The sequence below is a fragment of the Pelophylax lessonae genome, assembly GCF_965119305.1.
Source record: "Pelophylax lessonae genome assembly, chromosome: 12".
NCBI classification, from domain to species: Eukaryota; Metazoa; Chordata; class Amphibia; order Anura; family Ranidae; genus Pelophylax; species Pelophylax lessonae.
This window is the reverse complement of record NC_138779.1, coordinates 76,040,499-76,112,587: the sequence shown is the minus strand read 5'-3', so window position 1 is coordinate 76,112,587 and position 72,089 is coordinate 76,040,499.

Genomic DNA, 72,089 nt, shown 5'->3' with positions numbered 1-72,089 from the left:
CTTTGCCCGGAACTACTCCAAGCCCACCGCCAGCAACTCGTACCTACACTATAGTAGTTGTCATCATCCCCAGTGGGTAAACAATATACCTAAAAGGCAGTTCTGTCACCTTAGACAGAACTGCACCAGGGATATAGATTACATCACACAGAGTGACGCCTTGAGAGCCAAGTTTAGGGATAAGGGTCGATCAAGCCTACACCACATTCCTGCCTGGTAAACCCCCCAAAAATACAGCTAAATATGATGAATCCACTCTGAGGTTTATTACCAGATTCCACTGCCACTACAGGAAAATGGAATCCATACTACAGAAACACTGGAACATTCTACTACAGGACCCCTATCTTTTACCCAGTTTAGGCCACAAACCTAGAGTTACTTACCGTAGGGCCCCTACCCTAAAAAACAAAATTGCACCCAGTCATCTCAAGACCAAAAAAGCCCATAATCTATTGTGCCTCATTCCCTTAAAGGGCATGTACCGATGTAACAAGCCTTTATGCAAAACATGTGCCTTTGTGCGACATGGTAAAAAAACAGTTCACCAATAAGAATAAGACTTACCGTTTAGAATAATTCTACAACTGTTCTACTGATTACGTGGTCTACTGCCTGACCTGTCCCTTTGGACTACTCTATGTTGGTCGCACCATCCGCCCACTACAGCAACAATTTGGTCGCCATTGTAGGTTTGTGGAGGAGGGCTGTGTCCAACATAGCGTACCGTGACATTTCCTTGAGTTCCACAACAAGTCCACATCAGGTTTGGAGGTTTGAACAATAGAGTCCATCCCCAAACTTTCATCTGAGGCCAAACGATTTGTCAAATTATGTCAACGAGAGACTTTTTGGATCTATACCCTCGATTCACTTTCACCCAATGGTTTAAAAAAAAGAGCTAGATGTCAACACCATATTATGATTAAAGCCGATGTGTGTCTTTTTACCTTGTCAAATAACCATTTTCTATATGCACTTTTCCTCAGGCTCGTAGCACCATGTACTACTTTTTGATATAAGTTATATTCTTCATGACCTCATCTTGTCTGTAAGTATGTTGTGTTCCGTTCCTCACTTTACTCTCCCCCTCCCCCCTCTCCCTCCCTATACTCCCCCCTTGCTTTTTTCCCTGTCCCCCCACCTTTCCCCTCTTCCCCTTTTTCTCTTATCGTTGTTTCCCCTAACCCCCCCCCCCCCTCCTTTCCTCGCCTTTTTTCACTGTTTCATTGACCATCTGTTACTCCTGCTCCTGGTTCTGATTACATTTTCAGATAGTTATATGTAGTTTTCTCCTACCATTTATCATATAAAGTGCTTGTTTGCTATGTATGCCTACACACATACTTTGATATAAGTCTATTTACTTTTATTTGATTTATTTTTATGCAATATTTCTGTGATTTTTTATGCGATTGTTTAAAACTCTGTCCCTTATATATATATATATATATATATATATATATATATATATATATATATATATATATATGCATGTATGCGCCCCTGTGTTTGGCTCCCCCCCCTTTTATGCCTTGCTTTTTAATATGAGAACATTAATTTATGCCCCCCCCCTTTTTTCCAGTTCCAGCCTTAGTTTTTGTTTGTTTTTTTACATTTACTTATTGCCGCTTTAAGTATTGTGGTCCCACTATTTAGCCCATTTATAATGGCCGCTTTAAGTCCATCTGCATCCACCCAGCTTGTGTGCTGGCTTCCTATAAACTTGTTCAGCTCTTCTGTGTCACGCCACTGCACTTGAGAAAGGAGCGCGCACGCACTGTGAAGCTACTGCACACGCTCTGAAATGCGTTGTGCAATTGGCTGCTGGATCTGTCAGGCTGGGCTCCCCTGTCTGCGCCGGATGTACTGAAGAGCAGGGCGCCCTTCTGAAGCCGCCGGCCATCCTACCAAACGGTCCCTCGGCACACCAGGTGTCTCCCTGAGGAACAGAACACCTTCCTGAAGCCGCCGGCCATCCTACTATCTGGTCTATTGGCCCTCCAGGCACCTCCCTCCTTCACCATCCCCTGTACCACCTCCTTCACAATCCCCTGAGCCACAACATCCAGCCGTGGACCCCTGCAGGCCACCTAACAGATGAGCTATTTTATACTGTTTTAAATGTGAGCAGTTTTCCTGTACCTGCGTTACCCTTTTAATTAAACTGATAACACTTAGAGGCGCTCTGCATTTTGTTTTTATTTCCACTTTCAGAGCTGACTTCTGTCTGCAGCTGAGCTGGCCCTGAGTGTCATCTATTTCAGCCATCAACTACACCAGACTAATGACTATACATGAACTGCATACCCCTTGATGCTATATAGGTATGTGTGATGCGCCAACTCCTATCCTGCTTGTATTTACTGTGAAGGCTTTTCACTATTTAAAGCGGCTCTTCGGGCATTTATTTTTTCTTTCCATCTAAAAAATTGTCTGCCTTTGTTGTTTTAACTTTGGATAGTACATTTTTTTTCTGCCTGTAAATACCTTATACAGCCTACTTCCTCTTTCTTGTCTGGTCATTAGCCTAGGCTAATGACATCATGCACAGCTCTTTTTCTCACTCTCATGAGATTTGCCAGCAAGGGAGGGTGAAATTAGTCATAGGAAAGTCAATGAGAGCTGCAGAGCTGGAGGGGGCTGGATGAGGGCAGCGATAACTGGAGACTGCAGAGACCCATAAGTATTCATCAAGAGAGGAGAAATGTGCAGGCAAGCAGTGGTGTGAGTGTGTCTGTCTGTCTGTATATATGTGTGTGGCTGTATATATGTGTGTGTGTGTGCCTCTGTGTGTCTGTGTAAAACCAGGAAGTGAACAGTCAGCAGCTTCAGCTGCCCACAGTTAAAATGGCTGCAGCCAGACTTAGTAGAGGGAGATTTCAGCAGCATATTTAGTAAGTAAAGAATCACAGTACATATAAAATAATATGCAAAGTGGTTGGAGGGAAGCTTCAGAATGGCAAAGATGTTTTTATTACGAATTTTGTGAGCAGACTGTAGTTCCTCTTTGATATATTTGACATATGATGGAGTTTGTAAATTAGAGCAGAGTTAATTATTGCTTGTTGACAAAACTATACAACTGTTAGGTGTTTGGAGGTTCCAGACATAAAATCCAATAAAAAGATTGCGCCTATTACAGTGGTGTCACTAGGGTTGGTGTTACCTGGTGCGGTAAAACATGGTTTTACCCCCCCACCCCCATAATTTTTTTCACATATAACACTGCATATTGTGGCAACAGTAGTGGCATTAACAAATATCAAGCAACTAGCAAATTTGAATAACAATATCATGTAAAAATAGAGCTCCCCATGAAATAACAACCAGGATCAGTGCCAATATCTGCAATAACAATCCCCAGTATTGCTATCAATTACTGCAATAACAATCCCCAGCATTGCTGTCAGTTTCCACAATGATAATCCCCAGCATTAGTGTCAGTAGCACCTATAATAACCCCCAACATTGGTGTCAATTTCTACAATAATAACCCCAAGCATTGGTGTCAGTTGCAGCAATAATAACCTCCCAAATTGGTGCAGATTTCTAGAATAAAAACTCCCAGCATGTGTGCCAGTGTTCGTAGTAATGACCCTCAGCACTGGTGTCAGTTTCCGTAATAATAACCCCCAGCATTGGTGTCAGTAGCAGCAAAAAATAACCCCCCGCATTAGTGCCAGTTTCTGAAATAATAACCTACAGCATTGGTGTCAGTTTCCGCAATAATAACCCCAAGCATTGGTGCCAGTTTCCCACAAATATAACCCCCAGCATTGGTGCCAATTTCCACAATAATAACCCATAGTATTGGTGCCAGATTCTACAAAAATAACCCACAGCATTGGTGCCAGTTTCTGCTAATAATAACCCCAGCGTTGGTGCCACTTTATCCAATGATCTTCAGCATTAGTTCCAGTTTCTCCAATGATCCCAAGCATTGGTGCAATAGCTGCACTAATAGCCCCCAGCATAGGTGGTCAGTGGCAATATGCTATTTTAAAACCATGCAACATGAAGGAGATAATTAACACTGACACTGTCCACTAATTTAGCACAAGGGGTTCATTAACACTGCCATGGATCACTAATACAGTATTAGTGGTCAGTGTCAGTTTTAATTAACCCCTTTGTATTGCAGCACAAATGGGTTAATTAACACTGACACTGGCCACTAATGCATCAGTGACCAGCATCAGTACATTGCTGGCTAATTGCAGTGTTAGTGAATTAACCCCTTCACCCCCAATCACAAAACCCACCACACTCCCCAAGGAGTTAACCAGTCCAGTGCACTGGAAAAGCCTTATGGCTGAGTCCCTGCATCATTACACTGCCAAGCAATATGTTTATCCTCTGACTGCTTTGGTAAAGTTATTGCTCACTTACCTTATCCAAGAAACCTGCACGTAGGGTTGCCACCTCATCCCTTTAAAACAGAACACATATTAATTACACAGGTTCTGTGGCTGATTAGGCTTGTAATTAAACTAATTTGGTGCCTTATCTACATTAAATTGGCCCAAGAACCTGTGTAATTAGTATGTGTTCTGTTTTAAAGGGATGAGGTGACAACCCTACCTGCACGCTCCCTCAAGGCACCTCACTCTCTTCCTGTCCCACCTCGCCCCTGGAAATTGAAGTTGGAGTTTGACTACTATGTTCATTTTGAAAAAAATTTCAACAGAGATGGCCATGGTGCTTGTAATTTTCTACTTAGAGGTCTTGATGGTGAATTAAGTGCTGGTAACTTTAGAATGTTTTAAGAGGGTTTATTAAAAAACAGTTAACTCAGGAGTGAGGGATAGGGCAAAAGGTACCCAAAACAGACATACAAAATGGCTTAAGGCTTCTCTACTAGGAACAGCCAAACAGGCTACAGACCTTTAAGTTTAGACTAGCAATTTGTATTGGCACAGTTAGGCAGCACATGTTCCTTTTTAGGCTGAACAACCAGAACTGCATGCAATGTCCACCAGCAGCAGATTGCTGCTGCATAATGTCCCGGAGAGCTGCATGCAAAGTCTCTTCCCAAGATGCTCCACACAGGCAGATACCTTACTACTTTATTCTTTCCAGATGTAACCTCCAACAAGGCAGCATAAATTCTCTAGGCTCCAGACTCAGGCACCTCTTTCAGAAAAGACACTTCCCAGGCAGCAGGCTTGGGAGCAAAGACTTCCAACACTGCCTCCTTTCCTGGCAACATCCCATGAGGCAAGGACTGAGACAACGTCTTTCTCACACTGGAGTCCATGACCCTTCCCCAAGGCCATTTCAAATATTTATTTGCTTCCGTAGCACGCATTACTGGTAATAACCGCCCAATGGTTTGCCAGAGAGAAATAAATATTCACAATTCAGTAATATTGTTTCTTCTTGCTCTAACCACTAGGGACATTCCCCTGCAACAGGTAGGAATAAACAATATCCTGAATTTAGGGAAAACCTAAAGAACATAGAAATAATAATGATGATTAGAGCTCAGGCTGACTACAGCCTAGCAGTAACACTACACTTGGATTAGGGCACTCCAGCTCAAACTATAACTAGAAGCAAAGCTTTTTTTTTTTTTAACAGAACATTTTTATTAAACAAAGCAGTATAACAAAAGTAGCATATACAGAAATAAAAGAAATGCACGACGTTAGTTAATCAATCACAAAAAAAGTTAGACAATATTAAAGGATGAAAAAACTTGAAATTTTTCGGGGTAAAAACCCTTATTCATATCATACCCAGCATAAGTTTAACCCCTTGATACACAGTATATTGCATGCTATGTCCCCAATAGACTTCACCCGCCCCTCCCTCCCTCCCAACCCAGCACCCTAAAATCAAAGGATGTAAAGGTCTCAGGGACCCAACCACACAGTAGGGGAAGGAGGAGAATATCCTTATCCTTCTGCATCTATCCATCTAGACCAGATTTTGTCAAATTTCCTCTGGACACTGCCGACTCTCTTATGTAATTCTATACAGAGGTAGAGCCAAGTTGACTGATTTCCGGAGCCATTTGTAGGAGGATCTCCAGACTTCCTTCTCAGTAGGATTTCTCTCCTAGCATAAAACAGGGTGATGGTCAGGCAAAGCTTAGTATATCTGTCCCCCTCTATATCTTCAAAATGACTCAGCAGAAGGATCAGAGGGTCCAACTTTTTATTTTTTTTTAGTTTTGGATAGAGTGTCTTAGTTTTGGATAGCGTGTCAGATTAGAACATCCATTCAGAATGCAGCAGTGTAAAGTAGGAAATGTATAGTTAAAGTGGGATGTCGCAGAATAGGAAATTTACAGCATAACGTACAGAATGAAGTTCAAGGCTTATAGGATGAGACATTAAAGTATAACTAAAGGCAAAACTGGAGATAGATTAGAACAGGTCAGTTTTTTATTGCTGTATAGCCTCTCTATTTTTCTGTATACAATTACTACTGAGAATGAAAGTGAAAGAAAATAGCAAATTTAAAGTTGTTACCACATCCAGAAATCTTCCAAAGGGGCAACTAGATCTGGTGACCCCCTTGACAACAAGGGATTTTTGTACTTCCTCTTCTCAAGTCACCTTACTGGTATTTTACCATGAGAGCATTTTGCAGGTAATACCAGCAAAAATAAGTTATATGCTGCATTTACCAAGCCAACTAAATGCTAGGACCCCAGTTACAACAATGCTCTCAAATACAGTAGTTTTGTCAGTAAAATCACACCAAAGAGCGGTTTACCATACAGTATGTCACCATTAATTTAGGAGTACTGCTGATACTAAATGGTAATGGGTCTGTCATGATAGAGAGAAGAGGGGAAAGCAGTCATATAAGATAATCCTATTAAAGCTCCATGTAAAGTTTAATTGAATATTGAACTTTGTCTTTTTTAAATTGCAAATGCCATTTAGGCATCCTGAGCTAGTCAACATATTTTGAAATCTCACAGACAGAAAGTTCTTAATAAACTCAGTAAAAAAATAAAAGTTCCAAACAACTCAGACCATGAAGTCATTGATGGTATACTTTTGTTAACTAGTGGAGAACAAGATGTATAATCAGAGATTTATAGTAACTAAGTAGAACTACTTCACTACTGTACTTAAGTACCGAAAAGGCGGTATCTGTACTTTCCTGGAGTAGAATTTTTTTCTCCTACTTCCACTTTTACTTCACTACATTTTTTCGATGATTTCAGTACTTCTACTCCGATATTTTTTTTTTTTGTGCTGCATAGTTACTCGTTACTATTATAAAAATTACCACTGCCAGAACAGTAGATGGCAGGTTTCATGAAGCTCAAAATATGTGTATTATCAGCGCATACGAAAATAAATGCTACTGTATGTATAAATAAAAGCTGCATTTGAAATAATAAAAAACAATATGATGTTCAAACTTTTGACTTCTTTCTTTAATAACTACATAACTTGTACTTTTACTTTCAGTACTTGAGTAGCATTTTTTTTTCAAAACTACTGGTACTTTTACTTTCAGTACTTGAGTAGAAAATTTTTTTAAAAAACTACTTGCAATACTTAAGTACAAAAAATGTTGAATACTTTAGTACTTCTACTCAAGTCACATTTTGATTGAGCACTTCCACTTCTACTCAAGTCACTTTTTGATCGAGCACTTGTACTTTTACTCAAGTATGGGTTTCGAGTACTTTATACAACTCTGTGTATAATAGAATATTGTATAACTTATGTGACTTTGAGCCTTTCTCAGACTGCCCATGAGTTAACCCATGACACATTTGCGTCTTATGAAATACTGCAGTAAAATCTGTTCATCCTAAAAGAAAATCAGAAGTCAGTCATATTACAAATTACAGTTCACCTGCAGGCTGCAACTTGTTCAGTTGTTTTGTATAAAAAAAGTTTATGAAATAAGCATTTATAATTTTTTATGATCCAAACACTAGCAAACTTTTTTGGAATTTCATGCAGATAAGATAATATTAAATATCATATAATTTTCAATAGCCAGATGGCTAATTATCTGCATGTCTTCCATTTCTATACCTGTAAAACATAGTTTAGCTGCATCCAAATGGCGTATTTGCTAAATCAGAGTACCAGTATCGGTAAACCCTAACCATTCTTATTTCTCCCATTTGGTCTATTAAATATACCTTTAAAATATTTTATTATATCTGTTTAATGAATACGGAAAATACCTGATGATTCTGCCAAAAATCTTTTGAGCTTCATGAGCATTCTGCTTCTGCTGACTGTTATCAGGTAGCACTGTTCCAAGCTATCTTTGTGGACTGCAGAACACTTCTCCTCCATGTTACAAAGATAAAGAGAGGGAGAAATATTAATTTGTTTTACCAAAATTCTTATCTGACATATTGCTTCTTAATATGTACAGTACAATGGGTCCAATGTGACACTAGAATAGGCAGCATGGTACTAGCAGGATCACCAGGAAAAAAAAAAGAAACACATTGGATAGAAACAGCCCTAGAAACTCAGAGAAGCATACATAAAGCTTCTTTTTTTTTTTTTTTTTTTGACAGAGATTGCTATTGAATATTCTTAGTCCCAGGAAAAGGGGTGGCTTGAAGTCTGTTAAATGCTTTAGAAAAATTTACTCAACTAAAAGCTTTCACAGACTGGCTGTTGCACTAGCTTTTACAAGCTGAAAGTAAGTGATTGTAAAGGCTTTTTTTTCTTTTGTTTTGTTTTTTTATTATTAAAATGACAAACATGTTATACTTATCTGCTGTGTGCAATGGTTTTGCACAAAGCAGTCGATCCTCCTCTTCTCAGGTCCCCAGCTGGCGTTCTTGGCTCCTTTGCCTTAATGAGTACCCCCCAAGGAAGCCGCTTGCTATGGAGGCACTCATGCCTGCTCACTCCCAAGCCCCACTCTGCATGTTCATAAGACACACATGTAAGCAGGTGCTTACAGGATGTCTTGTTGCATTTTAAGCCCTGCTTGCACTGCACAAATTCCTGTTGTAATCTCAGTTCGGTGATTGCACTATGCAGTTAGTTAGGCTGCCCAGGTGGGAAAGGGATAAGTCAGGCTCTCCATTCTCCCAGGCTTTCTGGGCTTTGCTCTCCTCCCTATGCCGCTAATAAAAAGGGGGAGGGCTCTGCTCCGGGAGCTAAGTCGTGGCCTGCATAGGAAGGAGAGGAGAGGCACAGCAGCAAGATGCAACCATCAGCAACATTCTAAACACCTTTGGGGAGATCCCCCTGGAACCAAGACTCTTCCACACTATGGACTCTTACTTTGGAATGTATGCATTGGGCAGCCTATTCTGAGCACCTTTGTGTAGATCCCCCTGGAACCAGGACTCTTCCACACTATGGACTCTTACTTTGGAATGTATGCAGCAGCCTATGTTTAGTTCATTAGAGTTTGTTAGAGAAAGATTGTTATTGCACTGTTTGACTGTACTATTGAGAATGCTCAGTAAAGTTCCAATAACCATTAATGCCTGATTTGAAGTTACTAAGAAGGGGTGCATGGTGGTAATGGCATATGGAAAGTAGCAGGACCTGTTATGCACGCACGGGGTGAAGTGGAAGACATGCCATTGCTGTGGGCAACAAGTGTAAGGGAATGATATGACAGCCAGACAGCAGGAGAGCAGTACCGCATCCATGTGGCAAAGACCCTAGAAACCTAGCCGTGGTTATGAAAGGAGTTACCCAAGTTATTTCATGCATGCAGGACATTTGCACAGTATCATGGCAGAACCTGTATTATGTCACTTGGAGTGAGTTGACAGAAGAGCTGGACTGGTGGAATAGGACATTGCTCTGTGGTGTTTCCTTCAAAATGTCACATTCCAAGCACAGGCATATGTATCATGGGACAGTGTGGCTTGAGCAGCAAAGCCTCAGGGTATGATACAGATGCACCTGGTGTACGGTTCACTTCTCATTCGGGGTACTGCCTTAACCACTTTAGCTCCGGCCACTGTGCCTCTACTGCGGCACAGTGGCTCGTTATCGTCCAGCGACGTAGACCTACGTCGCTGGACTCCTCCCCCTGTAGGCGGCGCTCGCACGCCGCCGGAGGCGCGCTCCCGCTGTTTTCATTCACAGCGGGAGTCGGGCCAGGGGAGGAGCGGCGGCGATCGCCTCCCCCGCCACACGTCAGTAAGCACCAGGCATACATTAACCCCTCCCTCTCCAATAAAATTAACCCCTTCCCTGCCAGTGTCATTTTTACAGTAACAGTGCATATATATAGCACTGATTACTGCAGTAATGTCACTGGTACCCCCAAAAGTGTCAAAAATGTCAGTCAAGGGTCCGATCTGTCCGCCGCAATGTCGCAGTCCCGCAATAAAATTGCAGATCGCAAACACCAAAAATGACAGAAATCTTTCCCTTAGTTAGTAAACGCAATAACTTTTGCGCAAACCAATCAAAATACGCTTATTGTGATTTTTTTTACCAAACATAGGTAGCAGAAAACAAATTGGCCAAAAATTTAAAAAAAAATTGATTTTTACATATTTTTTGGGAGGAATTTCATATAAAAAAATGTTAAAAATATTGTTATTTTTTCAAAATAAATGCTCTTTTTTTGTTTATAGCGCAAAAAGTAAAAATTGTACAGGTGATCAAATACCACCAAAAGAAAGCTCTGTTTGTGAGAAAAAAAGGACGTAAATTTTGTTTGGGTACAGCATAGCACGACCGCGCAATTGTCAGTTAAAATCGCACAGCGCCGAATCGCAAAAAGTGGCCTGGACGTAAGACAGCAAAATCCTCTGGTGGTAAAGTGGTTAATGTTGAATTTGCATGAATGTGGTCCCGGGCATTGGTGAGCATACACCCTGTAGGGAGAAAGGCACAGGCAATTTGGCTCTGCCCACACACAGAGCGGGACTTAGCCTGCCCCCTGCTCCCTCCTCACTGGTCAATGGCTCCCGCTGCTGTATCTAAGCCAATGAGGAGAGAGAGCCGAAAGATCCTGGACTCATGTGCACTTCGCTGGATCAAGATTGGGCTCAGGTATGTATTTAGGGGGGAGCTGCATGCAGAAGGTTTTTTACCTTACTGCATATAGAGTAAAGTAAAATCAACCTTCTTCCTTTACAACCACTTGAAGTTCAAATAAGCTGGGTCTCACTCTAAATCTGTAAATCTTCATGGTAAAAACTGTCCTAGATAGTTACAGCTGAACTCCAGGAAAAAAAAAAAGGGTTCTGCTGTGTACTAGACCTAGCTTAGTTACCTTTTATTCTTTGTATCCTACTATTAGGCCCCATTCCACTTCGCTTTGGTACAGTGATGATAGGGGGGGTCACTCAATGAAATCTTTTATAAAATGTCTTGTATTATTTTAACTAGTTAAACATTTTTTTTTTAATTGGACAATGAATGTTAGAATGTCACCTTATTTATTCAGATAAAGTCTTGTGTTCCATGAAAATGGAAGGAGCACACAACCCCCTATCATCACTTTATGGACAGCAGAACTCACAGCAGCTGAGTCTGAAGGTAAAAGCTGACAGTGGTATGCGGTAGAATACAATCAGTGCCGGGACAAGGTCATCTAGAGTCCAGGGAGAACATGCCAAATTGCAAGTTGGCAATCTTATGTATTTGTTTTAATTTTTGAATTTTATCCTTAGAGCCACCACTGGTTAGGTGGATCACTGATTGCACGGGCGCACGTGGGGTGTTTCCCCTTGCAGGATGGTTGTGGCCCCTCGGGATGTACTCTCATCCTTGTTAGAGGTGGACACTATTGCCCATTGCCCCATCGTTGCTGGTCCCCCTATGGTCTATGGCTGTGGTCAGTGTTTAGACCTGTTGTCAGGAAGTTTCTGCCCTGGTCCGTTTACCTTTTACCTGGCTGTTTCCAGTTCTGACCCATCCCATTCGGGTTGGATTCTCCAAGATGGCGGCAGAGGACTCACGGCGCCTCCTCAGAGGACAGCGTTTGCAACTACACGAAGGGGAATGCATGTCCACAATCCGCATCAAATTGAACAATATAATAGCGCACGCATACACAGAAGAAAATTGGTTTTCAAATTTTGCAAGGCTATTTAAAAACACCTGCTCTTATACAGTAAATATGGGGATTTGGTCACACCATATGGCCATACTGTGCTTAAGCCCACCACTACATCAAAGTACCCCATTTTCAGTTGGTCCTACACTATTCATAGAGAAGATAATCCCACTTCTCAAAACCATAGGGCATTACTCACTCCTGTCATGGGAAAAGTTTGCAGGCTGCAGACTCCTCTGCTGAAACTGCAATGAAGGGACACCTCCTGGAACTACTCACAGGTGGACCGTGCTAATGCGGTCTTGGTGTGGGAGAGTGGGGTGCTCCGCCCATAAGTCTGGTCAGGACTATATAAAAATGATATTGGGGGGCACACCCTAAAAATGCACAATTCTCTGGTTGGTGCTGCTAAAACCTCTGGAACTACTCCTGGAACTACTCACAGGTGGACCGTGCTAATGAGGTCTTGGTGTGGCAATCCGCATCAGACGCCGGCTGATCAGGGGGAGCATATAAAGGCAGGACTGTTGGCAAATGCACCATGGCCTGCCTGGAGCCAGAGGGTGCTGTCATGTCTCCATGCTTGTTGCATTGGTAAGCAGTATATGATTTGGATGTGTTTTGTTTTGCTAATGTTTTTCATGAATACTTTACAAACCACATTCCTTGTGATCTTTGTTTTCCTTAGATGGGACATCTTTGATCATCTAGGAGTGCTCTGCTGACCACTCTGCTTTTGTCCATTATCTTTATAACAACTTTTCCAACTTTGGATGGACATCTCTGGGCTTTTCTATTTTGTTCCCTAAAATTGGGAGAAATATCTGACAGCAGTTTAAGGTATTTAGGGTGTATTAGGATACATGTAGATACGCGGTGTCTTCATTTATGAGATTGAGTTCAATTGATTTGGGCTCAATTGTGCATATATATTCCTATACACATATATATATATATATATATATATATATATATATATATATATATATATATACACATACATACACAGTATTTTACAAAAGTGGCCAGCGGTTTAGACATTAAAGGCTGTGTGTTGTGTTATTTTGAGGGGACAGCAAATTTACACTGTTATACAAGCCGTACACTCACTGCTTTACATTGTAGCAAAGTGTAATTTCTTCAGTGTTGTCACATGAAAAGATATAGTAAAATATTTACAAAAATGTGAGGGGTGTACTCACTTTTTGAGATACTGTATATGTATGTGTGTATAGGTTAAAACCTTTTAAATGCTTCTTTGGGGAGTAATTGTATACCCCATATCTTTTTAAATTTCGATCTTAATAAAAATTGTTTTTATGATCATTTCTGTGTTGTGGCACCATTTAAATCCCTTTGTTTATTATTCTTTTAAAAATTCTACTTTTCTGGGATGAAGGTGCCTTCGATCAATGGCTGTATGTGACTTATTCAGAGTTTCATGTGCATTATGTGTCAGCAAAAAGCCCCTTCCCCCATCTTCATGCTTAGCTCAAACCCTCTCATTCCATATATGCTCCCAGCACAATCCCCCCCCCCCCAAAAAAAAATCCCACTTCCTAGCACACATTTTTTACCCCTTTAATTTCCCCTCCAAGCACAAATTCCTCTCCCCCACTCCAAATCCCCCCGCCCAATACAAATTCCCCTCCCCCATCCTAGCACAAATACCCCCCCCCCAATCTCCCCCTAAACTTCCCCTCCTAACACAAATGCCCCCCAATCATCTCTACTGGCACAAATCCCCTTCCAAGAAAAATGTTGCCTCCTAGCACAAACCCTCTTCCCCCATCTACCCTCTCAACTCCCCAAACCTCACATGAAACCACAGTGCCCAGGGCAGCTGTCCCTCCTGCCCACCCCTTGTCCAGGCCCTGTATATATAAGATTTTTATCATCCCAAGCAACCCTCCAGACATAGTAAAACAAGAATTAGAAGTAACTAAGCTGAACCCAGCACACAACAAAAAAATTCCTGGAGTTCTGCTTTAGGCTACCAGAAAAAGCTGTCCTTTAAAATGGCTCACCTTGGTTCACTGGATATTATCTTCCTGAATAAAAAAACCTGGCATAACTATATTGGATCATATCAATTAGTGAGAGCAAGTGGTGTAGCATAATTAATTATTTCTCTAATTAATATCCAGTTAAGCCTGATTTCTGTATAACTAAAGACATTGTTGAGGTGTGCATTGTTCTGAGGTCAAAAATTGTGCATCCTCATCTTAGAATTAGGTAGGTAATACACAGGGAAGACACGACCGTCTGGGGTTCTAGAGTTTGCAATGAAGCAGAGGCAGCATGAAAAATGAGTAGCCAAGCGATAAGAACGGAATAATTTATGTTCCAAGAACACAATCACTCTGGCAAGGAGGGGAGCACAACGTGCCAAGGAAACCTGCTAACACGTAGTCTTTTATTACACAAATTATTAACGACCAGGAAATAAATGACTTTGAGATCAGATCAGAGAGCCAGCTTCCTCTTTGTACCTATATAAGTATATAGCTCTCAAATCTTCCCTGGGGTTTTACTTCTCTCTTCTTGAGCTATAGCATTTTACCTCACTCTCTCTTTTCTTCCTTGCCTGGCAGAAGGATTATGGATCCTGATTCACAAATCATAGCCTGGCAGTGGCACGTCCTTTGTCGCCCTACACGCTGCCAGTTATAGTTTGGAACACAAGTGACGAGTCCTATTACTCTGTAATTCCGACTCAAATGGCAATGCTAGGTTCAATTAGGAGCTTTTCGGAAGATAATAACATTTCCGGCAAACACCAATTGTCTGTCTCCTGGATATATAGAATGCAGCTAAAGAAAAAAAATGCTAGTATTGATTAAAGTAAACCCGTCGAGTGAAGTAAAGGCAACAAACTAAAAATATGCCTAAAAAAGGCTTATATAATTCTTTAAGGACATGAACACTTTAAACATCACCCCCCCCCCCCCTACACACACACACACTTTTTTTTTTTCTTTGAATTTCTCTTATACATAGTTTTAACCACTTCTGGACCAGAAGGTTTTACCCCTTTAATGACCAGGCCATTTTTTGCAATTTGACACTGCTTGAATTTAACTGGTAATTGCGCAATCATGCAATGCTGTACATAAACAAAATTGATGTCCTTTTTTTCCCACAAATAGAGTTTTCTTTGGTGGTATTTGATCACCCCTGCGGTTTTTATTTTTTGCGATATAAACGAAAAAAAGGCCAAAAACTTTGAGAAAAAAATTAAATTTTCTACTTTTTCTTATAAAAATATCCAATAAACTCAATTTTTGTCATACATTTAGGCCAAAATGTATTTAGCTACATGTCTTTGATAAACAAAATCTCAATAAGCATATATTTACTGGTTTGCGTAAAAGTTATAGCGTCTACAAACTATGGTGTATATACTGGAATTTACGCAGCTTTTACTTTCTAACTGCCTAAGGGCTCTTTCACACGGGCGCTCTGTATGTCCGTATTTCATCCCAATTTTTTGCGGATGAAAAACGGACATAATGCATGTCAATGGGATTGCGGATGTCAGCGGATGACCATCCACTGACATTCGATTTTCATCCTTTCAGTTCTGTTCCGTTTTTTGGTGAAAACTTTTGCGCAAACCAATCAAAATACGCTTATTGCGATTTTTTTTACCAAACATAGGTAGCAGAAAACAAATTGGCCAAAAATTTTTTAAAAAATTGGTTTTTACATCTTTTTTGGGGGGAATTTCATATAAAAAAATGTTAAAAATATTGTTATTTTTTCAAAATAAACGCTCTTTTTTTGTTTATAGCGCAAAAAGTAAAAATCGCACAGGTGATCAAATACCACCAAAAGAAAGCTCTGTTTGTGGGAAAAAAAAGGACGTAAATTTCGTTTGGGTACGGCGTCGCACGACCGCGCAATTGTCAGTTGAAGTCACACAGCGCCGAATCGCAAAAAGTGGCCTGGACGGAAGACAGTAAAGTGGTTAAAAATACTTTTTACTTAGTACTTGCTGCTGAACCCCTCCCAGAACAAAACATTATTATTATTGGCTGCAATATATTACATTTTTGGTTTCGGGTTTCATACAGCTTTAAATGGCAGAGCAGAACTCTGAAAAAGAGATTTCCCTATAATCTAAGACAACATGAGAACTCATCATGTAGTTAAAGTATATCTAAAAACAAAAATGTATTGTTTTTCCATTTTAAATGGAATTGGAACGAGTTAAAACCCCTGTCAATTTTTTGTTGCAATTTGTGAAGAAAATATCCTTTGCCACTGGAAAAAGTGGCCTCATGGGAAGATTATTCCTTTTTTTGGTGACAATTAATGTCTCACTTGGTGTGGTGGCGGGCCAGCTGTTTCTCCTTTGGACTTCACGTTTGAGCATTTATTATCACTGACACCCCTAAAGGAGTAAAAAAGGACTTTTAAAGGCATAGGAGTTGAATTACTTCCTTAAAAGCACTGCCAATGCGGACATTATTTCTATGTAGATGATATAGGCATATTAATATGACAATTAATATCTGATTTTTCTTTATTTTTCAGTTTTGGTAAGAATAGTCTTCAGGATGGGTGCATTTCCCTAAAGGATACGCAATCAGCTTTAGGACTCTAGCAAACATACCAAATTCCTGGCTGGCATACAGTGCATCCGAAAAGAAGTCACAGCGCTTCTTTTTTCTACATTTTGTTATGTTACAACCTTATCCAAAAATTGATTAAATTCATTATTTTCTTCAAAATTCTACAAACAATACCCCATAATGACAACGTGAATGAAGTTTGTTTGAAATCTTTGAAAACGTATTAAAAATAAAAACCAAAAAAAATCCCATGTACATAAGTATTCACAGCCTATTCTCCGTACTTTGTTGAAGAACCTTTGGCACCAATTACAGCCTCAAGTCTTTTTGAGTATGATGCTACAAGCTTGGCACACCTATTTTTGAGCAGTTTCTCCCATTCTTCTTTGTAGGACAACTCAAGCTCCATTCGTTTGGAACGGGAGAGTTGGTGCATAGCTATTTTCAGATCTCTCCAGAGCTGTCCAATTGGGTTCAAGTCTGGGCTCTGCTTGGGCCACTCAAGGTCACAGAGTTGTCCTGTAGCCACTCCTTTGTTATCCTGGCTGTGTGCTTAGGGTCATTGTCCTGTTGGAAGATGAACCATCTCCCCAGTCTGAGGTCCAGAGAGCTCTGGAGCAGGTTTTCATCAAGGATGTCTCTGTACATTGCTGCATTCATCTTTCCCTCTATCCTGACTAGTCTCCCAATTCCTGCCGCTGAAAAACATCCCCACAGCATGATGCTGCCACCACCAGGTTTCACTCTAGGGATGGTATTGGCCAGGTGATGAGTGGTGCCTGGTTTCCTCCAGACATGACACTTGCCATTCAGGCCAAAGAGTTCAAACTTTGTTTCATCAGACCAAAAAAATGTTGTTAATGTAGAAGAAATGGCTGCGCTCCAAGTATAATCAAGATTCAGGTTTATTGACTGAACATCCCAATGTGGCAAACAACAGGTAGATGCGTTTCACACACTAGTATGTGTGCTTAATCATTATGAGTGCTTATTATTATTAGGTAATGATTAAGCACACATACTAGTGTGTGAAACGCGTCTACCTGTTGTTTGCCACATTGGGATGTTCAGTCAATAAACCTGAATCATTGATTGTCTGCGGAGACGTGCACCTGTATATCACCAAGCTTCCTGATTCACCTGGAGCAGTGAGTTCTCCTTGTCTTTGTATGCAGAAAATTTTGTTTCTCGTGGTCTGAGAGTCCTTCGGGTGCTTTTTGGCAAACTCCAGCCGGGCTGTCATGTGCCCTTTACTGAGGAGTGTCTTCCGTCTGGCCATTCTACCATGCAGGCCTGATTGGTGGAGTGCTGGAGAGATGGTTGTTCTTCTGGAAGGTTCTCCTCTCTCCACAGAGAAACACTGGAGCTCTGTCAGAGTGACCATTGGGTTCTTGGTCACTTCCCTGACCAAGATAATTCTCCCCCAATCCCTCAGTTTGGCTGGGTGGCCCGCTCAGGAAAGAGTTGTGGTGGTTCCAAACTTCTTCCATTTACAGATGATGGAGGCCAATGTGCTCATTGTGACCTTTAATGCTGCATAAATGTTTCTGTACCCTTCCCCAGATCTGTGCCTTGATACAATCCATTCTCCGAGGTCTACGGCAATTCCTTGGACTTCATGGCTTGGTTTGTGCTTCAACATGCACTGTTTACTAGGGGACCTTATATAGACAGGTGTGTGCATTTCCAAATCATGTCCAATTAACTGAATTTACCACAGGTGGATTCCAACCAAGTTGTAGAAACATCTCAAGGATGATCAGTGGAAACAGGATGTACCTGAGCGCAATTTTGAGTGTCATGGCAAAGACTGTGTACTTGTGATTTTTTTCATTTTTTTATTTTTAATACATTTGCAAAGATTTCAAAAAAACTTCTCCTTGTCATTATGAGGTATTGTTTGTACAATTTTGAGGAAAATAATTAATTTAATCGATTTTTGGATAAGGCGTAACATAACAAAATCTGGAAAATTTGAAGCGCTGTGAATACTTTCTGGATGCACTGTATGTCCTCTGTCTAGGGCAAATCAAGGTGCAGGATAAAGCCTTCCAATGACATGAACAGCTGTCCTCTGCTGTACTCGTGTGTATGGTGTGCTATCGTAAACACGAGTACAGTGTACGAGCATATGCAAAAAAAAAAATGTTATACACAAAATTAGTGTCTAGAGCAGGCATGTCCAACCTGCGGCCCGGAATCTCAGGCAATGCGGCCCACTGCCACCTGACAATTTTTTTTGCTGGGGAGGAAGGAAGTCAGGTCGGGGGCATCGTCACAGCAGCTTTCAACTAACAGTAGGCAGAGGCTGCCTCAGAGGGGGGGGGGGCATATGCAGTGTTTCTGACTCCTACCACCATGACCACTTCAAATCATTGAAGTGGTCATGGTGGTTAGAGTGTACCTTTATTATCGCTCAGAAGAAGTAAACCTATGTATACTGATTCAATTTAATTTGATCATCCTCTAGATGTGTTAAATTAGTGCGGGGGGCGCGGTGGCGCAGGAAGGGCACGGTGGCATTTTATTACTTATATACCTTAACTATAGTTTATATTTTATATGCGGCCCGAGAAAATTTCTCTACATTCAATGTGGCCCAGAGAAGCCAAAAGGTTGGACACCCATGGTCTAGAGTATATTGTAGAGATGAAGAGACTGGGAGGGCTTGAGTAGTTTAGCAAAAGACCACTTAGTCCACACAAATGAAGTGTGCTGTCAGCCCACAAAAGGACTTAGAAGCTAAGTGCATTTCTGGCAGATCAATAGGTATTTTTCTATACTTGCAGGGTCTGTAAAGGGATAAACATGGGTAAATGTGCGTGCTTTGAGGAAATGCTTTATAGGTAAATTATGTAGAAATGCTTTGTAGAAATGTACTGCATATGTTTTGTGCCCTGTCATACACAGTTGTTTGTACATACCCATAGGGTTCTATCAGCTTGTCGCTCTGCATGGGTGAAGGATTTCCCACAACTAGACAGTCAGGGCTGCTGATAGAAATCACGGGGCCCCATACAGCCTACTTGACAGGGCCCCCCTACCCTGAAAATATCAAACAAGATTTTTGCTAAAATGCAACGCCCGCGATTCTATGCTTTGCAGCCATGGCAGAAATTATACCCCATCGAACAAGACTCATTCAAGTGAATTGCAGCACAGAGGCAATATCTGCACCTCACAGTGAGTGATTGGCACTGATCGCTCACTGTGTTCATTCAGGATGGTGAAATAACCCACCTGTGTGCCCTCAGCAGCTGCGGGAGGGAGAGGAGAGGAGGGAAAACAGCAGAACTGCAGGAGAAAGGGACACACAGGGGTCCCACGCAGCAGGGAGAAGGGGGCACAGATACTAGAACTGATCCTCCTACAGTGTAGCTGGAGAAAGAAAAGTAGAAGCCAGCAGCACTGCACAAGAGTCTCACATGTCAACAAGAAGGCAGGACTACTGGCCCTTCTTCTTGGCAAGTGCCTGGGCCGCCCCTTTGAACTGATGAGGGCTGGGCCCAGTACAGGAGGGCTGGCTGTACTGCCTTATCAGCGGTTATGATTGGGAAGACATCTGGGGACTTACTGTTTCTAGGTTGGTGTCAGTGCGAGATCATCTTATACAATACAATACAAATTTCTCCACAGAATTTATTTTACTCCTGCTAAATTAGAGAGAATATTTTTTACGACTATTAGTGTTAGTCCTTCTGTTGAAGTTTGCTTATTGGGCCTGTTTGATCCGTTAGCGCCAAAAAAGGTGATCCGTACACTACTTACCTTACTAAAAGGCATGTCTAAACCCTTGCTTGAGTATATTAAGCAAGGGCTTAGACATGCCTTTTAGGCTCTGAAGAAGAGGCTAAGCCTCGAAACGCGTAAGCCTTTACAGCTCCAGGGGACGGTATACCCTTGGATCTCAATGCTGAGGACTGCGTACCTCATTTGATATGCTTTTATCAAGAACTCGTTTGTGAGTATTTTAACCTTTCTTTTTAATAAACCTTCAAAAGGATAATGCACTAGGCCGGTGCGCCCTTGTGTTTGCTTGTCGTTTTCAGTGATTCCAGACTACTCTGGTAGTGTAAGGAGCAGCAAGACCGAAGCTTTCCTGTGTTGCCATGTCGTTAGCTCTCAACAGCTGCAAGATTACAGCTGAGGTGGATAGAGAATTACACTACTCAGAGTGCAGGGAACTAGTGCTTTTCACCAACTATTTATGTGTTGCCTTGACCGCATCAACATGAGGACAAGGTGCTTTAGGGTAGGCTATAGCACCCCCCCCCATGTTGAGGGCATGTGGTCTGGCATGGTTCAGGAGAGAGGGGGGGGGTGTTCACTCATCCCCTCCCTTTCGTGACCTGCAGGGCTGCATGCACTGATAAGGGTCTGGTATGGGAGGGGGGGGTTAAATGCCATTTTTTTCAGATTTTATTTTTTTTTTTTTGCCCGCAATTTTTTTTTTACATTGAGCTGTCAAGAACCACTATGTATACACCCACATGCGTGACTCTGTAGTCACATAGGCTGCTCAGATGTGATAGAGAGGAAATGCTCAGCATAGAAACGCACTGAAATCTTAGCATTTGCTGAGTTGCCACCACAGCTGCGAAATCCCTAGCTGAATTAGGGACATGAACAGAAGGTGGAGATAGAGAGCAGCAGGATCAACCAGGTTTTTGCAGAATACAGAAAACTAATCTCATAGTGACTGAGTGAGTATGAACAGCATGTAATACAGCATGTATTGATAGCTTTTTTTTTTTTAAATTGTGGGTTTATTGACACTTTAAATATAAGCATGATGTGTTATTTAAAACACCAAACCCATTAACCCTGTGTTTTCAGTTGCTGATGTAACTATATTTTAAGGATGATTTCTTTGCATAGCTTTCACATACAGTAAAAGGCAAATGTTACAACCATGCGTGTTATATTTCTTTATATATTATATTTGATGTGTAGATGAAAGATACGCTGTAAACATTTTATATGCATAGTTCCTGGATAATACCAGCATTAAGGAAATGATCCTTTGGTCTTCTCTGATGTAAATATTTTTTTGGTTTAAATGGAATGAGAAGAATCCTCAACAAAAGTGAAACAACCTACAACTAAGCTTCAGGGTGGTCTAGGCCTACTTTTATCTCTACAGCAATATCAAGGCTTGTAAATGGTTCAGTGGCATTCTCTCAGATATTCTGTGTAGTGGATGCAGATAGAATCTAAATTAGACAGCTTGCTTTTTATGATAACATTAAACAAATTGATTTTCAAAATATATTGTGTATGTATGTGCATGATAAAACAGCCCAATTTTCTTTTTTTAAAGTGGACAGGCTTGCTTTAAATCAACATTTTGGGGCTTATTTATAACCAAGGGCAGATATCACTATTCGCTCTCTGTCTGCTGGGATCCACACAACACAGCCCACATTTTATGACCCATTTATAAAATGTCAAACGCAGTGGGTAGTCTACAATACCCTGCAGAGCTTTCTCTGTTTAACGTAGCATAGAAAGCTCCATGATTGGAGGAGAATGGGTCTTATGACTTTGAGAGGGCACATGACTGGGCTCTCTTCCCAGCTTTTCTTTTTACAACTTCCATTCAGTTTTATCGTGGTCCTCTGCCTTCAGACTCCCAAAGCCATCAAAGCCCAATGCGCATTTGTAAAGCCATACTGCTTTAATTTAAATCGTCTCCTTAGTTCCTTTATGTACATAAATTCGCCACAAGACTAAAATGCAGGCACTGTTAGCACATACCTTAAAATAGAATTCACACTTTTGCAATGCATTACCACATGTATAAGTACATTCATTACGTTGTGAGCTAAAGTGCTTTTCGGTAAGGTAGTCCATTAATTTTGTGGTGCATCTTGGATGTGTTTTGGATTGACATTCAGATTTACTGACATCACAATGCACCACACCACAGTTTTCATGTTACTGTGTTGTGTTTAACTCTGTGTAATTCCGCATTTTACTGCGCATAACTTTTTACAGTGTTACATTGGCTCAGCTTGGACCAGTTTAACTATGCATATACCATTCCTGGAGGATGCCTCTAGAAACTGTAAATCACTGTAGTAGGCACCCTTACACCAGTGATCTTCACTAGCTTTTTGGGGCCTATCCCAAGTGCCTGCCCTGCTGCATTCTGTACAAAAGAGGTCAGCTGCTTGGCATGGGTGCTATTTAGAAATCCTTTTATATTTTTATCAATGAATGCAAATAATTTTCTGATTGCATGAGGGGGAAGTATGATGTCACTGCCCCACCTCTACACCTTTTACTATCATAGAATGCATTACATTCATTGAGCAATTGCAAAACATTCTCTGAATGGCACTCGTGCCAAGCGAGTGACTTTCTGTGTTCAGGATTCAGCAGGGAAGCTGCTCAACATATGATGTAGTAAGGATCACTGGAGTAAAGGTGTCTACTACATTGATTTGCAGTTTTTAGAGGGATCCCACAAGTATCATATATACAAGGTTACATTGGTCCAAGCCAGACCAATGTAACTATGTGAAAATGCCATGTCTGGAACTCTCCTTTAAAAATAAAACATTAAAACACTGATATAAAGAAAAGGTGGATTTCCTGGCCATATTAACCTCTTCAAATTTTTTCCCCCATATTATAAATTACTTTAGCAGCATTTGTAAGTTTCTTTCGTGAGCAATACTTTTTTTTTACATTAATTGTTAAAGGATTATGTAAATGCATGCAAATGTATCTCTTCCACACAAACTCTCTGTATCTTAAAGCCCACGTAGAGAGGGTTAGGGTAAGCCTAGATTCCAGTTGGGCTTTCTCTATCGTTCATTGACAGACATAGCTCCATATTCTTCTCGACCATCGGGTTATGCTTCCCCCCCCCCCCTCCATGAGTAGGATACTAGGCAGGAAAAATCTTTACAATGCCTTGGGGCAGTCTCTGCAGGCATACACCCACTCACTCTGCTATAGGATTCAGTTTATTTCTGTCTAGTTTAGGAGTAGGACATAGTACCCGGCTGGGACTTCGGTCTTAGCTTGTCTTTTTATTTTACAGGGAACCTTTGTTAAAAAATTTACTTTTTTAGCTACTTATATTCCTGAGAGAACTGCAAGCAACAGCCGGACTGGGTTTCGGACTTGATATACTAGATCCTTAAGGTCTCCCAGCCTGGCCAGCGAGAGTGTGCAGGTTATAGCCCAGTGCTAGGCCTCTCCACGAGAGAGCCCCAATGAATGGGGGCTGGCCCACGAGTGAAACACCTTACCAGGATGCACACAACCTGGTTTGGCCTGAGTCGCAGTGTACCCCTTGGCCATCAGCACCCCCACCCTGAGTGGAGAGGTAGTCTGTCCGAAGGGACGCCCACCCAATGTCATTGGTATTGGGAGTAGTGTCGGCCTCCCATAGCTCTGGTGGTCTCGGGGCAGACGTGGGCCCCTCATTGGCAAGATTGGACCCTCGGGTACCCCTCATTCCCCCTGGCCTCTCGAGATGTACCAGGCTCCCCCAAGGCCGCCCTCCCCACCATCATAAATGTCCCTACCTCAGTCAGCGACGGGGTTTCTCGGGGGTGGACGAGCCACTAGTGAAAAGCACCCAATGCTCTCCCCTGCCTCTCCTGTATTCTCAGATTCTGAGGTAGATATGGCTGCCGTGGACGCATGTCATCCTGGGGTTCTGCGTCATCGCACTCGGATGGCAAGGACGACATATCCTCATCTGCAGCCGTGCAGGAAAGCACGCTGTTGGAGGCACTTGTAGTGTCAGTGCAGGAAACTCTAAAAATGGAGAATGATTCTGCAGCTTCAGGGACGCAGGTGTCATTTGGCACTCGCAAATCCCAGAAGTCGGCAAGGTTTTACCTTATCCGGAACTTTTTCACGAAATTGTCTCTAACCAATGGGGGGCGCCTCAAACAGATGTTAGTGGTACCGAAGCATTTTAAGAGGCGCTATTGATTCGCAGATCCGCAAAATGGACCATTCCACCGAAGGTGGACCAACCGGTCTCCAGACTGAACAAATCTACTGTGGTCCCGGTGGGGGAGTCCCCGGTCTTTACAGACCTTGTGGATAGAAAGATTGAGTCTCTGTCCCGCCACTTACATGTGATAGTGGGCTTAATACTTAGACCGATCTTCGTGATCACTCTGGTGCCCCAGACCATAACGGAATGGGCAAAGTTACTAAAAAATTACCTAGAAACAGAACAGCTCCCTCCGGGCCTTTGCAGAGCTAACGGATCAAATGGTCCAAGCCCCACTATTTGATGCATCGCTAGATGTGGCCCCTGTTGTAGCCAGAGTATCCATGGTGGGGGTAGCTATTAGATGCATGGTGTGGCTAAAAAGCTGGTCTGCGGATCAGGCTTCAGAAAAGGCTCTATCAGAGCTCCCCTTTACGGGGGACCATTTGGATCCTCATTGGATGAACTAATCAAGGGTCTTACAGGTGGGAAGAGTACTCTTCTTCCTCAATCCTCCAAGGGCAAGTCCCCACGTAATAGATGGGGGGCTTATTTTACAGCCCACAGGCGACCCTTTCGTGCCTCGCAGGAGAAAGGATTTAAGCCATTTAGGACTTCTGGGGGTTCCAAGAAGACATAGTCGGGTAAGCCAAGAGCAGGCCAATCCAGAGCTACAGACAAATCCCCATCTGCACCCCACCCATAACTGGGGTGGAGGATGGCGTTGCTTCTTTCTGGAAACATGGACCTCCTTGATTCAGGACAAATGGGTCCATGAACTGATCCAATCGGGTTACGAGATTGAATTCAAGTCTCGACCGTCGGATAGATTATTCCAGTCCAATCTACGCCTATCTCAAGATCGGTTAAGGGATCTATGAGGGGTGGTACAAGATCTGCTGTAGCAAGGGGTGATTGTGCCGGTTCCCTCTGGGGAATGCTTTCAGGGATTCTATTCAAACCGGTTCCCTGTTCCCAGGAAAGATGGCAAAGTGCATCCAATCCTGGACTTTAAGGCTCTGAACCCTTTTGTGTGGGTAAGGATGTTTTGAATGGAGTGCATTTGCATGGTAGTGGCGTCCCTATAACAAGGAGACTTTTTGGCCTCCATCAATATCAAGGACACATATCTACACATGCCTATTTACGCTGGACACAAGCGTTTTCTTAGCTTTGCTGTAGGAAAGGAGCATTATCAATTTGTGGTGTTATCCTTTGGTCTCGCCACCGCTCCCAGGGTTTTCACAGAAAGGTTGGCTTCAGTATTGGCATTACTGCAACAATGGAGGATTGCGGTACTGTGGTACCTGGACGATCTCCTCTTAAGAGCAGACTCACATTCAGTCCTGTTGGGCGACTTGACAATCACTGTACGGACTCTGCAAGAGTTCGGTTGGAACATCAATTTAAAAAAATTTGCTCTGGTACCATCTTCAAAACTGGATTATCTGGGCCTGACTCTGGACTCTTCGCTTCTGGAAGGGTGTTTCTTCCCCGGGAAAGCTGCAAAAGTTGCATAGAACAATTTGTTTGCTGTTATCCAGCAACCTGTCCTTTTTGCAGACTTGCATGCGAACCTTAGGTCTGATGGTGTCGACTAGTGATGAGCTGAATCCCCCCCCCCCCCCCCGGTTCGGTTCACAACAGAACTCCTCGAACAGAAGAAAAGTTTGTTCGAACAAACAAACCCCATTGAAGTCTATGGGTTTCGAACCTCGAAAATAAAACTGCCTCATTTTAAAGGCTTAAATGCAAGTTATTGCCCCAAAAAAGTGTATGGGGTCCAGATACTGACTTGGGGAACATGTAGCAATGAAAAAAAAAGTTTTTAAAAACTATTTTCTTTTTAAAGGAGCAGTGATTTACTGATTTTAACTACCTCCCACCCGGGCCATAGTACATATACGGCCGGGCGGGAGTCTCGTCCTTCTGAATGGACGTTCCGGAACGTCCTTCAGAAGGAGAGAGATCGCGCCGCCGCGGGCACGCGCAGCGGCGCGATCTTGATGTGCCTGTGTCCCTCGGACACAGAGCAACATCATTCGGCAGGAGGGCCCTGTGATTGGCCCTCCTGATCACATGACGGCTGTGTCCAATCACAGCCGTCATGTAATGTCAATAGAGCCGTTGTAACGGCTTCGATCTCTTCTCCTCCTGACAGATCCTGTCAGTGAGGAGAAGAGGGATGATCGGTGCTGCTGCGGGGGGGATCAGTGAGTATTTCTAATTACTCACTGATCACAGGGGGGGTCTGTGCTGGTAATCAGAACATTGATTACCAGTGCAGCCCTGGGGGGGGGAGGGGTGCCACTAAGCCACCAGGGATGCCCACCCATGACCACCAGGGATGCCCACTATGGCCACCAGGGATGGCAAGCAGGGCTCAGAGAGCCCCCCCAGTGCCCTCCCTATCAGTGTTGCCCACCAATGCCATCTATCAGTTCTGCCCACCAGTGCCGTTATTGCCATCTATCAGTGCCGCCCACCAGTGTCCATTATTGCCCACCAGTGCTGCCTATCAGTGCCCATCAGTGCCCCCCATCAGTGCCGATCAGTGCCACCCATCAGTGCCGATCAGTGCCGATCATTGCCGCCCAACAGTGCCACCTATCAGTGCCCATCAGTGCCCATCAGTGCCGCCAATCAGTGCCCATCAGTGCTGCCTATCAGTGCCCATCAGCGCTGCCTATCAGTGCCCACAAATGCTGCATATCAGTGCTATCTATCAGTGCCACATATCAGTGCCCATCAGTGCTGCATATCAGTGCTACCTATCAGTGCCCATCAGTGCTGCATATCAGTGCCACCCCATCAGTGCCACCCCATCAGTGTCTCCTCATCAGTGCCTGTCAGTGCGGCATCATCAGTGCTCATCAGTGCAGGAAAAAAACATATCTATTTACAAAATTTTATAACCTAAACAAAAAAACTTTTTTTTTTTTTCAAACTTTTCAGTCTTTTTTTATTTGTGCACCAAAAAAGAAAAAACCTGACGGTGATCAAATACCACCAAAAGAAAGCTCTATTTGTGGGGAAAAAATGACACAAATTTGGTTTAGGTACAGCGTTGCATGACCGCGCAATTGTCATTCAAATTGCAACAGCGCTAAAAGCTGAAAATTGGTCTGGGAAGGAAGGGGGTTTAAGTGCCCTGTATTGAGGTGGTTAATGAGGTGGTTAATAAAGTGAAACTATAAAAATGAATAATTCCTTCAAATATCGTGCCTGGGGGTCCCCTGAATGTGCCTGTAAAGTAGTGCATCTCTACAATGTATGTAGCCTGCTGCAGCAATACTGACATTTCTAAAGAAAAAAATGTCATATACAAAAATACATATAAATTTCAAATCAAATGTACTTGTCATACAGGTGCAGAAAAATTGGGCCTTGGTTGTTGGTGGTGCCCCCCCTCAGTTACTCTTGCTGGGTGCAAGAATGGGCCCTGCTGCTAAAAAATCCATACAAATTTGAAATCGCATATACTTGTCATACAGGTGCAGAAAAATTGGGCCTTGGTTGTTGGTGGTGCCTGAACACTCTGAACACCGTAACCCCTCGCAGTTACTCTTGCTGGGCACAAGAACCAGCCCTGCTGCTAAAAAATCCATACAAATTTGAAATTGCATGTGCTATACAGGTGCCAAAAATTGGGCCTTTGCTGTAGGTGGTGCCTGAACACCGTAACCAAGCCCTCGCAGTTACTCTTGCTGGGTGAAGGAAAGGGATCTGCTGGTAAGAATTCCATACAAATTTGAAATTGCATGTGCTATACAGGTGCCAAAAATTGGGCCTTTGCTGTAGGTGGTGCCTGAACACAGTAACCAAGCCCTCATAGTTACTCTTGCTGGGTGCAGGAACGGGACCTGCTGGTAAGAATTCCATACAAATTTGAAATTTCATGTGCTATACAGGTGCCAAAAATTGGGCCTTTGCTGTAGGTGGTGCCTGAACACCGTAACCAAGCCCTCGCAGTTACTCTTGCTGGGCGCAGGAATGGGACCTGCTGGTAAGAATTCCATACAGATTTGAAATTGCATGTGCTATACAGGTGCCAAAAATTGGGCATTTGCTGTAGGTGGTGCCTGAACACCGTAACTAAGCCCTCGCAGTTACTCTTGCTGGGTGCAGGAATGGGACCTGCTGGTAAGAATTACATACAAATTTGAAATTGCATGTACTTGTCATACAGGTGCAAAAATATTGGGCCGTTGGTGTTGGTGGTGCCTGAACACTGTAACCCCTCACAGTTAGCAGGGCACAGGGACAAGGCCTGCCGGTAAAAAATGACATACAACATTTAAATTGTATGCACCTGTCATACTGTAATGGATGTAAGTGCAGAAAAATTAGGCCTTGGGGGTTGGTAATGACCTAAACCAAAAACATTGTTGAAAGCTAGCAGAATCAAGGTAGAGGAAAAGGATAGGCAGCAAATGCAGTCTTCAAGGGATGGCAGACCCCTAGCAAATGCAATCAGTTAAATCAGCATCACGGGCCTGATAGCTCTTGTTGATCCAGGACTGGTTAATTTTGATAAAGGTCAGCTGATCAACAGAGTCTGTGGACAGACGCACTCTTTTGTCTGTCAGAAAACCTCCAGCAGCACTTAACGTCCGTTCGGAAAGCACGCTGGAAGCAGGACAGGCCAGTAGCTCCATTGCATATTGAGCAAGTTCTGGCCACTGGTCCATCCTCAAGACCCAGTAACCAATTGGATGCTCAGCTGGAAAGGTCTCCAAGTCTGCTCTTGCACCTAGATAATCATGCACCACATGATGGAGAAGCTGCTGATGGTTGCTTAAACCTAACAGCCCTGCTGCTGAGGACAAAAGAACTGTTTAAAGGCATCGGTCAGCCGGCCGCCTTCTCCACCGCTCATCCTTTGGCTGAACGACGGCTCAGAAACACGTCCAGAGAATGTTGACCTCCCAGTGTCTGGAAAAGGTGGTACACTTTTTTTTCAAGGCCTCCTCAAAATGTTTCATCCTCTGCTCCCTCTGCAAAAGCAGGATGGACTTTGCAACTTTACCCTTGTAACGTGGATCAAGAAGGGTTGCCAACCAGTAATTATCCCTCTCCTTGATAGCACGAATCTTTGGGTCCTTTCGCAGGCTTTGCAGAATCAGGGAGCCCATGCAACGTATGTTGAAGGAGGCATGAGCTTCTGAGTCCTCTGGGTCCCTAAGGATGACATTGTCAGCAGGAGCAACCTCTCCCCAACCATGTACAACTCTTGGGGTTTCTGGGGAAACAAAACCATCCCTTGAAGACTGCTGTATGCTATCCTCTTCATTCATGCTGCCGAAATCCTAATCCTCCTCCTCATCTTCCTCCTGTGTGTTTTGTGGCCCTGCAGGAATGATATCTAAAGGGGGCCTTGTGAGGAAAGGAAGTCCTCCCGCTGTTCTGCCTCAAGTGCCCTGTCCATGATTCCACGCAGCATGTGCTCCAGCAGGTAGACTAGCAGGATAGTGTCACTGATGCATGCATCGTCCCGGCTCACCATCCTTGTGGCCTCCTCAAATGGTGACAGGACGATGCATGCATCCTTAATCAAAAGCCACTGACATGGCGGAAAAAAAAATAAGCTCCCCTGACCCTGTCCTTGTGCCATACTCACACAGGTACTCATTGATGGCCCTCTGCTGCATGTGCAGCCACTGCAGCATTGCCAACGTTGAGTTCCACCTGGTGGGCATGTCACAAATAAGGCGGTAGGTGGGCAGGTTGAATTCCCATTGAATGTCGGATAAGCGAGCACTGGCATTGAACGAACGACGGAAATGGCCACAGACTTTTCTGGCCTGCCTCAGGAGATCTTGGAAGCCTGGGTATCTGCTTAAGAAACGCTGCACCACCAGATTTAGAACATGTGCCAAGCATGGAACATGTGTCAAGTGTCTCTGTCGGAGGGCGCAGGGCGGTGCCATTGTTGCATAAAACCATTCCTGGCTCAAGCTGTCGTGGCGTCAACCATCTCTAAGAAAAGAAATGCCTTTTTGGGACCTGCCACTGTGGTGCAGCACGTTCCACAAATTCTCGAAAGGGAGCCGAGTCTACCAGATGAAAAGGCAGCAACTGTAATGCTAGCAGTTTGGCCAAGCTAGCATTAAGACACTGAGCATGCTGGGACAGTTTTTCTTTCTACGGTTAAAAAACTGGGGTAGTGAAATTTGCCTGCTGCTCAAATCAAGCTGTGGTGTACTGCTAGCAGATTGGGTGCAAGTCTCCATGCCACTCGTTGCTATACTATCATCCCTCTCAATGCTGGTATTTGAGAAGGCATGAGGTATAGTAGGGTTAGAGATCACAGATGAGGAGCAAGGTGATGTATGCTTGTTTTGATCTGGTGCCTCTTTCAGTTGCTGTTGCCAATGGACTGCATGGCAGGTCGTCATATGCCTTGTCAAGCATGTGGTGCCCCCAGCGGCTGGTGCTCTGGCCATGCTTGATCCGCTTTTGACAGATGTTGCAAACAGCAACGCTACGGTCTACTGCACAAGTGCTGAAAAAAGCCCATACTAATGAACTATTGGGAGTCCGCGGGGAGTTTGCAGCACCCTGCACCTGTGGAGCTCTGTGCTGTGACGCAATAGGTTGGCTACTGCTATGGCACCTCCTGCAGCACATCCTGCCTCGTTGGAGTTGTGCGTCCTTCTCATCCTCCCCCTCCTCCTCTATCCTGTCAAGCACCCAAGTACAGTCGGTGACCTCATCATCCCCTCCCTCCTCCTCTATGGAGCAAACTTGGCAATATGCTTTAGCTGTGGCAACATGACTGCTGGTTTCTTGTCCGTCATTGTCACCCCCTCTCTGTAGGCTCACGTTATTCCCTTCATCAACCTGGGGACCAACATCAAAGCTTTCAAATTTATGCGCATCATCCAGCAGCATGTCATTGACACTATGATCAAATAGTTCAGGTGACTCCTCTGTGCATGATGGTGGGGCGACAGAAGGAGTATCTGTGGAGAAGGAGCCTGTGGAATGGGCCGCTTTGGCAGCTGCGGTGGAAGACAAACTACTGTGAGCAACTCTTCCACATGTTGTGGCTGAATAGCACGGGCAGCACTGGAAATAAAGGACAGGCTTTTCCCCTCTGCAGAGGATGCACTATGTCGACTCTGATCACCACTTTTCACAATGGACACAGAGGCTGCTTGCCCTCTTTTCGTGACCTGTGAGCATCGGCCTCTCCTTGTCGGCCTTTCGGACATGATGTTGATACAGATCAATATAGGGTATACGCAACAGACCAATAGATACTCAATGACCTGATGTGATGTAATCGATAGCCCAATAGGTGAGCTGTGTTGCTTATAAATGTACGCAAGTGAGCAATTATTACCAATACTCTCACTGATGTGATGTAATCGATAGCCCTATAGGTGACCTGTGTTGCTTACAGATATGCGCAAGTGACCGATTATTACCAATACTCTCACTGATGTGATGTAATCAATAGCCCTATAGGTGAGCTGTGTTGATATAGATGTACGCAAATGACCGATTATTACCAATACTCTCACTGATGTGATGTAATCCATATCCTTATAGGTGACCTGTGTTGCTTATAGATGTACGCAAGTGGCCGATTATTACCAATAATCTCACTGATGTGATGTAATCGATAGCCCTATAGGTGACCTGTGTTGCTTATAGACATACGCAAGTGAGCGAATATTACCAATACTCTCATTGATGTGCTGTAATCGATAGCCCTATAGGTGACCTGTGTTGCTTATAGACATACGCAAGTGAGCAATTATTACCAATACTCTCACTGGTGTGATGTAATTGATAGCCCTATAGGTGACCTGGGTTTCTTATAGATGTATGCAAGTGAGCGATTATTTTCAATACTCTCACTGATGTGATGTAATCGATAGCCCTATAGGTGACTTGTGTTGCTTATAGTTGTACCCAAGTGACCGATTATTACCAATACTCTCACTGATGTGATGTAATCAATAGCCCTATAGGTGAGCTGTGTTGATATAGATGTACGCAAATGACCGATTATTACCAATACTCTCACTGATGTGATGTAATCCATATCCTTATAGGTGACCTGTGTTGCTTATAGATGTACGCAAGTGGCCGATTATTACCAATAATCTCACTGATGTGATGTAATCGATAGCCCTATAGGTGACCTGTGTTGCTTATAGACATACGCAAGTGAGCGAATATTACCAATACTCTCATTGATGTGCTGTAATCGATAGCCCTATAGGTGACCTGTGTTGCTTATAGACATACGCAAGTGAGCAATTATTACCAATACTCTCACTGGTGTGATGTAATTGATAGCCCTATAGGTGACCTGGGTTTCTTATAGATGTATGCAAGTGAGCGATTATTTTCAATACTCTCACTGATGTGATGTAATCGATAGCCCTATAGGTGACTTGTGTTGCTTATAGTTGTACCCAAGTGACCGATTATTACCAATACTCTCACTGATGTGATGTAATCCATATCCTTATAGGTGACCTGTGTTGCTTATAGATATATGCAAGTGACCGATTATTACCAATACTCTCACTGATGTGCTGTAATCGATAGCCCTATAGACGACCCGTGTTGCTTATAGTTGTACGCAAGTGACCGATTATTACCAATACTCTCACTGATGTGATGTAATCGATAGCCTTATGGATGACCTGCGTTGCTTATAGATGTACGCAAGTGAGCTATTATTACCAATACTCTCACTAATGTGATGTAATCGATAGCCCTATAGGTGACCTGTGTTGCTTATAGTTGTAAGCAAGTGACCAATTTTTACCAATACTCTCACTGATGTGATGTAATCGATAGCTTTATAGGTGACCTGTGTTGCTTATTGATGTACGCAAGTGAGCGATTATTACCAATACTCTCACTGAAGTGATGTAATCGATAGCCCTATAGGTGACCTGTGTTGCTTATATATTTACGCAAGTGAGCGATTATTTCCAATGCTCTCACTGATGTGCTGTAATCGATAGCCTTATAGGTGACTTGTATTGCTTATAGATGTATGCAAGTGACCGATTATTACCAATAGTCTCACTGATGTGATATAATCGATAGCCATATAGGTGACCTGTATTGCTCATAAATGTACGCAAGTGGCTGATTATTACCAATACTCTCACTGATGTGATGTAATCCATAGCCCTATAGGTGACCTGTTTTGCTTATAGATGTACGCAAGTGATCGATTATTACCAATACTCTCACTGATGTGCTGTAATTGATAGCCCTATAGGTGACCTGTGTTTCTTATAGATGTATGCAAATGAGCGATTATTTCCAATACTCTCACTGATGTGATGTAATCGATAGCCCTATAGGTGACCTGGGTTGCTTATAGACATACGAAAGTGAGCGATTATTACCAATACTCTCACTGATGTGATGTAATCAATAGCCCTATAGGTGACCTGTGTTGCTTACAGATATGCGCAAGTGACCGATATTATTCTGCGTTCCAAGCCACCACTGCTTCCTGCTCCAGTGACCGCTGCAGCCATGTTTTGCGCTTGCACGGCGCCTCGGTCCCGAGATCTCGGCTGTTACGGTGCCTGCATGGCCAATGACGTCACGCAGGTGGGGATTTTAAACAGCTGTCAAGCCCCAGCTCCCTTGGGAAGTCCTGTGGGCACAGCAACAGCTTCCCCAAACCTGGCTCCTGCTGCCTCAGGTACCTTTGGTGGGGAAGGCATGGGGAGGGAGGCTGTGGTTATACCTAGGTTTACCCATCTGTTGCCTTCCTTTCACCAGTCCTTGGCTACCTAGCTGCCTGGAGATGGACCCTGCATCCCTGCCCTCTTGTGGCCAGCCCTCTCACAACAGGTGGATGCTGGTCCTGCTCTGGGGGGCTTCAATGTCACTCTGTATGTCGCTAATTTCCTCTTTTTCCCCTAAAGTTCTTCTAGGTCGAACCATAGGTCTGCAATGCATCAGGATGGAGACCCTACCAGGCCGTATCATCACTCTTCATCTTCAAGGTCCAGACGCCGCAAGTCTCCATCCGGAAGCAGGCATTCAAGGAGACTCTCTATTTTCTCCTCCAGACACTATACCACCACCATGATAGCCACCCGGCTCGGAGAGCCTGCTGTGGATGCGGGACACATGTCCCAGGGAACAAGTGCCTCTGTGAGCCAATCTTTGCTCGTGCAGCTGGTGAGAGAGAGGCTGACAACCATAAGATGGAGTCTCTGGTGAGACGAGTGGTGCATCAGTCCCTTACGGAATGGGGTACTACCGGCACACGGAGCCAATCCACTACCGGCTATCCTGATGGAGATGCCCAAGAGGACCCAGGCCCCTCTCAGGCAAGCTATTCTTCATGGAGATCCTCAGAGAGTAACTCTGCAGGGGATGAAGCTTAGGAGGCTTTGACTTCATGTCTGTCTCACACCTGATCAAAGCTATCAAGGAGGCCCTGAAGTGGAAAGAGCCTGTGACACCCCAAGTCAAGCAACGTAAATTATTTAAACATTTGGGGAAAAAACGCCCCAATTTCCCACTCCTCACAAAACTGAAGGATATCATCATGGATGCGTGGGGAAAAGGAGACAACAAGACCTCCCTTTCTGCTAAGCTGGCAAAGCTTTATCCGTTTAAGGCAGATGATGTGAAGCACTTGGAATCTGCCCCCTTGGTGGATGCCGCAGTAACAAGGCTAGCGAAACACTTCACCCTCCTTCTGGACAACACAGTCTCCTTCAAGGATTGTCTGGATAGGAAAATTGACCTAGACCTCAAGAGGGTCTATGTCATGGCTGGGGCGGCCTGCAAACCCGCTCTGGCACTGGCAGCCATGTCCAAGGCAATGGAGGCCTGGGTGGCCGATATAGAGTCAAAGCTTGAGGTATTTCAGAAGAAGTGGTTGAGAATTCTCCTCTTCAGGAACTAAAGCTGGTTTCAGTTTTCTTTGGGAAGGCTTCTATCAATGTCTTTCGCCTCCTGGCCCGCGCTATGCTCTCGTCTGTCATGGCTAAGCAAGCTATTTGGCTGCATCATTGGCTCGCCGACCCGGCTTCTAAACAAGCCTGGTGTAGGATTCCTTTTGAAGGGTCCTCTCTGTTTGACAACAGACTCGACAGCACTATAGCACGTGCGGGAGGTCAGGCTTTCTACCCCAAGACAAGCGCCTGTTCAACCAGAAGAGATTCCAACCCAGAAGGCAAAACTTGGATCGGGCTAGAGAGGCTCGCTTCTACAAGCCAGGTCCAGATTTCCGGAGGAATTGGAAAAGAAGCCAGTTGTCCAGTCCAAGGTCTACTAAGGACTCGGCTCCCAGTGGGCAGGAGGCCACTAAGTCCATTTGAGATTGGGCCTGCTCAGACACGTCAGGTGGGAGAGCGCCTGCTCCACTTTCAGCGTGTCTGGGCGGCCTCAATCTCAGACTTTTGCACCATCAGGACAGTCTCCACAGATCACGTATGTTCCTTCGTCAGAGATCCTCTTCTCAGGTTTGTTCCTTCCCTCCTGCCTTGTTCGGAAGGAAAAAGACGGATCCTGCTTTCATATGTAGACACTCTGGTAGCTCACGGCATGGCAGTACCAGTGCCAGACCAAGAAAAGTTTAACGGTATGTACCCACCACTCTTCTTTTTTCTAAAAAAGAACGGCTTCTGAAGGCCCATTATAGATCTCACTCATTTAAACAAGTTCATTAAGAATGAGAGATTCAAGATGGGAACCCTGTCCACCATTCAGAAGGTGGTGCTACCAAGTGACTGGCTGTGTCATGTACCTTGTAGCAGAGCCTGACATGCAGAGGGAGACCTCTCGTACAGCCCTGGCTCAGGCACCACTGGAGTTGCAACAGTGGATGCGAGAGCACAGTGAGGTAAGAGTGCCTGCGCTGGTCTTTTGTTGGCAGTTGAGAAGAGTAGCTGATAAGTCACTGAACACGGCTGGATTGCTGAGCATCCGGAAGAAGCAGGTACAGACTGGTGCGGATGCACAGCGGATGCAGGACAGCGTCTCCAGGCACTGGAAGGAGCTGGATGGGCAAAGACTGGAGCAGGGTCAGACAAGCCAGTTTCAGACACAGGTAATCACATACAGTTCAAGCAGCAGGCAGAGAATAGTCGGTGTACAGGCAGGGGTTGGCAGCAGGATATCAAGGAAGGCAAGCCGGGGTCAGGACTGGAGATAGCAACGAAGTCAGACAAGCCAGGTCAATACAGGAATCAATGCAAAAACAGGAACAGAACTCAAGGTAAAGCTGCAGATCAGACAGCAAAGACACAGTGCTGCTGAGGTGTTTAAATAAGGCAGCCTGTTGTCAATTACTGAAATTAGTCTGCACTTAGTTAACCCTTAGGTGGCAGACCAATGACAGGCTGGCCTCAATAGACCTGAAGGATGCATATTTCCATGTGCCCATTGCACTGGGTTTTCGCAAATATCTCCAGTTCTCAGTCAAACATCAGCACCTTCAATTCACCTGCCTCTCTTTTGGCCTTTTAACATCCCAGAGAGTCTTCTCAAAGGTCCTTCTGGCGGTGTTGGCTCTCATCAGGACGAGGGGTATTCATTTACACCACTACCTCGACGACCTTCTTCTTCTGTCTCAGGACAGAGATCAGTTGCTAGGGGTCAGGTCATTTAGACTCTCCCGGAGTTTGGGTGGTTTCTAAACTTGGAGAAGAGCCATCTAGAGCCTGCTCAGTGCTTGATCTACTTGGGGGCTCCGTTCAACATGGTCAAGAGCACGATTTCATTACCCTTGGAGAAAATTCCGGTAATTCGGGAAAGAAGTAATTCAGCTCTCTCCTCCTCATTTCTAAGGGCCTCTCAGTGGCTTAAGATCATCGGCACAATGGTTTCCACAGCTCCCATGGTCAAATGAGCCCTCTGGAGGATGCATCCTTTTCAAAAAGGCTTTCTCCAGCAGTGAGATCCATAGAAACACAACCAACCCATTTTCATCTCCCTGAGCATGAGGGACAGTCTTCTTTGGTGGCTCCAGCGCAAAAACCTACTCAGGTGTCATTCCATCTTTCCTATCTCCTGGATCATCATCACCACGGATGCCAGCAATTCCAGGTGGGGAGCTCTTTGCATGTCGGAAGTGGCCCAGGGCAAGTGGGCTTCTCATCCCCACTTGCCAGTCTCAAAAGTCCACGACTTTGGCCGCATCCTTGATCTACAAGCCTTCCATCATCTGACGGAGGAGAAGTCTGTACTTCTCAGGATGGACAATACTATGGCAGTATCCTACATAAAGAAACAAGGAGGACTCTGAGTCTTTCCCTCTTGCGGGAAATGGATCCTACCAAGGCATGGGCCCAGACTCATCTGGCCGACATATCGGCAGTCTATATTCCCGGGATTTACAATGTCCAAGCGGATTTCCTCTCCTGAGTGCAGCTAAACCACAAGGAGTGGTCCCTCTACCAGGAGACGTTCAGGTGGATATTATCCCTAGGGGTCTGCCCCAAGGTCAACCTATTCGCCTCTCCCTGCAATCACAAGCTGGAAAGATATTACACACGGAGCCGGTGTCACCAAGCCTTCGGCATGGATACTGTGACAGATCTGTGGAAGTTCAACAGAGCATATGCCTTTCCCCCAATCGGGATCATCCTCAGGTTTCTACAGTGACTGCAAGCAGAGGCCATGGAGGTAGTTGTGGTGGCTCCATACTGGCCAAACAGGCCATGGTTCCCACTTCTTCTTCAGCTCAGCTACCACAAGCTGGTTCCCCTTCCCCTCAGGCCAGACCTTCTTTTACAGGGGGCATCACTATACCTATGCCCGGCGCTGCTGCAATTGATGGTTTGGTTTTTGAGAGGGAGAGGCTGGGAGCCCTGGGATGTCCCCCTGGGGTCATCCTCACCCTTATGAGTTTCAGAAGGGTAAGTACGAACAGAATCTACAGAAGAGTTTGGGCCCGGTTCTAGGAGTTCCCATCCTCCAGGAGGAAGTCATTCCCGAATCCTGGGGTTCAGGAAGTCTTGAAATTTCTTCAGTCAGGTCTCGACCTAGCTCTGTCAATTGACATGCTTAGAGTGCAGGTCTCAGCCTTATCAGTCTTCACTGGTGTTTCCTAGGCTCCTCATCTGCTTGTTCAGCAATTTTTCAAGGTTGCAGTTAGACTTAGACCGCAGAGGAGGCCAAGATTTTCTAAATGGGATCTTCAGCTCATTTTCGATACCTTTTCTGAATCCAATTCTGTCAACTTCATGTCCGTCAGGGATCTCACTATCAAGACGGCCTTCCTGGTGGTCTCAGTCTCAGAGATCGGAGCCCTGGGATACAAGGAGCCATTTCTAACCTTCTTCCTGGATCGGGTAGTCCTTATACCTATGCTCAACTCAAATCCGAAGGTCACTTCAGTCTTTCATGAGAACCAAGATATTGTCCTCCCTACCCTCCGGACTTCAGAAGCCACCGAGATTCACCCCTTGGATGTAGGGGAAATCCAGAGTGACTATCTTCAGGCTACAACTCCCTTTAGACTGGTGGATATTCTCTTCAGAAAAGTGGGCCTTGTCCAGAACCATAGCAGCCTGGATCGTGCTGGCTATTCAACAGGTATATAAGACGAAGAGCTTGGCTTCTTGGAGGCAGTGACTCGACGAGGAGCATCTCGACGTCCTGGGTAGCTTCTCGTCACATAGCACCAAAGGTCACCTGTAAGGTCATCCATCAACACCTTTATGGCCCACTACTGTGTGGAGCTGCCGTCCTTGTCCTCTGTGATTTTGGCCTAAGAGTTTTGTCTGTTGACAGTGTGGCATCGGCTAGTTATTTCTCACACGTAGCCTGCCATGGAGTGTCAGGAAAATGAAAAATTTTCTATCAAATACTTAATGTAATTTTCCTTTCCTAATGGACTCCATGGCAGCCGGAGTTGCCACCCTTGGGTCTTGGATTAGACTAAATAAGTTACAGAACCGGGTCACAGTCTGAGAGCTGAACTTTTTGGGAGTGGGATCCTATAACTTAGGAGAGGAAGCAGGGTTAAACCACACGTAGGCTGCCATTGAGTTCATCGGGAATGGAAAGTTAGGGTAAGTATTTGATAGAAAATGATCCTTTTTTTTGCACCAGTTCTTATGAACACATTCCAATAACTTTAGTTCATAGCCTTAGTTTTTCTCTGACCTGAAAACCCTTTCAGAGACATTGCCAGAGGAGACCTGGCTGCTACACAGAGCTCATAGCAAAACTGGGTTATTCTAAACTAATGTAAAAAAATCTAAAATGTTGCTAGAATTATATATTGCATTCAATCAAAGCGTTATAAGATTTCTTAGCTTGCCTCATGGGTTAAAGGAAGTGGGGAAAGAAATGAAGGGACCAAAAAGGTTGTCATTGTCCAAGTGAGAAGAGCTATTTTCCATAATTATACTATAACATGTAATGTGGCATTTTTAACGTGATATTTGTGGCGTCTTTAAATTTCACTGTTCACTGCAGCTATGTACGTTACCACAATGCACATGTGCTCCAAGCCAAGTCTGCAGGCCACAATTTATTGCTAGCAAGGCTTGCATGCATACCATATAAAGTATTAACTATTTACTGACAAGAGCGATGTGGTCCCTAGTTAATTATGTCCCAGTACCTGTATCGCCCACAACCCTCCCCCAAAAAATTACCTGAGTTCTCATTCGATCTGGCACTGTGCCCATCTGTAGTAGTTCTCTCCCTGCATTTAAAGGACACAGAGGCAGCAGCGGGAGCCATTGGTTTCTGCTGCTGTCAATCAAATCCTGTGAGGAAGGAATGGAGGGATGAGCTAAAGCACACTGTGTGTCTATGGACACGCACATCCTGGCACACAAGTTGCGCCCTCATAGCAAGAGACTTGCTATGGTGGCACATGCAGAAGAGGAGAAGCCTAGAGCGCTGGCAGGGGATCCAATTAGAGGTTTGGGGCTGCTCTGTGCAATATCCTGTGCAATATGCTTCCATAGAGCAACTTAGTGTAACATGTTTGTTATTTACAAAATATACTGTATATATTGGCCTTTACAACTACTTGAACACTATTTTTTTTTTTTTTATTTGAACCATAGATCGCACAATTTTTGTCATTCAAGACTTTACATTGCAACCCATTTGTGCTGATTATTGATAAAATAGCTAGTATGTAGTAGTAATGTTGTAGTAATATATAGATAAAAAAAATGTTCCAATAATAAAGGCTCTGTGAACATAAAATATGCTTTACATCAAATAAACACCAAAAAGAAATGACAAGGTATATGAAAAAAAAAAGATTAGTCCATCCTGCAACAGTTAACCACTTTACCACCGGAGGATTTTGCTGTCCTACGTCCAGGCCACTTTTTGCGATTCGGCACTGTGCGACTTTAACTGACAATTGCGCGGTCATGCAACGCCGTACCCAAATGAAATTTACGTCCTTTTTTTCACACAAACAGGGCTTTCTTTTTGGGGTATTTGATCACCTGTGCAATTTTCATTTTTCGAGATATTAATAAAAAATGCAACAATTTTGAAAAAATAACAATATTTTTCTACTTTGACAGTTAAAAAATATCCAATATATTCAATTTTTGTCATATATTTAGGCCAAAATGTATTTAGCTACATGTCTTTGACAAAAAAATTCTCAATGAGCGTATTCCTGACCAGGCCATATTTTGCGATTTGGCACTGCGTTACTTTAACGGACAATTGCGCGGTCGTGCGATGCTGTACACAAATTAAATTTATGTCCTTTTTTCCCCCACAAATAGAGCTTTCTTTTGGTGGTATTTGATCACCTGTGCAATTTTTACTTTTTGCGCTATAAACAAAAAAAGAGCGACAATTTTGAAAAAATAACAATATTTTTCACATTTTTTTTATATGAAATTCCCCCCAAAAAATGTAAAAATCTAAATTTTTTAACATTTTAGGCCACATATTGTTTTCTGCTACATATTTTTGGTAAAAAAAATGGCAATAAGCGTATTTTGATTTTGGTTTGCGCAAAAGTTATCGCAGCTACTAACTACGGGAAATTTATGTCATTTTTATTGTTTTTTTTTTTAACTAGTAATGGCGGCGATCTGGCGGCGAACTGCGATTTTTTTTGCTGGACTGCGACATTGCGGCGGACAGATCGGACCCTTGACTGACATTTTTGACACTTTTGGGGGTACCATTGACATTACTACAGTAATCAGTGCTATAAATATGCACTGTTACTGTAAAAATGACACTGGCAGGGAAGGGGTTAACTTTTATTGGTGATCAAGGGGTTAATGTATGCCTGGTGCTTACTAACGTGTGTGGGGGGAGGGGAATGTCTGACACAGGCACAGATCGCAGGTTCAGCTATGCTGAATCCTGCAATCTGTCGCTGCCTGTCACTTAGGAGATCCGCCCGCTTTGTTTACACAAGCGGGCGGATCTCCACACTCGATCCCCGGCGATCGGGGGAAGAGCGGCGGTGATCACCAACGCTCCTCCCCTGGCCCGACTCCCGCTGTGACGGAATACAGCGGGAGCGAGCCTCCGGCGGCACGCACGCGCCGCCCACAAGGGGAGGAGTCCAGCGACGTCATTGGACGATATCGAGCCACTTTGCCGCAGTAGGGTCAACGTGACCGGTCGGCAAGTGGTTAAATAAACTCAAAAGTTCAGTCTTTCCACCGTGTATGAAAAGTGCTCCAGTGCTCAAATAAAGATTAGTCCAGTCTATGTACAGGAAGATACTTATTCATCATGCCATACCATCAAGGAGGCATGTGATTAGTCCCAAAATTATTCTGAAACAGGACAGCGGACCCAAACCTACAGCCAATGTCATTAGGAACTATCTTCAGCGAAGAACAAGGAGTCCTGGACGTGACGGTTTGGCCCCCCACAGAGCCCTGATCTCAACATTATCTGTCTGGGATTACATGAAGAAACAGAAGGATCTGTGGCAGCCTACATCCGCAGAAGACATATGGTTAGTTCTCCAAGATCTTTGGAACAACCTACATGCAGAGTTTTTTCAAAAACTGTTTTTCACTCCTGCCTAAAACTTTTGCACAGTACTGTATATTAATAAAAAAAAGGGACAGACTTCATAGACTACTAGATATTCTTTCTGACATTACTATTCTGTGTTTCTATGTTATTTGCTATCTAATATAGTTTTTATTTTTTTAGGTACTTTTTTCCATCATGAATTGAAAGCAGAACTACAAGTAAAAGCCAACAGTTATTTTAATGTTAGTTTTTATGTAGTTTTGGATAGAGTAGGGCATGGTTAAGACCCCTGTCTTTTCTGGGAGATTTTCTTTAGTTTTCCTATAGACCCAGAAGAAGGTAGGAAGAGATCTCCCCTCCTTGGCTTGCCTATTTGCAGGTCCCATACACGAGGTGCTGACTCCAGGAACGGCTGGCAGAAAATTCCCAGGCGGACTAACCTTCTTTTATTCTCAATCTTTCTTACCCTTTTTTACATTCTTATCCCTTTTACCCTTTTCTATACCAATTTTCTACCAATGATCAGTAGCGGGAGTTACATTTCCCATAACTGACTGCACTGTCTTTTAATATTAGAGAGTAACTGAAGCTTATAACATAAGATAAATGTCTAATAGTTTGAAGAATATCTCATTACGGTATCACCATTCTTTTGTTCAAAGCTTTAAGGCTTACAGGAGTGTCACAGACGGACCTGCAGGGCTATTTCTGGGATGACCTTTTTCCATCTACGGTGGCCTTGCGGGTCGCTTCTGTCCACCCACCTATTTAACGTTTGTTTGTGTGCCTATATCGGTCACCAAAGCTGACCTGCCTTATTAGCAGTGCTCCGATTACACTTCCATCCCCCCCTCCCCCACTTCCCCTCCCTTTGTTCTTTATGTATTTAAATTGTTGGATGATTTGAATAAAGCAAGTGTTGTTTGCCGCTCTATTTTGCAATGTTTCCAGAAAAAAATTAAATAAAATTAATTGAAACAGAAGACATCTCCCCCCTGCATCAATTGGCACCACAAAAGGCTTACCCATTTGAAGATTACCTCTTTATTCCTGCTTGGTGACAACTGAAAAACTGTGGATTTGTTTCAGGGTCTCATTAGTGAAAGACTACTGGAGTACATTCATGTGGCACATACCTTAGTTGATCAGGGCAGGTTTCTATCTATGATCTCTTGAAAACACCTATTTGAAACTGGTAATGTGACCATTTGGCAGAACACGTGCACGTGTCTTGAAAGAAATAAACTGTGGAAGATCTCTTGACATTACTCAGATAGACAATGCCTATAATGACCCTGCTAGGTTCAGGCATTGGGCATATGGTGCATCATGGTAAGTCTTGTGCACCCTTGGGATGCCTCTGCTGACAAGCAGGAGAATATCAGTATTTCTCTAATGAGCTGGTATGTGGTCAGCTATGCAGCTCAAGTGAGCATCGTGAGAGGCAGTTTCAAAAGTAGGGATCTCCCCTGTGTTGGGTGGAATTTGGTTAGCAGTCAATGAGAGTGGGAATGGTATTTCTACACTACCATTCATGGGGAATAGTACAAGACTGCTGGCTCTCTTGCCTGTAACTTCTGTAATGCCAGCGCTGGTACCCAGGATATATTGTAAGGCATCTCCTGTTATGTTTAACAGAACAAAAAGCTTTGATCCTGCAAGAGCTATAGTACTCCAATCACAAAGTCCTTCTTCACAGACATCTGTACATGTAGAGTAGACTGGAGTATGGGGCACTGTTCGGTCTGTGCTCTCCCTGAATTGCTGAAATTAATGAAATGCTTGCAAGTGATCATCTCTATCACATTCTATGAACTCAATAGTAGCTTTAGAGATTTTAGCATGGTGTTACATGGAAGCACAGCATTTGAAGCACACCCTAAATTTATTTAAAAGCTCTCTGCATTCTTGTAGTGGTTTCCTTCTGAAGCCAATACATTTCCTGAGTGGGTGTGATTTTTTTATGTTTGGGGCATAAACTATTTGGGTTCTAGATTTTCTTGTTTTGATCAGTCCTTTCAGTGAGTGTAGTAGGTTCAGATTAAATATCGGTCCTTTTCACAGACATTGGACCTCTGCAGTCTCTTTGTTAAATACGTGAGCTTGCAAGCCTTGGAGAAGGTGGACCAAGAGGGTTGGACTTCCCAAAGGAGAAACTTGGATCATTCTTAGTATCGGCAATTCTCCTAATATACTCACAGAAATAGGAAAAGGGAGGAAATAAATGTTTACTTAATCCAAGTGATTTAAAGAACTAGGCTTCACATTGAAGGGAAGGACCTCAAGGTGATATTCTCTGAAATATTGCCTGTGCCATGCTCATCACAGGAAAGACAGGGGGAGATTAAAGAACTGAATGCATGGCTAAAAACCTGGTTTAGGAGGGAAGTATTTTGGTTTCTAGAGCACTAGGCTGACCTTTCATTGGTGTACAACCTACTTTATATGCTAAAGATATTTTGCACCTAAAGGGAAGGGGGCCTGCTGTGCTGGCCGGGGGGGGGGGGGGGGGTAAGCTTTTCTGGGAAGGGTAGAGAAGTAGTTAAACTAGGATTTATGGAGGAAGGTGAATTTGATTTTAATGGGGCTGACAGATCAGACAGGGGTCAGTTCCTATTGGTGGTGGGAGGGCTATGGCATGTGATAAGAAGGTTCTCATGTTACAAACAACCATTGCGAATGGTACTATTTGTACTAAAATAAAAATATGTAAAATACATGTGCAAAATGTGACAACGTATTAAAGTGTTTGTTCATCAATGCTAGAAGTCTGCCAAGTAAAATAGGTGAGTTGGAGGCTTTGGTACATGAAGAGAACAATGATTTAATTGGTATTTTTGAATTTTGGCTTGATTCTTCACATGACTGGGCTATTAATATTCCTGGCTATGCTCTCTTTCGGAGAGACGAGGTAAAACGTAAGGGTGCCGATATCTGTCAATATGTGAGAAGTGATCTCAAAGCGAGTGTAAAAGAGGACATAGTTGATGGAGAGTGACAAAGCTGAAGCATTATGGGTGGAGCTGCATATGGGTGTGTGTACTGCAAAGTTAATCATTGGGGTTTGTTATAGTCCACCCAGTGTAATGGGGAGGTGGAGACTTCTTGCACAGATAGAAAAGGCTGCAAGGACTGGGACAGTGATAGTAATAGGGGATTTTACTTTGCAGAGATTGACTGGAGTAATGGCACTGCAGGAACAGTTTAAGAGCAAAAATGTATAAACTTATTACAAGACAATTTTATGGTACAGTTTGTAGAGGCCCCAATTAGGAATGATGCTCTCCTGGACCTGGTAATCTCATACCATTTTGGTGCTGAAACCGAAACTGAAAATTCAGGATACACTTGGCCAAATCTGAAAATGACAGTTTTTTTTTTAATTATTTTTTTAAAAAAATATATTTTTTTAAAAAAATATATTTTTTAAAAGAATTGTTTCATATTTGACTTTTTAATGAATATCATGAATTTAAATGAATATGAATGTATTGTCAGCCATTATCTGCACCTTTAGGGCAAGAAAATCACAAGAAAAATGCATCCCTTTAAATTCTCTGTATGTCTTCACGCTGGTCCATTGTGCTGCCTTTGTGGTGTTAAAAATCTTGCTTACTGCATTTTTGGTCAGTTAAAAGATGGCACCAGAAACGTACCTCCCCGTTAAAATGCAACACACCCATGTAACGTTTTTGATGCAGTTTTTGACTCACATAACCTATGAAAAGCACACCATAAGCACAGTAAAATCATAGAAAAATCGCTGCAAAATGCATTTTCTTTCTTTTTCTCTATCCACAAGATGCCAAAAACACCATTTTAAGCTGATATGTTTTTCAGCCACCGAAATATCGGTGCATCTCTACTTATTACTAATGTTAATATAAATGAACATCTGGGTAGCAGTGACCATAACATGATTTAATTTAATGTTAGCTGTAAACAACAAGCACATACTGGAAAGATAAAAACACTTAACTTTAAGAGAGCAAATTTTCCAAGGCTGAGGGCTGCTCTCCAAAATGGGAGACTGGGAGGGAATATTGGCATTGAAGAACAGAAATGGGAATTCTTCAAAGTTGATTGTATGTGAACGCACTGCAAAGAATATTTCCGTGGGCAATTAGGTTAAAAGGCTAAAAATAAAACCTATGTGACTCACGGCCAATGTTAAAAAAGCTATAACTGATAAGAAAAGAGCTTTTATGATACAAAAATGAAGGAACACTATTATAATTGAAATGTTATAAGGAATATAAAAAAAATATGTAAAAGGAAAATCAAGGCTGCAAAAATGCGAAACAACGACAGATTGCAAAACCCAAAGAAATTCTTCAAATATAGTAATAGTAAAAAGGTCAGGTCTGAGCATGTAGGTCCTATACAAAATAATCTGGAGTGGGTGACTGGGAACAAAGAGAAGGTAAATTTTTAATAAAGGGGGGTGGGGTTGGGGCAGGCTTTCAGGAGTTTAAGAGGACATCTGAAGTGCCTTAGTCATGTGTATGCACTGCTATGTGTATACAATGGAGCATGGAGGAGCTCATGTCCATAATGGAGATGGTATTGACCCAGCCCCAAATGATCCGCTATGGTTTTAAGCATGGATTCAAAAAAAAACAATGTTGTCAGACAAATCTGATTCCTTTTTCATGGGGAGGTAAGTAAAATCTTGGACAAAGGGGTGGCTGTGGGTGTAGTATACTTGGATTTTGCAAATTTATTTGACACAGTTCCCTACACATGACTAATGTGTAAGGTAAAGTCTATAGGCTTGGAAAAATCAGTTTGTAAATAACTAAATAACGGCATGCAGAGAGTAGTGGTTAATGATTCACACTCTGAATGGTCTAAGGTTATCAGTGGTGTACCCCAAGGTTCAGTGTTGGAACCCTTACTTTTAACATATTTATAAACTATATAGGGTCTGGGATTAAAAGTACCATTTCATCTTTGCAGATGACACCAAGAAATGCAGTGCAATAATGTCCCTACATGATGTCTCCAACTTACAAGCCAACCTCAATGCACTGTTTGTTTGGGCACATGTGTGGCAAATGAGGTAAATGTTGATAAATGTAAAGTTATGCACTTGGGGGCTAAAAATTTGCATGCATCCTACATACTAGGGGGAGTACAACTGGGGGAATCAATGGTTGAAAAGGATCTGGGTGTTCTGGTAGATGATTAGCTTAATAATGGCATGCAATGCCTAGCAGTGGTTTCCAAAGCTAGCAAAGTTCTTTCTTGTGTTAATAAAGGTATGGACTGCAGAGAGAGAGAACATTTTCCCCTCTACAAATCATTGGTAAAACCTCTTGTGGAATACGCAGTTCAGTTTTGGGCACCAGTTCACAAAAAGGATGTTGGGGACCCGGAGAAAGTGCAGAGATGGGCAACCAAACTAAGGCATGGAGGAGCTCCGCTATGAGGAAAGATTAGCTGAACTGAATCTGTTCTCTCGTGAAAAGAGGAGATTAAGAAAAGTTATGATCAACATGTATAAATACATATGGGGTCCATATAGTGAACTCGGTGTAGAGTTATTCACCTTAAGGTCTTTACATAGGACAAGGGGGCACACTTTATGTCTGGGGGAAAAAAGATTTAATATCCCAATATGGAAAGGCTTCTTCACAGTAAGAGCTGTGAAAATGTGGAATAGAATCCCTCAAGAGCTGGTTCTGAACAGCTCAGTAGATTGTTTGAAAGGCCTGGATTCTTTCCTAGATACACATATTATAACTGGTTAGTTACTAATATTTATAGGTAAATTAGATCCAGGGAATATCCAGTTGCCTCTTGGGGGGAATCAGGAAGAATTTTTTTTCTGAAGTATATTGGATCATGCTTTATCTGGATTTTTTCTTTTTTTTGCCTTCCTCTGGATCAACTGTGGGTATAGGATAGTGCATATGGAGGTTTTCTATTTGTGTGCATTTTTGTTTTGCTTTTTTGATTTTATGTTTAATCTTGATTTTGTTTTGCAGATAATAAAATACAAAAGACCAATGTCCGTAATGGACCAGAAAGGTACAGAAATATCCAGAACAGGAAAACATAGGCATACCTGTACATATACTGTAAGTGATTTACAGTGAGATCAATAGAAACCATAACAATTTGGTCATATTATACCAAAGAAAGAGAAAGAACAAAAATCCTCAGAGCAGAAGCTAATTAAATACAAACTAGGTATTGTAATATAAGTAAAACAAACAGAAAACAACCAGGTTCCTCACTATACCATAGAGGAGATAACATCTGTATATGTGGATGTCCATTCGGAAAACCACCTCTACGTCTTATTTTTTTGTTTTTATATGTTGGTTGAACTGGATGGATTAGTCTTTTTTAACCAAATGAATTATGTAACTATGCCCATTTTTCCTGTATACCATAGGGTACCTTGGAGACTATTGGATTAACTCCAAGAGCGAGATCTAGTTAGCTGAGACCGGGTAGGTGGGTGTCAGCTTTGGCAAGTTTATGCTACAAGAGAAGGTATGAAACTTTCTAATGTATCTGGCAGTTATTATTTCTTGGGTTTGCAACGTTTTAAATAAAATATCCTTAATGGCTTCTGGCCTGTAGAAGCTAAGCTTAACCACTTGACGGCAGAGTGGTCTTTTCCTGGCAAAACCACGTAGGGGTACGTCATTTGCCTGGGAGGAGCTAGGGGGCGGGCGACCGCGCCGCGCTCCCGCCCCCGATCGTCAGCGGGGAAGCTGGCGCATGTGTCAGGCGGCTCCGATTGCCACCTGACACCCTCGATCTCTCCCCGCTGAGAGAGAAGGACGGTTGGCTGATGTAAACACAGTCGACCGTCCTTCTCCCTGCAATGATCACAGAGACCATGTGATCCTGCTATATAGGATCGCATGTCTCTGTGATCATTTCACAAGCCCAACCCCCCCACAGTTAGAATCAGTCCCCTAGGCTTACATTTAACCCCTTGATCACCAACAGGGTTAAGCCCTTCCCTGCCAATGGCATTATTACAGTAACAGTGAATATTTTTAGCACTGATTACTGTAGTAATGTCACTGATACCCCCAAAAGTGTTAAAAAATGTCAGTTAGGGGTTTGGTCTGTCCACCGCAATGTCGCAGTCCCGCAAAAAAACGCAGATTGCCGCCATTACTAGTAAAAAAAAAAAATGACATAAATCTTTCCTGTAGTTAGTAGACGCGATAACTTTTGCGCAAACCAATCAAAATACGCTTATTGCGATTTTTTTTACCAAAGATATCTAGCAGAAAATAAATTGGCCTAAAATGTTAAAAAATTTTGATTTTTAATCTTTTTTGGGAATGTTATATAGCAAAAAGTGAAAAATATTGTTTTTTTTTTTTCAAAAGCGTCGCTCTTTTTTTGTTTATAGCGCAAAAACTAAAAATCCCACAGGTGATCAAATACCACCAAAATAAAGCTCTATTTGTGGAAAAAAGAGGATGTCAATTTTATTTGAGTACAGCGTCGCACGAATGCGCAATTGTCCATTAAAGTAGCACAGTGCTGAATCGCAAAATAGGGTGCCTGGGGAAAATCTTCCGGTCCAGAACTGGTTAAAGCGATGTTCCAGTCGTTTTTGTGTTTATTAAAAGTCAGCAACTAAAAGTCAGCAGCTACAAAAAGTGTAGCTGCTGACTTTTAATAAACACACACTTTACAGAGGGACAACTGATTCTGGGAGGAGACATAAATATCCCTTTAAACCCCCTGATAGACACTTCATCAGGATGCTCCTCAGTCCCTTTGAGTAGTAGTAAGCAAATAAGTCAAGAACTATATAAACACCAACTTGTGGACGTATGGCGCCTTACCCACTCCGGGGAAAAAGATTATACATATTTTTCATCAGTACATAAACTATACACAAGAATAGATTATTTCTTTATCCCTCATAGACAACTACAAGCAATTAAAAAAGTTGAGATTGGGAACATCACATGGTCAGACCACGCACCAGTCACTTTAGAGTATTCACTTTCGGAATCCCTGGCCCTTGGGGGAAGGTTCTGGAGATTGAATGAGAGCCTCTTACAGACACCTGAGATCCTCAGGGACGTAACAGAGGAACTAAAATTTTACTTTCAAACAAATGAAAATCCAGGGGGAGATATAGGGGTCCTATGGGAGGCACATAAAGTTGTGATTAGGGGAGTACTAATTAAACATGGGTCGAGAGTAAAAAAGGAGAGGATGGAAAGATTAGAAACGTTATTCAAAACTTTACACGAGAAGGAGGGTGCCCATAAAAAAGATATAACATTAAAAAACGAGAAAGAAGTGGGGGGCATAAGAAAAGAGATTAATGATCTGTTAGGTTATAAAGCAAAAGCCTCACTACAAAGAAGCCGAAAAATAGGATATGAATCAGGAGATAAGTGTGGGAAATTGTTAGCCAAAGCGGTTAAGGAGATGAAACAGACTACATATATCCCCCAAATATTGTCTCCTAAGGGCAATAAGATAGCGATACCTAGACAGATCGCCCAGGTATTTGGAGATTATTATTCAAGCTTATATAACTTGACAGATAACTTAACAACTTTATCAGAAATGGAAGAATACGTAGCCTCTGCCCAGATGCCAAAACTATCGGAGGAAGCAGGCAAGGAACTGGATCTACCTATAGAATTGACGGAGATATTACAAGCCTTAAATATGATGAAGATTGGGAGGGCGCCGGGACCGGACGGCTTTACCCTCCAGTATTATAAGGTATTTTTCCCGATAGTTGGCCCGTATCTATTAAAATTATTTAACGGGGTGGGGCAAGGATCAAGTTTTTGTAGAGATACTCAACGAGCACACATTACAGTTCTCCCTAAAGAAGATAAAGATTTAATGTTATGTGGGAGTTATAGGCCAATATCTCTCCTTAATACGGACTTAAAAATTTTTACGAAGATATTAGCAACCCGTCTGAATCATTATATACAATCATTGATACACTTGGATCAGGTGGGCTTTATAAATAATAGAGAAGGGAGAGATAATACCACCAAAGTATTGGATTTGTTACTGGAAATTGATAAATCTCAAAAACCATGTGTCTTCCTAGGTACCGACGCAGAAAAAGCGTTCGATCGCGTGAACTGGAAATTTATGACAGCGACACTGAAACATATCGGGCTGGGAGAGATTATGATACAGAGAATCCTTTCTATATATGCTGACCCAACAGCCCAAGTGAAAGTAAATGGGATTCTATCGGACCCTTTTAAGATTAAAAACGGTACGAGACAGGGATGCCCCCTATCCCCTATCCTTTTTGTACTGTCCCTAGAACCATTCTTATGTAAAGTAAGACAAAATTTGAATATTAAAGGGGTACAAATGGGAAAGGAACAGTACAAAATTTCGGCGTATGCAGACGATTTGATATTTACATTAACAAACCCGACAATATCCCTACCTAATTTAATTAAGGAATTTGAACAATACGAGTCCATGTCAAATTTAAAAATAAATTTCAATAAGTCAGAAGCAATGGGGATAAGATTGCCTAGAAGTGCACTACAAGTATTGAAACAAAATTTTAAATTTAAATGGGCAGATAAGGCAATAAAATACTTGGGAACGTATATACCGGCCAACCCTGATTTGGTATACGAATTGAATTTCAAACCTCTTTTGAATACAATTGGTTCTAAACTAGAAAAATGGAAGACGGGCTTATTCTCTTGGCTGGGGAGATGCAATCTTATTAAGATGTCTATCTTACCCAGATTCTTATATTTACTCCAGACATTGCCAGTAAAGATTCCGATTTTTCAAACAGATAAACTCAATATTTATAAAATTTATATGGGCAAATAAGAAGCCGAGGATTTCAAGACAATTACTTACATTGCCAAAAAAATATGGAGGTACAGCGATACCAGATATTCAAAAATACTATTATGCCTCACATGTCAGGAGGCAAATAGACTGGTGCCGCCAGGGGGAATCAAAGCTATGGGTGAAAATAGAACAAACTAATACAAAGGTACCATTATCTAGGGCATTATGGTGTTATGAGAGTTTACCGACAGAATTAAAAGCACACCAATTAATTGGGACAACTTTAAGAATATGCTCTCAAATATGTTTTCAAAAGGACCTTACTTCACATGACTCTCCTCTATATCCTATAATAGGGAACCCGAGATTCACCATGGGAATGGAAGCACAGCCATTTAGGAATCTAGATAAAGCAGGATGCTTTCAGGCATCCCACTTTGTGAGAAATAATAAATGGCCGACAATGGAGATATTAATGGAGGAGGAAGGGGAATTTAGACTTCCCTTTTGGAATGCACTCCAACTTTCTCACTTTTTGGGATCTATCCCCAATCCAAAGAAGTATAACCGTCAGCTTACAATGCTGGAAGAATATTGTAGTGAGTCAGAGAATATATCCCATATGTTAGCAAAAATATATTCCTTGATAAATACCCCTAAAGCAGGACACCATTTATCTTATATTGAGAGATGGGAAAGGGAATTATCTTGTACCTTCTCCACAGAGCAGAGACAACAGATGGTTGATCTTGCTTTTAAATCATCTATATGTACTAAATATCAGGAATTAAATTTCAAAATCTTGACAAGGTGGTACTATACACCATATAAACTACATAAAATAGCAATAAATAATTCGGACAGATGTTGGAGATGCTCGGTGGAAGAGGGTACATTAATACATATTTTCTGGTCATGCCCTAAACTATCAAATTATTGGGGGAAGGTCAGAGAGATAATGCAAAAGTTTTCAGAATTTGAGATCCCGGAAAACCCTGGGTTCTTTCTTTTACAACTTAGCGGGATACCAGGGAAGAAATACAGGAGATCGTTACTATGCCATATGGCAAACGCTGCCCGAGCCTGTATCCCCCTGGGGTGGAAAAAGCAGGAACCCCCAACAATTAATTGCTGGATAGGTAAAATAGAAGAAATAAATAGAATGGAGGATCTGGTTCTGACAGGTCAACATAAGAGGGAAAAATATTTAGAAACATGGGGAGTATGGAACAGGTTTTTAGTAATGAACCAGGGGATGGACAGACCGGATCAGGATATATTGGATGTCGGAGAGATTTAGTAAATAAAGAAACAATACGGAGATGGGGGAGGAGGAAACTTATGTGTTTTTGTTTTCCCATTTTTTTTTTTTGTCTTTTGTTTTTTCCCCCTTTTTTTTTTTTTTTTTTTGTTTTGGGTGGGGTTGATTTGAGTTAGAAAAGAAAGGGAAGGAGATGAATAGCTATTTAACACATAGGATAGCTGGGAGATATGGGAAGCAAGAATGTGAGGGGTGTATTGATCCTATGTCTTCTTGTTATGATGAATTTGTTATCCTACCCGAAAACTTCAATAAAAATTATATTTGAAAAAAAAAATAAACACACACTCACCTGTCCCATGATCTAGCGATGCCCTTGATTCTCTCCCCTGCCTCTCCCAGGTGCTGGCATTACAAGTGTGGGCGCTCGTGGGCAGCCGCAAGCTTTCACAGCCAAGTGCGCACTGCACATGCGCGAGTCACGCTATGCCTCCTCAATGGCCGGGCAATCTTCTAGGACCTGTGCCATGTCCCAGAAGGGAGGGGGAGATGAGAACTTCTGCTCAGGGCAACGAGGTGCTCCGAGCGAAAGTGGGAGCTGGGTACCTGTTTCCCCCCCAAAAAAATGACATGTAAGTGTGGCAATGCGGCATGTTAGAGGAGGAGCAGTCCTTAAAGCAGAACTTCCACTTTTGGGTGGAATTCCGCTTTAAGTCTGTCCGCAGAAGGGGCAAGCCCTGTGGTAGGGTTGTCAATGTGAAAAGTTTTGCGTCTTTTGATACATTTTAGCAGATTAGGAACCTAGTCACTTGATAAGCAGATCTAGTTGTGACATTTAGTTCACTGATGGTGGCTTTGAGAATGAATTTCCAGACTCTGTAATTTTCAGGTTTGTCATTGAACTTAGTGAGATCTGGTGAGCTCTTTGCAGGGAATATGATATGTCTGTGTTTCTAGACTTTAGATGCACAGCTGCATGTGGAACAAAGTTAGTTACATTGGCTGATGTGCTGAGATTGAACACTTTTGGGAGGTATGGTGGTGCAACGGTATTCAACCTGGCACTGTCTCAGAGTTGATTGCTGTGTTGAGTTGAAGATGTGGAGGAGTGTACTTGGTAGGAGGTCGTTGACTAGCCTCATGGAAAAATGTATTGTTTATTATCTGCATACTGGTGTCTACATTTTGCTGCAGTGCAAAAGCCTGGTGTATTGAGGGATGAGAAGGCAGATTGTATTGAAAGGCTCAGTGTACTGACCTTGGTTGAAAAATACAGCTAATGTGGCTGAGAGCTGAAGTTTTGCGAAAGGGTGTGACAAATATGATGCATACGATGCAACTGGGTGTCTGCTCCTGTTACCTCCTTCACATTCGCTAGCAGCTTTTTCTAAAACCTTTAGCCTTGCCATGGCTATGGTGTGCTCACATTGTTTCTCCAAAGATTCCATCTCTGCTGTCTTGCATGCAGCTTCTGCTTTCACCTTTGCTTCCATCTGTACTTTCTTGTGTGTAAGTTCTGCTTCCACCTCTGTTTTCATCTGCGCATCCTTGCATACAGTTTTTGCGGCTTCTATTTCCATCTCTGCTTTCTTTTTGTCAAAGGCTGCCTGAATTTTAGAAGCTTTAGCATCGGCATAGGCTTTGATAAGTTTTTGGTGGAGAGTGGAAGATCTTGATTGTACAGATTTGGCAGATCTGGATGAGTGCCTCATAGATGCATAGAATTGAGATTTAGATTCATGAATTTGTGTGGTTTTCACCTCTGCTTTTGCCTTTTTAGTACTAAACTGTCTCTCTCTAGATTAAGCATATCAAACCCCTTCAATTTTTCCTATTACTTTTCAGTGTTGTACCACTTTAGGAGGTTAGCATATTTAACCACTTGACCTCTGGAAGGCTTTACCCCTTTCGTGACAAGACCATTTTTTATGACCATCAATCATACAGCACTGTACCCAAATGAAATTTATAAAACAAATTCACTCAAATAGAGATTTCTTATGGTGGTATTTGATTACCACAGTTTTTTTTTATTATTATTATATTAATAATAAAAAAACTGAATATTTTGAAAAAAAACAATATTTTTTATTTCTGTTATAAAACATATCCAATTAAATTTCTTCATAAATTTAGGCCAAAACGTACTTGCTACATGTCACAGGTGCTGGCAGGATATGGACCCGGACAGACACTATACTAGTATTGGCAGAAATCATTATTATATTATAGTATGACTGTGCTACTGTGGTGGGCAATCAGGGACTGGCGCTAACTGACACTGGCTGGGAGGGGCGCTAAGTAACTCTAACTGGCACTATCTGACGTTGCTAGTGACACTAATACAGTGATCAGTGATAATACTGTACACTGTCACTGTAATATTGGCACTGGCTACGTAACAGGGATGATCAGGAGGACAATAAAAGGGTTAAATGTGTGCCTAACAAGTGTATGTGTACTGAATTTACTCACAGACTGGCTGGTTGGCTTTTCTTCCTGATTTCAGCTATGAGCGGAAAGTGAAATCAGGGAGAAAAGAACAGACAGATCTGAGCAGTGGCAGCTGGTGCTCAAAATTTTTGGGGGGGCGCAAAAAGAAAAATGTAATAGGTATTGCTTCGCGGCAAAAAATGCGGTAAAAAATTGCATGACTTTGAGGTCATGGTATAGGCATGGCACAGATGGTATAGGCATGGCACAGGTGACGGTACAGGCATGGCACAGGTGATGGTATAGGCATGGCACAGGTGATGGAATAGGCATGGCACAGATGGTATAGGCATGGCACAGGTGATGGAATAGGCATGGCACAGATGGTACAGGCATGGCACAGGTGATGGTACAGGCATGGCACAGGTGATGGTATAGGCATGGCACAGATGGTACAGGCATGGCACAGGTGATGGTATAGGCATGGCACAGGTGATGGAATAGGCATGGCACAGATGGTATAGGCATGGCACAGGTGATGGAATAGGCATGGCACAGATGGTACAGGCATGGCACAGGTGATGGTACAGGCATGGCACAGGTGATGGTATAGGCATGGCACAGATGGTACAGGCATGGCACAGGTGATGGTATAGGCATGGCACAGATGGTATAGGCATGGCACAGATGGTATATGCATGGCACAGGTGATGGATCAGGCATGGCACATATGATGGTATAGGCATGGCACAGGTGATGGAATAGGCATTGCACAGGTGATGGTACAGGCATGGCACAGGTGATGGAATAGGCATGGCACAGGTGATGGTACAGGCATGGCACAGGTGATGTAATAGGCATGGCACAGATGGTATAGGCATGGCACAGGTGATGGAATAGGCATGGCACAGATGGTACAGGCATGGCACAGGTGATGGAATAGGCATGGCACAGATGATGGTATAGGCATGGCACAGGTGATGGAATAGGCATGGCACAGATGGTATAGGCATGGCACAGATGGTATAGGCATGGCACAGATGGTATAGGCATGGCACAGGTGATGGAATAGGCATGGCACAGATGGTACAGGCATGGCACAGGTGATGGAATAGGCATGGCACAGATGGTACAGGCATGGCACAGGTGATGGAATAGGCATGGCACAGATGGTATAGGCATGGCACAGGTGATGGAATAGGCATGGCACAGATGATTGTATAGGCATGGCACAGGTGATGGTAAGGTCATGGCACAGGTGATGGAATAGGCATGGCACAGATGGTACAGGCATGGCACAGGTGATGGAATAGGCATGGCACAGATGGTATAGGCATGGCACAGGTGATGGTATAGGCATGGCACAGATGATGGAATAGGCATGAGGAGGAGGAGGACTGACAGGAGGACTCACTTACCGGGCTGTTGCTGCACAGGGCTGGACTCACTCCTCTCTCTTCCGAGACCCGACCGTGACCGACTGGTTCCAGATGACCTCCTCCCCTCACGCTGCGCCTGCGGCCTGGTCTGGATCCGGATGCGGTCTCTCTGTAGTGCCGCCGTCCCGTCCGTCCACGAAGATCAGAAGAAGGCCCGCCGCTGCCCGATCCGACTCGCCGACTCCCGCCGAGTCCTGGTCTCCGTCCGTCTCCTCCTGCTCCGGTCCTCCTGGTGACTCAAGTCGGGCTTGAACAGACGTCTTCTTCTCTCAACTGCTGCTGTGCGACACACTGTGCTCGGGCGGGAAGGAAGTCGGAAGGCGGAAGCGGTGATCGTGACGTCGGGGCGGTGCACCGCCCCACGTCACCAGATGATGTCCTACTGTGATTGGTCCAGGCTGGAGTCTGGACCAATCACAGCCCGGACATCAGAAAAGTGGGGGGTGTCGGGGCGCATTGCTCTGCGCCCCGATGACCCCCTGAAGAGCGCCAATCGGCGCCCCTGCTGGCCGAGGGTGGGGTCAAAAACCCCACCCCCCCATACCCAAGACACAGTCCGGCGCCCCTAGTGGGCGAAAATTCTACATTTTTTTTTTAATCTTTCTTCTTTTTTTTTTCTTGGGGGGGTCGGCGCCCCGCGCCCCCTATCGGCCGGCCGCTACTGGATCTGAGTTGTGCTTACTAACACACACAGATCTCTGCTGTGATTGGCCACAGCCATATGCAGTTTCAAAGCCAAAATTATTGGCTGCCAGCCTGCTGACAAACTTGTGCTGTGTCCAACCACAGCACGAATAGCAGGAGGCGCACACATGAAACCCAAAACCAAAAATGTAATATACTGCAGCTTACCATTCCTTGGATGTGGTGGCTGCATTCGTTTTCATTTTTATGATTTTATCCCCCTGTTTTCATCCCGTGATCTGGCATCATAGAAACATAGAAACATAGAATGTGTCGGCAGATAAGAACCATTTGGCCCATCTAGTCTGCCCAATATATCTGAATCCTATGAATAGTCCCTGGCCCTATCTTGTATGAAGGATAGCCTTATGCCTATCCCATGCATGCTTAAACTCCTTCACTGTATTTGCAGCTACCACTTCTGCAGGAAGGTTATTCCATGCATCCACTACTCTCTCAGTAAAGTAATACTTCCTCATATTACTTTTAAACCTTTGCCCCTCTAATTTAAAACTGTGTCCTCTTGTGGTAGTTTTTCTTCTTTTAAATATGCTCTCCTCCTTTACCGAGTTGATTCCCTTTATGTATTTAAATGTTTCTATCATATCCCCTCTGTCTCTTCTTTCTTCCAAGCTATACATGTTAAGGTCCTTTATCCTTTCCTGGTAAGTTTTTTCCTGCAATCCATGTACTAGTTTAGTAGCTCTTCTCTGAACTCTCTCTAGAGTATCTATATCCTTCTGGAGATATGGCCTCCAGTACTGCGCACAATACTCCAAGTGAGGTCTCACCAGTGTTCTGTACAGCGGCATAAGCACTTCTCTCTTTCTACTGCTTATACCTCTCCCTATACATCCAAGCATTCTGCTGGCATTTCGTGCTGCTCTATTACATTGTCTTCCCACCTTTAAGTCTTCTGAAATAATTACTCCTAAATCCCTTTCCTCAGATACTGAGGTCAGGACTGTGTCAAATATTCTATATTCTGCCCTTGGGTTTTTACGCCCCAGGTGCATTATCTTGCACTTATCCACATTAAATTTCAGTTGCCAGAGTTCTGACCATTCTTCTAGTTTTCCTAAATCCTTTTCCATTTGGCGTTTCCCTCCAGGAACATCAACCCTGTTACATATCTTTGTGTCATCAGCAAAAAGACAAACCTTACCATCGAGGCCTTTTGCAATATCACTTATGAAGATATTAAACAAAATTGGTCCCAGTACAGATCCCTGAGGTACCCCACTGGTAACATGACCTTGTTCTGAATGTTCTCCATTGACTACAACCCTCTGTTGTCTGTCACTCAGCCACTGCCTAATCCACTCAACAATATGGGAGTCCATGCTCAATGACTGCAGTTTATTGATAAGTCTTCTATGTGGGACAGTGTCAAAAGCCTTACTAAAATCTAGATATGCAATGTCTACTGCACCTCCACCGTCTATTATTTTAGTCACCCAGTCAAAAAAATCTATAAGATTTGTTTGACATGATCTCCCTGAGGCATCATACCTCCTCTATTAGAGTGCCCTTACTGTATATGAATGAGCACAGGGGGCACCTTTGGACAGCAGCATTGTCAGTCTGGGTGAGATGGAATAGCAAATTTAAATACACAACTACACTGAAGCCAAACTCCAGGTCACAATGCAGTTAGAAAGCAGTTACAGCAACAGTTATTTTTTTCTTTTTGGGATAAATGTTTTTCATTAATAAATAAAAGCTAATTATTGTAAGCACCCCTATCAGTGGTAAATGGTTTGTCTCAACACTCTTAAACTGATACATTTGCAGGGCAGCTTGTTCTGTTGAAAAACATAGACTTATTGGCCAGATCATCAGATGAAAATAAAGGAAAGAAAGCCTAAAAATTAAAACTAATAGAAGAATAGACAGCCAAACAAGTAAGACTTTGCTAGTTTACTATTTAGCATGCTGAGTTTAAATTTTGAATTGTGCTTTACCCTGCCAGTCTAAGGTTGTGCTTTACTCTGCTAATCCAGGGTTTGAAAGATATGGAGGAAGAAGCCAGAAGAAGTTATCCCAACTTTCTCCCAAGTTGCATGTAGAGGCTGTAGACTAATTATGACCAGGAAGAGCTAAGAATGCATTATGTTTAAATTTATCTTCGCAATGTAAGTTTTTTTTTTATTGCACAATTGATTATAGCCGCCCCCCCCCCCCAACCCAATGATGTGTGCAATGTTTACTTTTACACTTTAACATATAGTTTTACCCAACATATGCCTGTATACACATAGGCAAGCTAGGCAGGCTACATAAGCAGAGGAAGAGGGTTACAATTTGTTTTTGTTTCGAATAGAGCAAGCCTTTAAAATCAAAAGACCATGCTACTATACAACTTCTAGCGCAACATACCTATATAGATCTTGACGTTTTTATATGACCATATAGAAAACTATGAACTAATCTGTGCTCTGAGTGTCCCTTAGGACTTTCTCCCATTTAATTTACAATAAAGCACATTACACTTTTATGATCAGCTATCATAACCATTTTTCCACATCTACAATGTAGTCACTGGGGAAACACATTTATGATAAATGGGACGTGGCCAAGACCCACGTCCCATTTATCATTTGGTAGGTATTGTGTAACTGGTGTTTACCTATATTACAAACCATCGCAATGGAACGAAAAACTTTGCACACGGTACATGCATGCCAAATATGAGTATAAATATTTAGCGTTAAAAAAGACTGTGTAAACAGCATGCCATAGTGTAAAATGACCAAACAAGAGACCTTTAGTAGATCAATAAGAAAGCAACCTATTAAAAAAACAACTAAAAAACACACACATATACAAATATATTTTAGTTGTTAGTTTGTTAGGTATTTAACTAATAAAGTACATTGTTTGATATTATGGTATAAAACCTGCTTTTTTTTTGCAGTTGATACGTGGTTCTGGGTGAACACTCTGGTGGGATATAGTTGTGTTTTTTTGGTATGTTTATTTATATTTTGTCCAGACCTGCTATTCTAATGGAATCCCAGATCTAATAAACAGGTTTCATTACAACATGTATGCTTTTTTCCCCAAACGAAAACCATGTTAACAGTCTAAATTTCATTTGTTCAAGAAAGATTTTCCATCCCTTTAGAAAATTGAAGGAACCTTGCTGAAAACGAAATACTCAAAAGAATTTCTACTGGTATATGGAAGGGTCCATTACCTCCTGGTTTGAGCACGCTACCTTGTCTGGCCATGGGCTGAGAAGGCAGAGAGTCCATGGTGTCTGTGCCCTCTGGGAGTGGTCGCCCCAGAGGTGCTCTTAGTAACACTTGGGTTTGGGACCCCAATGTGTGAACCGCCATGTGGTCATAGTCTCCAAACACTTTTTCTGCACTGCGCCTTTTAGGGCTGGGCCTTTGAGCTAAAGTCCAGGGCAATTTTTGTTACCAGGCCCCAGGGCCTGGCCAGTGCACCATGCACGGCCGCTTATTTATTTATTTTCTCCCACATTTGTCACCTTTCACTTATGTGTGTTTTCTTCTCACTAGGATGGAGGTTGTGAGTCCTGGGGCTTTCCCTGAAGTCTAGGGGGAGGATGTGTGGCCTTCTGGTTCCTTCCTCCTCTGTCCCTGGGGGGTCTCTCTTCGGGAGAGCCCCTCGACCTAGTATTCAGGTGCGGCTTGGGCTGCCCAGAAGAATGAGGTCTGCCAGGCCTTCTGGCTAGGCAGACCATTGGAAACCCTTTGTCCCTTTCAGGAGCCTTGTGCCCCTGGGGATAAGGGTAGAGGTCCTACTCCTTTGGGGTTGGACAAAGCACACCCCTAAGTGCACTTTTTTGTGTGTGTTCACATGCACCTTTTTTGCGTTCACTTATCGTGTTTTTTCATTGTAGTTTTGCACCACCGCAAAAAAAAAGTGTCAACATGAACTTGTGTTTCAAGTACTCTGAAAGTGTGCAACAAGTTAACAAGACTTAAAATTCAACACTGCCACAAATTTGTGGCAAGTTTTCCTTGCTATCTGGGATGAAGAAGTACAGCCAAATCTCATTTGGTTGTACTTCTCCTGTGGATCACAGGAGTGCAGTTTGTTCTGCGCTACTGTAACCCGGTTTTCAGCAGACAGCGGCCTAAAGACTGCTGTCTGCTGACATCACAGAGCCAGTCCAGGCTTGGGAAATATTGCAACCATATGGGCGGAATCCACCCAGGAACCTGGACCGGCACACGACTCCGGCTCTTAGCAAGCCCCTGAGAGCCTGAGCCTGACTCTGCCGCTCCCGCCCCCTCCTCAGCCTGGCACTCCAGTGAGCGAGGGGGGGGGGGGAGAGCAGACAGAGGTGACTGACAGTCACCAGCTCTCTGTTCAGGTAACTGTGAGAACCAAGTGCTCGGTGGTGTTTGATTATGCAGTTCTCAGTGTTAGAGCCGGTAGGGGGTAGATGCAGCATTCATCTAGGTAAGCATAGATCTACAAAAAAAGCAAAAACTCATACTTCTCTTTTAATGTGAGTAAAACCATATTTAATAAATGGCCCACTATATGGCACTTCCCTTTCTATACACAGAAAGGAGCAGTGGGGGAAATCGCATGCGAGTTGGACAGGACTTTTACACCCATTCATTTTGTATTGACCCAAATCGCACTGCAAAGTATCGGTTTTGGTATCGGAAGCATTTTCACAAGTACAAGCACTCGTGAAAATGCTCGGCATCTGCACCAATACCGATATTGATGCATCCCTACTTATTGCAGTTATTATAGAAGGGAATAAATATAATAATGTACATTTTTAAACTGATGTTTTATATCTGTTTTTTAAAATATTAATTGTATATAAAACATTCGCTTTCCATATAAGCTGTTTGCTTTCATTCTCTTTCTCTGTGATGGGAACATAGTATGGAGCGGTCCATATCTAGCAGTAGGGTGGTGTGTATTTTTTGGAGCTTGAGATATTGAGTTGTAAAAAAACATTTTTCAGCATAGTAAGTAAGACTAGTCTGGCTAAAAATAAAAACACAGCGTATTCTTATGTAGCATTTCATATTTACCATGCTTGAAAGTAAAGAAATTAAAAAGCTCCTAAGTATAACAAAGAAAGGAAATATATATAGAAAACCACTATACATTCCTCCTGAAGATGCATCTTAAATACATATCCAGGAAACTTTAAAAGATCAAGTATCCCAGTTGTATATAAACCTTGATTTGTTCTACACTGTTCCTATCAGGATTGTACTTGGCATGAGACAAGGTAAGAACCTTGTACAAGAACCAAGATTCCCACCTGCACGTTAAACTCTTTTTAGATGATAAATTGTACTGCATCAGTATGGATTGGTTTTACTGACTAAATCTACAAATTAAGTTTTACTGGCCTAATCTACAAACTAAGGTCTGCAGGCATCGACCACAATGTTTGTTCTTGGATAGAAAACTGGTTACATGGGCGTGTCCAAAGGATGGTGATAAATAACGTGTACTCAAACTGGTCTGGAGTGGTAAGTGGGGTCTCCCAAAGCTCAATCCTGGGATCAATTTTGTTCAATGTATTCATCAATAACATAGAGGACCGAATCATTAGCTCAATCTCAGTTTTCGCAGATGACACAAAATTAGGCAGGGCAATAACTTCTCATCAAAATATAGAAATCTTACAGAATGACCTGAACAAAATAACAGTGGGCAACTACATGGCAAATGAGGTTTAATGTAGAGAAATGTAAGGTATTGCATTTGGGGGCAAAAAAACATAAGCGCAAATTATGCTCTAGGGGGGGAACTTCTGGGGGAATCCAGGATGGAGAAGGATTTGGGGGTTCTAGTAGAAGATAGACTAAGCAATATCATGCAATGTCAAGCTGCAGCTGCCAAAGCAGGCAGAATATTAGCATGCATAAGGAAGGGGATATATTCCAGAGATAAAGCTATAATCCTGTCACTTTATAAAACCCTAGTCCGTCCACATCTGGAGTATTCTGTCCAGTTCTGGTCGCCAATCCTCACAAGGGATGTGCTGGAACTGGAAAGAGTCCAAAGAAGGGCAACTAAACTAATTAGGGGAATGGAGGACCTTAATTATGAGGAGCGATTACATGCGTTTAATACCTCAATGGTGATCCTAGCATAGGAAAAAAACTATTTAGTCTCAAGGAGTGCAAGAGGACACATGGCTACATAATGAGATTACAGGAGAGGTGGTTTAACCGTAAGCTGTGTAAGGGGTTCTTCACTGTAAGGGCAGTGAGAATGTGGAACTCTTTTCCACAATTGGTGGTAGCGGCGGGGAGTATGGCTACTTTTAAAAGACTCTTGAACATGCATCTCACAGATCACAACATTCAGGGTTATGGGAAATGATCACGTCACTGACACACACACACCTGCATAGGTTGCACTAGATGGACTGTTGTCTTTATTCAACCTCAACTATTATGTAACTATATGTAACTATGTACTCTAAAGCCTTGTACACACGTGCTGAATGTCGGGCCAGTGTGTGCAGCAGCCAGTCGCACAGAAGGGTCTGTCAGCTTGCGTCGAAGCGTCATAACCAAAAAAGGTCTACTGACCGGCTCCCGATCGCACTCTCAGCCAATGGCATCCCCCTGTCAGAACACAATAGCATAGTAGGAGAGATCGCTGTACTAACATTGGATTGTTAGTACAGCAGCTCCAACCTGAGCTGTACCTTTTTTTTTCCTTCAACCCAGTAATGTACTAGTAACGTGTACAAGGCTTAATTAAGGCAGCCTTTTTCAAAATGTTTAGCCCCAAGGAACCCTTTAAATAATTTTAAAGACTAGGGGAACCCTGCTAGAACCAATTATTTAGCAGTGGGAAAATGTACTGCTTGCAGAGGTAGTGGGAATGCCAACCTTACAAATAATTTAAAAGATTACTGGTGTCATTCTGGCTCTTTAATGTGGCATAACAATGCAGGCAATGCCTCATAACAATGCAGGCATTATCAAAGTGGAGATCAATTAGATATGTGCACTTTTTTTTGGGTGCAAATGTATCCAAATCTTCAACCTAAATAGTAATGTTTTTCATTGAAATTAGTTTTGTTTATGCATTTTCTAACCAATTTCAAAGTTTCGTAATGATTCCAATTTGCAAAAATGATCGACCGATTCAAATTCCGTGTGAAGAATAGCTGGTTGTTAAGGAGGGGGCGGGAAGCATGCTGCCGTGTCCTTAACAACCAATGACTCATCAGTGGTGATGAGCCGAACACCCCCCCGGTTCGGTTCCCACCAGAAAACCGCAAACAGAGGAAATGTTCATTCGAACAAACAAACTCCATTGAAGTCTATGGGATTCGAATGTCAAAAATCAAATTGCTTAAATCCAAGTTATTGCCCCAAAAAAGTGTATTGGGTCTTGGTACTGACCTGGGGAACATGTAGCAATGCAAAAGAAGTTTTTAACCACTTGCCAACCGCTCACATTGAGCGTACTGCGGCAAAGTGACTCGTTATCGTCCAGCGACGTAGACCTACGTTGCTGTACTCCTCCCCTTGAGGGCGGCACGCGCGCGCCGCCGGAGGCTCGCTCCCGATGTATTCAGACACAGCGGTAGTCGGGCCAGGGGAGGAGAGGCGGTGATCACCGCCGCTCTTCCCCGATCGTCGGAGATTGAGTGAGGAGATCCGCCCGTTTGTGTAAAAAAAGTGGGCGGATCTCCTATGTGACAGGCGGGGACAGATTACAGGATTCAGCATAGCTGAACCTGCGATCTGTGCCTGTGTCACACAGTCCCCTCCTCCCACACACGTCAGTAAGCACCAGGCATACATTAACCCCTTGATCACCAATAAAGTTAACCCCTTCCCTTTCAGTGTCATTATTACAGTAATATTTATAGCACTGATTACTGTAGTAATGTCACTGGTACCCCCAAAAGTGTCAAAAATGTCAGTTAGGGGTCCGATCTGTCCGCCGCAATATCGCAGTCCCGCAAAACAAATCGCCGCCAGATTGCCGCCATTACTAGTTTAAAAAAAAAACAATAAAAATGACATAAATTTCCCGTAGTTAGTAGCTGCGATAACTTTTGCGCAAACCAATCAAAATATGCTTATTGCGATTTTTTTTACATAGTTAGTGAGGTTGAAAAAAGACATCAGTCCGCCCAGTTCAACCTATGATGTGTGCGTGTGTGTTTGCTGTTAACCGTACATTGTATACCCCTGTATGTTGTGGTCTTTAAGGTGCCCATCTAATAGTTTTTTTGAAACTATCAATGGTCCCTGCTGATACAACTGCTTGCGGAAGAGAATTACACATCCTTACTGCTCTTACAGTGAAGAACCCCCTGCGTATTTTAAGGTTAAACCGCCTTTCCTCTAGTTTTAGTGAGTGGCCACGTGTCTTATTGTATTCCCTTTCTCTGAATAGGTTTTTCCATATGCTAGGGTTGCCAGTACAGTATTTGTACATTGATATCATATCCCCCCCTCAATCGTCTCTTCTCCAGAGAGAATAGGTTCAGTGCTTGTAGTCTTTCCTCATAGCTGATGTCCTCCATTCCCCTAATTATTTTTGTTGCCCTTCTCTGGACTTTCTCCAGTTCCAGCACATCCTTCCTGAGGACCTTGTCTTGTAGAGTGGGAGGATAATCTCTTTATTTCTGGAGTGAAGGAGTGAATCCCCTTTTTTATACATCCCAGTATTCTGTTGGCTTTGCTTGCAGCGGCTTGGCATTGCATGCCACTGCCAAGCCTGTTGTCTACCAGTACCCCCAGGTCCTTTTCCATTCTAGACTCACCCAGAGGTCCCCCCCCCCCCTAATGAGTAGCTTGCTTTCTGGTTTCTGGCACCCAAGTGCATTACTTTACATTTTTCAACATTAAACCTCATCTGCCATGTAGTTGCCCACCCCATTATTTTGTTCAGGTCCGCTTGTAAGGTTTCCACATCCTGCCCAGAAGATATTGGCATGCTTAGTTTAGTATCATCCGCAAATACCGAGATTTTACTCGATATCCCCTCCTCTAGATCATTTATGAATAAATTAATCAGGATTGGCCCCAGGACAGAACCCTGGGGGACCCCGCTTTCCACACCCGCCCAATCTGAGTACTCCCCATTAATCACCACCCTTTGCAACCTCCCCTGGAGCCAGTTCTCTATCCAGGTACTCACCTTATGGTCCATACCTACCTTCCTTAGTTTGAACAGTAAGCGTTTGTGGGGAACGGTGTCAAAGGTCTTTGCAAAGTCCAGATACACCACATCCACAGGCTTACCTTTATCTAGGTGGCAGCTCACTTCATCATAGAAGGTTAATAGATTGGTCTGGCAAGAATGATTTTTCATGAATCCATGCTGATTACTACTAATAATACCGTTTTCATTACTAAAGTCTTGTATGTGGTCCCTTAACATCCCCTCAAAAATCTTGCAGACTACTGATGTTAGGCTGACTGGCCTATAGTTACCCGGGATCTATCTCGGCCCCTTTTTAAATATTGGTACCACGTTGGCTTTTTTCCAATCAGCTGGCACCATACCCATCTGTAAACTATCCTTAAAGATCAAGAATAATGGTCTGGCAATCACCTGGCTGAGCTCCGTAGGAACCCTCGGGTGCAAGCCATCCGGTCCCGGTGATTTATTTATGTTAAGTTTCTCTAGTTTAGTTCTAAGTCTATTTTCTGTTAGCCATGGCGGTATTTCCTGAGGTGTGTTGTTTAGTTTGGCCTTACAAGCTGGGTTAGTGTAGCCCCCCAATTCTTTTGTGAGGACTGAAGAGAAGAAATTATTTAACACTACCGCCTTTTCCCTGTCTTCTGTGGCCAAAACTCCCTTATCGTCTTTTATGGGGCCAATGTGTTCTGGCCTCACTTACTTACTGTTTATATACTTAAAGAATTTTTGGGGGTTCTTTTTACTCTCTTCCGCTATATGTCTCTCGTGTTCTATTTTAGCCACCCGGACTTTGTCTTTACGTTTCTTATTACACTCTTTGTAATGCTTGAATGCTGCCAATGACCCCTCAGCCTTGTATTTTTTTGAAGGCCTTTCCTTTAGCATTAATATGCATTTTTATGTTGGAGTTTAGCCACCCAGGGTTTAGTTTTGCTCTTTTAAATGTATTTCCCTTTGGAATGCACTGGCCAATCCCTTTGTTAAGTATGCTCTTGAAGCACTCCCATTTTCCTCCGTGTTTTTTGTTCCCAGGGTTCTATCCCATTTGATATTTTCTAGCAGAGAGCGCAGTTTTGGGAAATTGGCTCTTTTGAAATTCAGTGTTCTTATATTGCCCTTGTGTTTCCTATTACTATAATTAATACTGAAACAAATTGACCTATGGTCACTGTTTCCTAAGTTGTCCCGTATTTCTATATCCGTGAGCAGGCCTGTATTGTTGGTAATCAGTAGGTCAAGTACCGCATTGTTTCTTGTCGGTGCGTTCACCATGTGACCCATGAAATTGTCCTGCAAAACATTTAGGAACTGCCGAGCCTTGGCTGAATGCGCAGTTCCTTCTGCCCAGTCTATATCTGGATAATTAAAGTCCCCCATTATAATGACATTTCCCATCCTTGCTGTCAATCCTGTCTGTAAAAGGAGGTCCACCTCCCCCTCCTCCCTCAGGTTGGGGGGCCTATAGCATACACCCAATATTACCTTCCCCACAGTGCCTTCCCTTTGAAGTTCTACCCATAGGGATTCTGCCTCGTCCATAGCTCCATTATTAATAGCATCCCTCATATTTACCTGTACACTGTTCTTAATATACAGACATACCCCTCCCCCTTTTTTACCTTCTCTATCTCTGCGATAAAGGGAATACCCGTGAATGGTCGCCATCCAGTCATGAGAGCTGTCAAACCAAGTCTCTGTTATCCCCACAAAATCTTAGTCCTCCTCAAACATCAGTAGCTCCAGCTCTCCCATCTTGTTAGCCAGGCTTCTGTCATTGGTATACAAGCCTCATAATTTTGACCGGTTACATATATCCTCATTTGATGTTTTAAGACTGCTCTTGTGATTTTTACCCATACCCACCCTGGGTTTAGGAGCTCCGAACACCCTACCACTAATGCCCCCATTTCTGCCCTCTGAATCTTACTTCCCACTGGCTAATTCTACATCTGTACCCTCCCCCCCATCACCTAGTTTAAAAGCCCCTCTAACTTTGTGGCCATCCTCTCACCCAGTACGGCTGCACCCTCCCCATTTAGGTGCAATCCGTCCCTACCAAAGAGCCGGTGGCCAACTGAGAAATCGGCCCAGTTCTCCAGAGAGCTCCAGAGAGGAGACCCGAAGGAGATGCACATACAGAACAGAATATGTTTTTACTAAACATATGTAGCAGAAAACAAATTGGCCTAAAATGTTAAAAAATTTTGATTTTTTTCATTTTTTGGGGGGGAATTTCATATAATAAAATGTGAAAAATATTGTTATTTTTTCAAAATTGACTCTTTTTTTGTTTATAGCGCAAAAAGTAAAAATCGCACAGGTGATCAAATACCACCAAAAGAAAGCTCTATTTGTGGGGAAAAAAAGGACATAAATTTAATTTGGGTACAGCATCGCACGACCACGCAATTGTCCGTTAAAGTAAAGCAGTGCCGAATCGCAAAATATGGCCTGGTCAGGAATGAGGTAAAATCTTCCGGTCTTAAAGCGGTTAAAAATACACTCATTGAGAATTGTTTTGTCAAAGACATGTAGCTAAATACATTTTGGCCTAAATATATGACAAAAATTTAATATATTGGATATTTTTTAACTGTCAAAGTAGAAAAATTCTGTTATTTTTTCAAAATTGTAGCTCTTTTTTTATTAATATCTCAAAAAATGAAAAGCGCAGAGGTGATCAAATACCACCAAAAGGAAGCTCTGTTTCTGGGAAAAAAAGTATGTAAATTTCGTTTGTGTACGGCGTTGCATGACCGCGCAATTGTCAGTTAAAAATGCACAGTGCCAAGTTGCAAAAAGTGGCCTGGACGTAAAGCAGGAAAATCCTCCGGTCCTAAAGTGGTTAAAAGCGATTGTTTTTAAAGGAGCAGTGATTTACTGAGTTTAATGAGGCTTAAAGTGAAACAATAATAATTAAAAATTTTTTCAAATATCGTGCCTAGGGGTCCCCTGAATGTGCCTGTAAAGTAGTGCATCTCTACGATGTACAGTATGTAGCCTGCTGCAGCAATACTGACATTTCTGAAGGAAAAAATGTCATATACAAATATACATACAAATTTCAAATGGCATTTACTTTCATACAGTTGCAGAAAAATTGGGCCTTGGTTGTTGGTGGTGCCTGAACACCGTAACCCCTCGCAGTTACTCTTGCTGGGCCCAGGAACGGGCCCTGCTGCTAAAAATTCCATACAAATTTTGAAATCACATGTACTTGTCATACAGGTGCAGGAAATATTGGACTTTTGGTGTTGGTGGTGCCTGAACACCCTAACCCCTCACAGTTACTCTTGCTGGGCACGGGAACGGGACCTGCTGGTAAGAATTCCATACAAACTGGAAATCACATGTACTTGTCAGTTGTCATAGAGGTGCAGAAAAATTGGGCATTGGTTGTTGGTGGTGCCTGAACACCGTAACCCCTCGCAGCTACTCTTGCTGGGCGCAGGAACGGGCCCTGCTGCTCAAAAATTCCATACCAATTTGAAATTGGCAAAGATCAAGTGTTGTATGCGTTCTTATCAGTGATCTAGTGGGGGTGCTGTGCTGTCATCTGACCTGACCAAGACTGGGTGCTATGCAAACCAGGTTAGTATCAGCAGGAACTGAAACTGAAATTGGGCCTTTGGTGTTGGTGGTGCCTGAACACCGTAACCAACCCCTCACAGTTACTCTTGCTGGGTGCAGGAATGGGACCTGCTGGTAAGAATTCCATACAAATTTGAAATCGCATGTACTTGTCATACAGGTGCCATAAATTGGGCCTTTGCTGTAGTTGGTGCCTGAACACCATAACCAACCCCTCACAGTTACCCTTGCTGGGCGCAGGAATGGAACCTGCTGGTAATAATTCCATACAAATTTGAAATCACATGTACTTGTCATACAGGTGCCATAAATTGGGCCTTTGCTGTAGGTGGTGCCTGAACACCGTAACCAACCCCTCACAGTTACTCTTGCTGGGCATAGGAACGGGGCCTGCTGGTAAGAATTCCATGCAAATTTGAAATTGCGTGCACTTGTCATACAGGTGCCAAAAATTGGGCCTTTTGTGTTGCTGGTGCCTGAACACCGTAACCAACCCCTCACAGTTACTCTTGCTGGGCGCAGCAACGGGACCTGCTATTAAGAATTCCATACAAACGCCTCGCTAAGGCGTTTGATACAGTTCCCCACAAGCACTTAATTTATAAAATAAGGTCTGCAGGTATCGACCGCAGGGTTTGCTCTTGGATACGGAACTGGCTAAAAGGGTGTGTCCAAAGGGTGGTAATAAACAGCGCATACTCAGACTGGTCTGATGCGGTAAGCGGGGTCCCCCAAGGCTCAGTCCTGGGACCTACCTTGTTCAATTTATTCATAAACAGCATTGAGAACGGGATCAGTAGTTCAATATCAGTTTTTGCAGATGACACAAAACTGGGCAGGGCAATAACTGCACAACATGAAGCAGATATCCTACAGAATGACCTGGACAAAATAACAGAGTGGGCAACGACATGGCAAATTAGGTTTAATGTGGAGAAGTGTAAGGTTTTGCACTTGGGGACTAAAAACATAAAAGCACAATACACGTTAGGGGGGGATCCCTTGGGGGAATCAAAAATGGAGAAAGATCTGGGAGTCTTGGTAGATGATGGACTAGGCAGTAGCATGCAATGTCAAGCGGCAGCTGCCAAAGCCAGCAGAATATTAGCATGCATAAAGAAAGGGATGTATTCCAGAGATGAGACTATAATCCTTCCACTTTATAAAACTCTGGTCTGACCACATCTGGAGTATTCTGTCCAGTTCTGGTCGCCAGTCCTCATGAGGGATGTGTTGGAGCTGGAGAGAGTCCAGAGAAGGGCAACTAAACTAATTAG